The sequence below is a fragment of the Martes martes genome (assembly GCF_963455335.1).
Source record: "Martes martes genome assembly, chromosome: 12".
Taxonomy (NCBI): Eukaryota; Metazoa; Chordata; class Mammalia; order Carnivora; family Mustelidae; genus Martes; species Martes martes.
In genome coordinates this window covers 93,298,031-93,367,010 of record NC_137900.1, presented here as the reverse complement: position 1 = coordinate 93,367,010, position 68,980 = coordinate 93,298,031, and the positions used below count along the sequence as shown (strand labels likewise).

General features: G+C 63.4%; 2 protein-coding genes across 2 annotated transcripts; both read right to left on the bottom strand.

The window, feature by feature from the left end:
* Positions 1-20,157: 20,157 nt before the first annotated feature.
* LHX3 (LIM homeobox 3) lies at positions 20,158-25,492 on the bottom strand (the record flags this gene model as incomplete). Its single annotated transcript, XM_080820597.1, has 6 exons — positions 20,158-20,576; positions 21,391-21,562; positions 21,644-21,795; positions 22,253-22,455; positions 23,019-23,190; positions 25,399-25,492. The coding sequence occupies 6 exons, from the start codon at positions 25,490-25,492 to the stop codon at positions 20,158-20,160; spliced, it is 1,212 nt and encodes a 403-aa protein (XP_080676723.1).
* A 3,773-nt stretch (positions 25,493-29,265) lies between these two features.
* QSOX2 (quiescin sulfhydryl oxidase 2) lies at positions 29,266-60,065 on the bottom strand (the record flags this gene model as incomplete). Its single annotated transcript, XM_080819481.1, has 12 exons — positions 29,266-32,181; positions 34,270-34,458; positions 37,246-37,396; positions 38,501-38,623; positions 40,409-40,538; positions 40,758-40,892; positions 42,129-42,274; positions 43,550-43,640; positions 43,773-43,878; positions 44,489-44,537; positions 46,486-46,586; positions 59,726-60,065. The coding sequence occupies 12 exons, from the start codon at positions 60,063-60,065 to the stop codon at positions 31,634-31,636; spliced, it is 2,109 nt and encodes a 702-aa protein (XP_080675607.1). The 3' UTR covers positions 29,266-31,633.
* Positions 60,066-68,980: the final 8,915 nt, after the last annotated feature.

Below are 68,980 nucleotides of genomic sequence, written 5' to 3'. Positions count from 1 at the left end.
GCCTTCTGCGTTGGCTTCTCTCACGGGCCAGTCGTCCTCAGGCTAGCGCACCCCCAGCACGCGTGGAAGAACACAGCGCCGGGTTTTAGTGGGGCGCTCAGACCGGTCGCATTTACCGTGCTGGGTGTCCCCTGCCGTCTGCCGCCCCTCCCTCCGTCGACTCTGCGCCCTCTCCCCACGCCTCCTGCCTCCTTCTCTTGACGGGATGCGTTTACCTTTCCACCGTATCTCCTCCCTTGACTTATTAGTGACGATATCCTATTTTGTGTTTTAGTGGCCGTTTGAGGGATCAAATGCCCTTAACTCACCACGGTCTACCTTCAAGCGCTATCCTATCGCTTCCGTCCACCCAAGCACCTCGTCGCAGTGGACCTCCGTGCCCGCCCCGGGCCAGGTGCTGTCGTCCCACACTCTGACATACGCCATACACCCCGTGACACATTATCACAATGTTTGCCTAAACAGTCAATTACGTAACAATTTTTTATTAGAAAGAAAGCATTTTCTTTTTTTTTTTAAGATTTTTTTTTTATTTATTTGACAGAGATCACAAGTAGGCAGAGAGGCAGGCAGAGAGAGAGGAGGAAGCAGGCTCCCCGCTGAGCAGAGAGCCCGATGCGGGGCTCGATCCCAGGACCCTGAGATCATGACCCGAGCCGAAGGCAGAGGCTTGACCCCCTGAGCCACCCAGGCGCCCCAAGAAAGCATTTTCTATCCCCCGTAGGGTTTCCATTCCCTGTGCTCTCCATTTCTTTGTGTGGATGGATCTTTCCACGGGGAATAACTCGCTCTTTGTCTGAAGGATTTCCTTTGATGCGTCCTGCGCTGCGGGTTTGCTGGTGAAGAATTCTCCCAGCTCTCTCTTGCCTGGAAAGCCCTGCTCTCATGTCGTTTGTGACGGACACGTCTGCCTTTGTAGAATTCAATGGCGACGAATATTTTCTTTCCGAGCCTCCGAGATGCCTGCCCTGCTTCCGTGAGGAGCTGGCTGTCCCTCGCGCCTCTGCACGGACGCGCCCTTGCCCGCTGGCCGCTTGCCTGGCGTGCTCTTTCTTCACCGCTGGTTTTAAGAAACAAAATGAGCTTCTGCGTCATTTTCTTCCTATTTCTTGTGTTTGGGGTTTGTAGAGCTGCTTGGACCTGTGGGTTTACAGGTTCCATCAATTTGGGGAAGGTTTTGGCTGCTAATTCTTCACGTACGTCCCCTTCTCTGTCTTCAACCTCAAGGACTCCAGCAGCAGGTGCGTGAGGCCAGCTTTTGTGACCTTTTCTCTCCGTGTTTCTGTTGCCGTGTCTCCGAGTTCACGTGCACCTTCCTTTCTCTAGTGTTCATCTGTCCCAGGCAGTGGATTTTCCTCTCCAGAGATGTGACTCCGGTCTTTGTGTCTTCCAAGCCCTCCTTTGTATGTCCAGCCTTCCCTCCTCCTCCTGGGGCGTAGGGAACACGGCGCCAGCACCTGTCCCGACAGCCTTCTTGCCTCATTCTCTCACCTCTGTCCTTTCTGACTCAGTTTGTTGGTTTTGCAGTGTCTTGGGACATTTTGTCCCGCTGCTTTGCCTACCTGGTAATTTCTGCTTGAGTGCTAGACAGTTAGATTCCCGCTAGTCAGGTGAAGGATATTTTGTGTCCCCGGAGAGCCTCATGAGCTTTGTTCTGGGACATAGTTCAATTCCTGGGAACAGTTTTCCCCTTCGGACGCTAGCTGCTGAGCTCTGCTGGTCTGTTAGTGCGTCGCTAGCTTGGGGTTAATTCGGCCCCAGAGCTGAGCTGACGCCCTTCTGAGCACTTCAGCTGATGTCCTGGGAATTATGAGGCCTCTCACCCGGGCCACGGACACCGCTGCACTCCTGGCCCTGTGTAAGTTCCGAGGACTCCTCTTGCTTTCCCGTGGTTCTCCGGCCTGGGCGCCCGCTGCACATGCCCGGCTGGGCAGGCAGGAGACTCCGGGTGATGCCCCGTGGCTCCCGGGAGCCCCCTCTGCCCGCTCTGCCTTCTCTCGGAAGACTGCTGGCGCTCTTTGGGTTCCTCTGCCCACGCCAGCCCCAGCAGCACCTCGTTTGCTCCCCATCTCCCTGGATCCCTGTCCCGAGCCGCCTGTCTCCCAACGTCAGACACCTCCTCCATGTCCCAGTGCGTGGCCCACAGGAGGTGGGCAGGGCTGGCCAGCTAGGAGCTGCCCCTGGAAGTGCAAGCAGCAGAGCCACAGTGTCAGCATGTGGGAGGGACTCGAGCGCCTGGCTGCTCCCAGGGCTCTCGGAACAATCCCCGTGTTCAGCCCCAATCCTGAGCTCGGGGCAGGGTGGTGGTTCCCACCTTGAAGCCAGGAGGAGGGGCTGGGGGTCTCCCTATCCTGCTCTTGATTGTCCCGTGGAGACAACGAGGGTGCCCGGAGAGGCCCCTCCCCCAGAAACACCACTGGCTTATAGAGCAGGGCGTCCAGCTCCCAAGCACTGACCACATGCACGGGGTTCCCCCATGGCCTGCTGGGAGGCTCCGGAGGTCTGGGCTGGGGCAGCTCCCTCGAGGGGCCTGGAAACAGGCCGACTGCAGGCAGGGTGGGGACAGTCTGTTTCCTCCTGACATAGAAATAGTGACCCGAGTGCTGTGTTGCAAAGGAATTCTAAGAGAAAAGTGGGTGTCTCGGGGGCTTGCAGACTCCCCAGGTGTGTGCGGGGAGTCCTGGGGGCTCTGGTCTCCTAGGGACGTATCCCTGGCCTGCGGTCCCAAGACCAGTCCCTGGATGGGGGCCTCCCTGGAGGGGGTGTCTGGAACTCAGCTCAGTGCTTTAAGGTTCCTCATGGGTTATAGCCCTGCTGGGGGCGGGGTCGATGGGGGAGCAGGGTTCAGGGTGCTCGCTGTGGGGAGGCCAGAGAGGGGAGGCTGAGGATGGGAGGGGGGTCCGTCTCCTCCCACAGACCTCCTGAGGCCCCTGGCTATGGACCCCAGGGTCCTTGTGGGCACTGTGAGAGGGAGCCAGCAGAGCCATGGGAGCCAGCAAGGAGAGGCACGGAGGATCCTAGTCCTTAGGGAAGGTGAGGGTGGGCTCAGGCAGGGAAGGGGCAGGCATGTGGGCGCTGGGGGAGCAGAGGAGCCTCCATGGGCAGAGGGCCCTGTGCCCATCGCCTCCCGCCTGCTGGGCCGGCTCCAAGCCCCATGGGCACAGCGGCCATTCCCGATGATGGATCACAGAGGCTGCCCTGATGTAGCAGATGTGGGGCTGCACTTGGCCTCAATCGCTCCCCGGGGGCCCCGATCGATGGCCGCCTGTGATGAATGGCTCCGGATTGATTTTCACTTAATTGACAATTTGGTGAACCTGTTTGCAGAATCCCAGGTTGGGCCGGAGAGGGAGCCTCGAGGCAGCAGAAGGTGGGGTCGAGGCTCTCTGGGCTGGGGTGGCCGCCAGGGGGCAGCAGAGGCCGGCCAGCCATGGGGAGGGGGCGGCCGCGCCAGGGCTCACCCCGCCCCTGCCCCGCCACGGCCCCCCAGCAGCCCTTCCCCTGCCTGGGGACTCACGTTGGGGAGTGTGTTCAAGGCCTCTTGCCCAGTTGGAACGGCGTCTTTTCTCTGGTCAGGAACCCCCAGAAGAGGGGTTGCGGGCTGCGCTGATCACAGAGGCGGACTGAAATCCCCAGGCTGGGATTTGCTCCCAGCTCAGCCCATTAGCTGCATCACCAGGGTGCTGCCTCTGGGCCACTCTGACCCTCAGCTTCTCTTCGGGCAAGTAGAGCCCACTCCAGCCTGCCCATCCCCCCACAGTGCCGTCTTATCACCGCTGCCTCCGTCCTTCCCCGCCAGCCATGGGGCACCCTCCCTCTCCCTGCCTCAGCCTCCTTCCAGGTCCTGGGACCGCCTCGGTCCTCCCACCTCAGGACCTCTGCGGTGGATGCTCTCCGGCCGGAACGCCCCCCCAACCCCTGGCCTGCACACGGGGGCCCATCCGCCCTCCCTGCACCCTGGGGCAGGCCTCGCTGGGCTGACGCTGACTGCGGAGCCCAGAGCACCCAGGTTGTTCCCAGGACAACAGGAAAACAGGCCTCAAGCTCACCTCTGCCGCGGGCCCCCGGAAGCCGTTGTAACAGGAACCCCGGGTAATCCCCCGGGGGCCATCCAGACAAAAGCCCAATTAAGTCAACAGGATTGCAGGGGGGACCGGGAGGCTGGAACTGACCCCCAGGAGCAAACGAAGAATGTCCCCTTCTCAGATGTAGGTTGCCCAGGGTCTGGTTTCCCTCCTGCGAAATCGATGCCACCCAGAGTCGGAGGACGGTCCTCCCCTCCCCCAGCAAGACATCCCCAGGCCTGACGCTGGCATCCAAGGTCCTTGGCAGAGCTGCCCAGCGGCTGAAACCGGCCCTTCGGCCCCTGCCCTGCCCCCACACCTGCCCTCTCCCCCGGCCCAGAACCCACACCTGCCCCCCAGGGGCTGCGTGGACAGGACCGGGGCAAGGTGCCTGTGGGGAACTGGGGCACCAAGTGGTGAACTCTGGGCTGTGGAGGGTCCCAGCTTCCCCACACCGTATTCATGGGTCCCTGGAGCTTGTCCCCCTCCACCCCTGGCCTCCAAGGCTGTTCTGGGGAGGCTGATGGGGGCCTCTGGGGAGGTGCTGGCCACTCTGGGGGCTCCCGTTCTGCTGTGGATGTGGGAGATGGGGGAAGGGGGCAGCAAGCTTTTGACATGAACTGGCAGTGGCCTTGGACCTGGCTCCCCCGCCCCTAGCCCCTGAAGCTGCTGTGAGTTTGAGTGGGTGGCGTCATTCTGGGAGGCTCAGTTTACTCATCTGTAAGTGGGCTTGGGGCCCCGCGGCATAAATTGCTACAAGGGTTCACGAAGACGTCCGGGGTCGTAGGGCTTCCCTTGGCGCCTGGCGGAGTCCCACCACGCAGCTCGCGGCCATGACTGCTGCTGGTGGTGACAGCCTCCGGGCTGGGAAGCCCCCGCGTGCAGGTGTGAGGGGGTGCGGGGTGGGGGATGGGATGCCCCCGCCCGCCCCCCCCCCCCCGCACTGTCGGAAGAGGTGGTTGGTGAGCAGTGGGGACCGAGTAAGCCTTCAGTCCTCTGTCCAAACCCGGCATGTGGGAGCAGGGCGGGCGGGCAGGGCGGGGGCCCCGGACCGCAGACTCATGGGCTTCAGTGGACAGAGGCTGCCTGGGGTCCCGGTAGTGACCCAGAGGGGTGACCAGCACACCCCGCTGGGCTTATCATTGCTGACCCAGAACCATCCATTCCCCGCGGACCCACACCTTGACAGTGAAGAAATTGCTAGAAACACAGCTGAACTGGTGGCTCCCCGCAACCAGGCATGGGGTCTGCCGCCTTCGTTTGGAGACGCCTCTCTGAGCCCCAGGGGCTTCACTCGGGGGAGCAGGAAACTGTCAGCGTGGCCCTGGGCCCACCTGGCTGTCAGGGGCGTTGCTCTCAGTCCAGAGTTCAAGCAGGAGATGAGGGAGCCTCTTAGAGCGTACGGACTCTCTGAGTGACGGTGGTCGTGTCCACCTTACAGAGGGGCGCATGGGGGCACGGAGGCTGGCCGGGGCTCACGGTCAGCCAGTTGGGGGCAGGTGTAATCCGTTAAGGATCTCAGAGACAAGACCCTCCTGGGTTAGGGCGGGCCCTATACCCAAAGACTGGGGTCCTTATAAGAGGGGAGGGGGGCAGGCACAGAGCAGAAGCCGTGTGAAGAAGGAGGCAGAGGCTTGGGGCGATGTGGCCACAGACCAAGGGACTCCTGGGGCCACCAGGAGCTAGGACAGGCGAGTGGGAGCCCTCCTCTACAGCGTCTGGAGGGAGGGCGGCCCTGCGGACATCTTGGTTTGGGGCTGTGGTTCCATAGCCAGGGAGAGTATGTTCCCATTGCGTGAGGCTCCCCGGTCTGTGGTCACTGTTATGGGGGCCAGGTCAGTGACACAGCCCCAGGGGCGTGTGGCCCCAAAGCTGAGTGCCTGTGCCCTTGCCGCCCTGGAATCCGGCTCCACACCTGACCCACACCCGCTCACGGGATCAAGAAGTTTCGGCGACCCTCTTAGCATCCTTGGGTCTGAGAGGTCGACGGACAAAGACAGACGAGCAGAGGAAAAGCACACGTGTGCATCTTCAGTTTAGTCTGAGTTTTCTGCGACGAGGGAGACTTCACGGGGCAGCGGAGGCCCAAAGCGGCCGGCGACTCGCGGGTCTGACGGAGGGCAGACCGGCCCGGAGGAGCACGACAGACAAGGAGTGGGGGGCAGCGTGGTGACCTGGGGACCGCTGAGCAAGGCCTGCTCGTTCGGGTTCTTCCCGGGGTCCCCTCGCCTTTGGAGGTAAGGGTGCTCCCATCCCGGGTGGGGGGAGACCGCCTCTCACAGGAGGTCTCGGGACGGATTCAGGGAGAGCCTCCGCCAGCGTCAAGGCTTCGATATGCCTGGGGATGGCATTTTGGAACAGCGGGCCCCAAACCCCACCGACAGCCCCCTCCCCGCCCACCCCCCCACCTGCTGGCCCCAGGTTCTCCCGCTCTGGCCGGACCCACCCACCCAGCATGCAGGCCAAGACCCACTCCAGTGACCCCAAGTGGTGCAGGCCCCACACGAGGTGCCCAGGGAGCCTGTGCAGAAGAGTGTGCCAGGCGGAGGACACAGCAGGTATAAAGGCCCTGAGGCCGGAGAGTCAGAAAGGATCCAAGGCACGGGGACTGGGGTGGGGATGGGTGAGTTGGGCTATGAGGGCCTGGGCATTGGGCTGCCCACCCTGACCATGAGTTCCCCGAGGGAGGGGCAGACCTGAGGGTCCGGAGCAGTGATGCGGCAGGTGTGAACAGGCGCCAGGGCAAGCAGGGGCACGGCCTTTCTGGGGTCACCTTCCTGAACATGCCCCCGGGAGCCGGGAGCCTCTGCCCAAAGTGTCGTGGGCTAGCCTGGGCAGCTGGGGCCCCAACTCGCTGCCCGTCTCAGCTTCACCCACAGTCTGTCCAGCGAGGCAGCTGTCCCCAGGCAGCCAGGCATAGACCCTCCTCGCTGGGCAAGAAACCCTGAGCTCCTCGGACACTGGACCCAAAGGGTCCCCAGAGCCCTGCCGGGTCCCTTCCTGCCCCCCTTTCCTCCCTGAGCTCTGCCAGAGTTCGCAGGGGGTCAGAGGCACCCCTGTGTGTAGTCGGGAGAGTTACGGGTGTTCAGATGGGCCTCCCCTCACCAGCGATGCCCGCTGACCCCGGGTGGCCCCCCACCCCTCCCAGATGGGACTCCCCAGCCGCTCCGGAGGGGCGGCTCTCTCCCGAAAGCAATCAGCCAAAAAGGCCTGAGTGCCTCCGAAATGACTTGCTTCATCAGCATAATGGAGTCCCAGGAAGCCCGGGGTTAGGGCTTTTGTCTCTGGTGCCAGAGCCTAAGCCCCTGGCTGGGCCGGAATGTGGGCGCGGAGAACCACCCTGAAACCCGAGCTCCGTTCTGTGTGGGCTTCCGCCTAGTTTGCTGGGCGGCTCTGGGACATTCCGTTCTGTGGCAGAGCCATCTCCCCGGCACTTGCCCTGGGGTCAACTCAAGCGGGGCCATAGATGTTTCTGTTCCAGAATGCAGACCTCGTTCCTTCTGGTTTCTGAGACAGGTCTGCTGTATTCCAAGGGCGGGCGGCTCTAAAGTCCTGGGTCGTTCTGCGAACCGCTTTCAGACGCTCCTGGGGCCAGAGGCCTGTTCCGAGGGGACGCCGGCCACCTTCTGCCCAGGGTCAGGCTGTCCTTGGCGCAGACCTCCAACGTACGTCCCTGCAGTGGCCCTGGCTTAGCTCCCAGGTTAGAGACCTAGGCTCCGAGGATGCGGGGAGGTGTGGCTGGAGAAGCCGGCCCCAGGAGCCCAGTGGTCTGACCCCTGCCCCCAACCCCAGCAGGGAAGGTCCCAGAAGCCAGTTCTGGAACTGCCCAAGGCCAACCCGCAGGATAGGGCCTAGGCAATGGCCCCAGGTCTCCTTGCACAGGCCCTGTCCCGTGCCACCGTGCCCTGAGAATGGCTTTGTTCTTCTTACTTCGGAAATCTGCAGACATTTTCGACCAAGAGCCCAAATGTCCCAAATGTCCCGCTGTGGGCAGGCAGCTGGTGGGGGGCAGCGGGGAGCCCCGCCCAGGGCCCCTCACCGCTCACTCTGGACGAGCACAGTGACCTGAAGCAGAGCCGGGAGCGCCAACCTTTTCATCAAGAAAGATTTAATTTATCGGGAGTGCGGAGTCACAAATCATAGGCCTGGAGATTTATGGCCTCCAGGAGCGGAATTGACCACCGAGAGGAGGCGGCATTCCCAAGCTCCACACTCTCCTCTAATAAAGTCAGAAATGGACAACGTGCCCGGCCCACACCAGGCACCGAGGCAGTGTGCACCGGCCTGATGGAGGAGGCTGAGTCGTCAGCGCGAGCGGGGGAGAAAGCACAGTGGGGACCTCCCCTGCTGGGCCTCCCGGACTTCCCGGACTTCGGGGACAGCCCAAGACCCCGGCAGGGGAGGTGGCAATTCTGTAAGGGAATGGGGGAAGGTTTGCGTCCTGAAAGACGCCTCCCCAGCTCTCAGCGAGGAGCCCCATGCCTGGAGGGGAGTCTGGGGGAGAGGATACTAGAAAAGGCTAATCCCTGCCCCTGGACCCTCCTCTGGAAATGCCGGCTCCCCAAGTCCGGCCCCAGGGGCGTGCTGCTGGCAGGGACTGTGCGGATCAGGCCGGGGTGGGGACCTGACCCTCAGGCGGGGCTCCAGAATCAGGCGCTGGAGGCTAGGCTTGAAGGCCCTCGCACGGTCCAGCGAGGAAGCCCTCCAGACACAGCTGGGAAAACCGAGGCCCAGAGGGGCAGGATTTGCGAAGCCGCAGGCGGCCCCAGCGGTCTCCAGCAAAGGCCATTGAGAGTCAGACCCTCGAGGGGGCCGTGCAGGCTAGGGTGGGCCTCCTGGTGCTCTCCTCCACACAAGGGCCTGCCTCTGCCTGGGGTCAGGCTGCCCCGGGGGTGGGGGTGGGGCGGCGCCTGCCTCGTGCCCTGGTTTCAGACTGGATGGTGAAGCTCTCCTGGGCCCAAGCCCGTTCCTACCAGACAGTGGTGCCCACCCCGCCCCGTCACCCAGCAGAGTTTATCTAGGTGACAAAGTTTAGGGTAACCCTTTGACCGCCACCCGGTCCAGGACACAGGTGACTTGGAGCCCCCGTTGGGGTGGGGAGCTTGGGACGAAGACCTCTCTTCGGCCGGGAGCTCAGAGAAGTGGTTTCGGAGCTCAGAGTAGTGGTTTTGGAGCGGGAGGTGGAGCGTGTGTGCACGTGGGCACGGCACGGCGTGAACGGGCCCCGGGCAGCGTGTGCGCTGCGCGGGGCAGACAGGGCATGAACGTGCAAAGGGCACACACACGCACACGCGTGCCCGGCTTCGCCTGGGGTGCATGTGGATACCCGCGGGGAGACTCACCCTCGCCCAGCAGCGAGGACGTCCTGGGGTGTCCCCCTGCCCTGCCCTCTGCCTCCCCCAGATGCCCAGCTGCTCAGGCCCTGGCAGAGCCCCACCCTGGCACCCCGGACCCCCTCCCTGTGGCTTCCCCAACCCGCGGCTCTGGGACCACCCACTCGTCCAGCCCCTGCCCCCCACCCAGCACTCTACTTAATGTCTTTCTCATAAGCAGTTTTAAATTATAAGCCCAAATGAGGTCTATAAATTTGAGTTCATAAAATTCCACGCACATCATTTTCCAGCAGAAAAGGCTCTCTAAGAAATATTTTCCCTGAGACCCCCTGAGTCCCCTCCCTTTGCAATATGACATTTATTCTAATATTAAAATGGCACGTGTTCTATAAATCGTGAGTCATTAGTACTCTCCATTGATTTTCCCCGCAGCCCCTTGCCCGGGGTAGGAGTCGTGTGCAAATACCAGTCTATTTGATTGAGATTCATGCCCTATTTGGGGGTCAAAGAGCGAGGCCCTGTGAGCTTGAACTTCTATCAGCCTAAAGCTGATCGATACTCAGAGATCTATCAGGGCTGGCCGCTCGCACAGATTAAGTGGCCATAAATACGGGGGCGGGGGGGTGCGGCAGGGGTAGAGAGGGGCAGGAAACTGGGGCCATGCTCCGTGTCCAGCCAGGGTCTGGAGCTCTCCAGCCTGGGGTGCTGGACCTGGGATAGGGAAAGTGGGGCGCGGGGCCAAGATGCGGGCCGGAGAGGGGGCTCTCAGCCGGGTGAAGGGCTCACCCTGACTCTTCTGGAGGTGGGGGTCCAGGGAACAGCCGCTGGGGTCTGGGGGAATCAGCCGCGGACCCCGGTCCTGGCCCAGGGACTCCCTCCGCGGAGCACAGGGGCTCACGGAACTCCAACGCTGGAGGACCCCACGGTCTGGAAGGGCGCACAGGGTGGGGCCCCCTTCCTTGCTGTGGTAACGGGATTTAAATTCTAGCTGCGGATCCTTGCCTTGGTTTAGGGGCCTCCCAGACCTGTGCTGTGGTCTGCCTGGCCGCTCCGTTCATTCCTGAACTCTGGCTGCATGTCCTTCCTCCCAGGGCTGCTCCCCAGGGCGGGTGGGGGGGGGGGGACAGGGGACCTCCTTCTCCCCCTGGCCCTTCAAGGCCATCTGCAGCCACCTGCCCGGCACTCCCAAGGACGTAGGCCTGCAGGGGCCTCTCCCCACCCTGCCTGGGATTCTGGTTCATTCCATCCGGCCCCTCGTCACCCCCAGGGCAAGCTTCGCCCTCCCCTCCTACCTGCACCCCTGCGAGGCCCCTAAGGGGGCAACACCGTGCACCCAGCATTGTCCAAGTACCTGGTTTGTCCCAGGTCTAGGAAAAACACTAGAAGGGGGCCAAAGCCCTGACTTCAGCTACCGCAGAAACCCCAAGGAAACGTCTGGGCCCGTTAGTCCTGCATCTTCCGGCTCCCTCCCTGAGCCCCTGCGGCCCCACCTCTCCCCAGACGGGGGGTGATCCCCGGCTCTGCGGCCAGCTCTAAGGCACGTCCTTGCGGTGCCCTTGTGGTGGGGTCACTCCCGGTCCCACGCCGTGGGGCCCGCCTCCTCATGCATCACCGGCGGGCCTGGCTCGAGGCCGCTCGATGCCTGCGATCCGGTAGTTATTAGGGAGATGAATAACTTGAACTCTGGCCTTTTACCTTTTTCCCCCAGGCCGGCGGGCCACTCCCACCCGCGGCCCCGGGGCCGCAGCCCAGAGGAGTAATTTCATTAGGACTTCCTGGCAGCCGGCAGAGGCCACCCTGGGAGGCCCGCAAGCAGCATTTCTTTATGGAGATGAGAAATAGGGATATGAAAATTTAAGCCGGAGCGGATGTAATTTAACTTCGCATTATTTATCGGGAACACAAATCCTTTCTAATATTGGCGGCTCGGGGAGGGCCAGGCAGGGTCGCGGGGACCTTTGTCGGGGGCAGGGTCAGCCAACGTGCTTGCTCCCCACCCCCTCGGCTTATACAAAGGCCCGGGCCACAGGCTGAACCTGCAGATCCCCACAGGCGTGTGGCTACCGGGGCGCAGCGCCGGAGGGAAGGACAGGCCCGGCTGGCGTGCAGAGGCTGGGGAAGGAAGGGGCAGACCCCCGGAGGACCCGGACCTCTGCGGGCGCCCCGGGCCCCACGGCCTGTCCCGGCGCCCCCCATCCCTGCCTCGGTCCTCACACGGCCGGCCGTATTCCCGCCTGTCTCCTTCTCGCAGGACACCAGTCACTGGGTTAGGACCTACCCCAACCTGGTATCTTTACTCAGTTACACCTGCAAAGACCCTTTCCCACAGCAGGTTCCATTCCTGCCTCCCGGGGGCTGGGACTCTCTCTTCAGGGGACGCAGGAGAGGAGGGGTGGGCGAGGACGGGGCTCTGACCACCCAGAGGACACAACGGCCCGGCCGGAGGTCGGGCAGCAAAGATTTAATTTGTTCAAAAGCCATATTCTGTGTTCTTGAATGTTCCTTTTTTTTTTTTAAGACTAAAAAAAGGGCATTCAGTGTAATTACTTTGGTTTTTTCAGAAATTCAATTAACTCGAGACTTGCGTTGTTTCCTAAGTTCTAAAGTTTAGTTTGCAAATACGAGTCTCCGAGCCGATGAAGCTTAGCAAAAACCTAAACAAGGATGTCCGGGAATGCCCACGACTCAATTAAATGACCTTAAGCCCGTAACTTCCAGCCTCCAACCCCGCCCCCGCCCCCGCGACGGACACAAAGGGAGCGCTCCTGGCCCGGAAAACACGCGCTGCGCAGAGACGTGGAGACCGGCTTCTCGTGTTTCCGAGAGCTCACAGAGTTAATAAGAGATCGGCCTAGAAGCTGCAACCGGTTATTTAATTAAACATTTTAGTGGGAATCACAAACTAACGGGCCGAATTATTTCAACCCAGAAAACAGGGAGCCGCAAATGTGCAGCCCCCCCTAAGTCCCACACGAGGTTTTCTGTCCCCTGAGTTAGCTCGTGCCCACTCCTAACCAAACAAGTTGTTCGGGGTTCCTTTTGCAAGATACCCGGGCCAGGAGGGGCTTCGAAAACTCGGCGCTCTGTCACTGAGGGGCGGCCTGGATTTGGGCCGACCTGTGGGGGGCTGGGGCAGCAGGGTCCCCCCTCCCCCGCTCAGCTCCCAGCTCCCCAACCCCACCGCGGGCCCCCTCCACCCTGGGCCCATGAAGCCCTCTCAGGCAGGAGAAGTCAGGAGACAGCTCCATTGAGAAATTCCCCGGAGGGTTTGCTGAAGGACAGTGACAGGAGGCGGGCTGGCCAGGCCCGTGGGGGAGGTGGGCTGCAGCCCTCCCGGCCCCTCGTGGAGCGCCTCCCCACCCGCCTGGGGCCCACGCACAAAGGGCCAGATGGACGAGAAGGGAGGCCAGATGTAGGGGCTGGTGGGGGGAGCTCGGATGGGTCTCTTCCCAGGGCTACCCTTGGAGTCGGCCTCCAGGCCCACCGGGTGCCCTCCAGCTCATGGGCCCGAGGGGCTGGGATAGGCCTGCGTGTCTGTGGACGGTGGCGGGGGCAGCATGAGAGGCCCCCAAAGGGGCATGAGGCTAGGGCAGAGGAAATGCGGGCAGGGCTCTGAGTGAGGACTGGACTGGTGGTCCAGCTTCCTTGGGGGCTGGGAAGTGCCTCTTGGTTGCACTGCCCCCCAGGGTCTGCTGGGTGGGTCACGCCCACGCCCCAGAGAGGTCAGCCTCTGACCCTGATGCAGACCCTCCCTGATGGGACGGGTGCCTCCACTCGCTGGACCCCAGAGCCTCCCCCAGCCCCAGACTGGCCACCATGAACTCACACTTTTAAAGACTTGTGGGGAGCCTCTGAGAGCAGTCGACCCTTAGATACAGTTTGAGAAACTTCCTGGTCTCAAGTCAGGAGCCCTAGGGGGAGGGGAAGAGAGCTGGGGCTGGGGTGGGAGCCACAAAGTGACCACAGACTCCCCAGACTGTGCTAGGGCCCCACCAGAGACGGGGGGGGGGGGTGTTATGGATAGGGTATGGGGAGTGGCCTTGGCATGGAACATTCTAGAAAAGAAGAGGAAGGCAACATGGGGCCTTGTCGGGGGGGGGGGGATGCCCCTGGGGAGGAAAGATGCTGACCCTTTCCCAGGACCAGGTGGGTCCAGTCCGACAGCTCCAGACTCTGGGGCATGGGGGAAGGGGCAGGCAAGCGGCCTTCCTGCCCAGGCTGGATGGGGTCCCCAGGGGGCCAGAGCTGACGTCCCCAGGAACCGAGCAGAAACCATGCGAGGGGCCAATAGCCCGTCGGACCTCAGGTAAGGCCACCAGCAGAACGCATCTCGAGGGACATTCGGGGGCCCAGGAGATGGCCCCGGGGTGACCCAAAGTGAGGACGACGCAATTTACGGAGCCACTGGGCACACGCGCACGCCCCGAGAGTGTGCGCACGCCCCGAGTGTGCCCGTGTGAGGGCAGCAGCGGCGGCTTCGTGGTTGGAATGAATAGCGGGGGAAGGAGCCGCTGAGAAGCCGCGCACGTTGCGTTCTCAACGCTGAGAGTGGCCGCCCCTCCCGGGAGCTCGGCCGGGTCACCCCAGGCCTGCGAGACGGGTGGGGGTCCCTGCAGGCCCGCAGGGATGGGGCGGTAGAGACCCCCCCAGGCACCTCTCCGGGCGGCGAGCGGCGCCCTGGCCACCCCCCCCCCCAGCTCGAGGCCCCTCCCTCTGGGTCCTGCCGCCGGTGTCCCCTGAAGGACGGAAGGGGGAGAGCAGCCGCCCCTGCTGGCGGGAGAGCGCGGAGGAGGAGGAGGCTCTGTGTGGTGTCAGCCCCAGACCCACCCCCAGCCCCCACCAGGCTTCATTTTAACTAATAGGACACTTAGTTTAATGAGGAGAATTTGCATAAGAGGAACTTGCTAATTAAATTTTAAACCTTGTCATTCTGAAGATTAGCGGGAGCTCGGACGGAAGCATCCGCCAGGGAGAGAGGACGGCCGCCCCTCCCCGGGAAGGGCCTACTGGGGGTCTCAGCTGTGCACTACAGAGGGGTTTCTGGCCGAGGTGGCCGAAGGGGGGTCTTCTGGAAGAGTGGGAGATGCGCGCACAGCCCCAGGCCCCAAGGCAGCCCCCAGGACGGGCCTGGCTACGAGGGAACCGGTCAGGGGCGTCCTCACCAAACCCTGCGCTCGGTGCCAGGGCCCTGGGGCAGGTGTCTGTCCTGTCCCAGGGAGTCAGGCCACGTGAAATGCCAGCGCCCCATGGGGCTCGGGGGTCCCGGTCCCTTTCTGCCCTGCCGACCGTCCCTGGAGGTGCTCCCCTCCCCGCGCAGCTCCGGGCTGGTGGCAGCTGACCGGCCCGCCTCCTGTCCTCCAGGGAGGCCAAGGGAGCCTCTCCAGAGCGCAGCCGCGCCCGCCCCGTCGGCAGTGAGCATTGTTCTCCCAGCACAGAGAGAAAATGAGGGTGGGGGGGCCTGTTGCCCTGAGACATCTCAGGTCTCGACCTCTGCCCTTTCTAGAGCGCCAGCAGAGCTGGAGGTCTGGGCGGGCTGGCCCGGGGACAATGGTCAGGGGTCTCTCGTGGAGCTTTAGGCTGGGGAACAGGACAGAGCCACTTTGTAGACGACCACAGGCCTGGGTGGGGGCAGCAGGGCTGGGGGCTGGGGGCTGGGCGTGCATTTCTCTGCTCAGCCCCCAAGTCAAGCCTCTCTGGACGGGAGCCGTTCCCTGGGAGAGGGCCATGAACTCCCAGCCAGCGACCACCTGCGCTGTTCCCCTGCCGCTGGGAACCTGCATGTCTGGGTGTCCGGTTGGGTCCCCGCGTTCTGTCTCTTGGGTGCGCACCCATGAGTGAGTCGCCGGTGCACACGGTACCACGGTGCCCAGGGTGGCGGCTTCTTAGAGCCCCAGCAGCCGCGCCAGCACTTGTTAGTATCTGGTTTGCCTTGTGTTGTCGTTCTGACTCGATTTCCCCAGAGACCAGGGGGGTATCTCTTCCTGGGTTTGATGACCAGATCACCCCCTCACAGATGAGTGGGACGGCTTGCAGAGAGAGACACAGAGTCATCTCTTGGCCCACAGCTGATGGTCACGGACGTGGGGGACAGAATGATGGCTGCCCACAGGTTTGGGGGACACCCCTCAAGGATGGGGGACTCCTCTGGACAGGGCACCCTTAAGGTTTGGGGGAACCCTTTGGGATGGGAGAACCCTCAGGGATGGGGGCCCTTCTGTGATAGGGGAAACTCAATGACGGAAGAGCCGTCAGGGACAGGGGACCCTCTTGGACAGGGGACTGCTCCGGGCTGGGGTCTTCCCAGACCAATCACCTTGAGCAACGCCTTCCCCCAGAAGGTCCCCGCAGCGCCTCCTGCCGCCCACCCGAGGGGCGCACACTGGCTGGAGGGGGCGGGTGGACGTGAGACCCTGCTGCCGCCCCCCCCCCCGTCTGTGTCCTCCACCCCAGCACCTGGCTCAGAGGACACCCAGACCTGGGCGCTCTGTTCGGACGCAGGGAGGGCACCGGAGCCCCCAGAGCCGCTGCACACAAGCCTCGCTTCCCTCACGGCGACTGAGGCCTCCGAGTTCGGGGAGAAGGCACAGTCTGGGGGTGGTGTAGGTCAGGGGCTGTTTCCTCTGCGTCCGTGGGATTTGCCCTCAGCCCCTGAGAGGGGTTCTTCCGTCGCTGTCCCCAGCGTTGCCCAACCCTTCATCGGAGCCTGTCCCCTCAGGGCGACCCTGGAAGGGAGGCCAGGATGCTGCCCTGTGCCGAGGCTCAGAAAGGTCGAGCCCCTCCCAGGGTCACCCAGCTTCCCTCCTGCGGACGTCAGCCCGCCGCAGGGCCACCCCACACGTCACACCCCGCAGCCTGGCCGAGGCGGCCGCCTGGACGGTCTCTGGGAACATGTGGAGGTCAGGGCTTGGAGGGCTTAGCCCACCTGCCCCCCTCCCCCCGGCCCCGGGCATGACCCCCACGCCCGCATCCACACGCACTCCTGCAAACATGAAGCCGTGCCGCGCGCGCGTACCCTGACTCTGGGGTCTGCGGCACCTGTCGCTTCCCCCCAGGTCCGGCCGTGGACCCCACCCCCGCGCCACCCCCCCGCACCAGCCGCTCCTTAGTCCCGCATCGGGTGGGCGTGCCAAGAGGGGGCTCTGCTGGTCGGGAGGGAATCTTTTCATGGTAAAAAATGAGCCTTGTGGCATCAGCTCCAGGAGGGGTGGGAGCCGCCAGCGCAGGTCGCCCCGGCAGACTGATGGAAAACCTGCTTTATGAAGCCGCGGCTCCCCCATTAATTAGGGGGAGGGGGCCCTCCGCGCCGCCCGCGCACCTCGCCCGTGGCCAAAAGCTTGTCAACATTTTCCACGAAGAATGAAAATGTAAATAACTTTCAGATCATTCAATGTCACCAAGGTATGGAAAAAGGTCGCAACGCTGGGTGTCATTTATCTCGTGGATTTAAAGAGCTTTTTTCTATTAAATTTCTTAAAATTAATGTTTTATGTTGCTCAGAGTAATTTGAACAATTATGGGCTTTAAGAATTGATCATTACAGCCCCTGGAATTGAGCGCTCCAGACTGATTCCTGCGAAAACCCATTGATTTATAGTCTTGGTGCTCAACCAGGAGAGTCCCCAGGGCTTGGATCCCCTCCTGTCCACATCTGGGGGGACCAGTCCCTCGAGACAAGCCAGCTTGTGGGGGGAGTGAGGAGAGAGATGGGCAGGCCTGGGAGCAGGTGCGTCCCCTCCTCTCAGGGAGAGGCAGGTTCTGGGTTTGGGAGGGTCCTTTGAACTTTTGCCTCCTCTGTGAATTCTGTATTTAAAAGGAGAGAAGACCCTTTATGTATCAGTCGATATTGTTATTTATATTATTCACGCATTTACATCTGATAATGTCAGACGTCAATGGGTTCAAAGGTTAATAAGCCTTACCCTCCCCCCCAGCCGAAAAAGGTTTGCAAGCTCAAGTGGTGTCCCCACCCAGGTGGCCCCCCAGCCCGGGGGCACCTGATGCCTGCTGGCCACGCCGGTCAGGGTCCGGGCAGTGCCTGGGGCCTCTGCAACGCCGCCCGCTGCCATGCCAGTCCCGGCGAGGGCCCCAGGCACCCGGCTTTGTGGTGGCCCCCGGATATGGAGCTGTGTTTCCACCCCGGGGGGGGGTGCTCCACTCAGATGGGGACGCCAAGGCCCGAGACGGGGCGTGAGTGAGCTGCGGGTCTGACGGCCAAACGCCTCCGCCGGGTGCCTGGGCCCATCGCGCCCATCCCTCCAGCACACCAGCCGGGGTCTCGTGCTTCCCACACGCGGGCTGGGCCCAGCCCCCAGGGGTCTCGGAGGCTGCCAACCCCAGGGCCACCGCCCCGACTGGCTCCGGGATTATCGACGCGCCGCCAGCTGGAGCGAGCTCGGTGGGCAACTGCCAACAGGCGGAGGGCCCCGTGGGGACACTTAGCACTTTATTAACCTGTCAGCGCCTAAAAGGTCCCGGGTGGCCCGGGGGAGGGGCTCGAGGCGGGAGGAGGGGTGTCGACTTGAGGATTTACACAGGCACACCCCCGCCCCCCACGGCGGCCGGATCAGACAGCGCCCACCCCTGTGCCGCCCCGCCCGGATCACAACTCAGACCCGGCTGCTTTCCTTTCCAGGGGCTCCCCAGCCCCCGGGAGGAAGTGCGAGGTCGACCGCTGCAGGACCCCGCCCCACCAGCCCCTGGGCCTTCCCCTCCCCCACCCCGGGGGCGGGGGCCTGACCTCTGAGCACCACCCGCCAGGCCAACCCAGGCCCGTCACACTTCCCCACGCCACAGCTCCGCTCACAGCGGGTGCTGTCTCACGGGCCACTGTCTCGTCCTCCCGCCCCAGTGCGGTCTGGACACCCCCAGCTGCACCCCTGTTCGCAGCCCCAGATGGAACGGCCCCGGGGCCCCTTCTCCCAGCCCTGAATCCTCTCTTGGTGCCTCCCAATTCCCAGTCCCCGGGGCTCCCACGAGTGCCTCTTCGACGTCGTGACAGCGAGGACAGCTCCCATGGAGCACCCCTCCTCCCTCCCACCATCCACCACTCCTCCCCTGCCCTGGGGGCCTCCACGCCCAGCAGTCCAGCGGGAGGCCCCAGTCCTGCCCTCCAGGGAGCACTCACCTGCTTGGTGAGCACCGACTCTCATCTTACGCCTCCCCTTGGAGGAGCTGCGGGCAGTGTCTCCACTTCGCAGGACGACAGGGCTCAGAGAGGTCAGCTCACTTGCCCAGAGTCACACAGCGAGTTAGCAGATGGCTGGGATTGGAATCCAAGTCGGCGAGACACCCGGGACACTGCGCCGGGAACCTCCGGATGGGCCGGGTCTGGCTGCCCTGCCCCCACCGCCTGTTGCTGCCGCTCCCCGCTGGGAGCACACTCCCGTCACCGCGGCCCCCGCCTCTCCCAGGGTCCGGGTACTGGGGAACCAGCCCACCCCGCAGTGGCAGGGCACAAGGTTTTCCCACCTCCCCTTCCAGGGCTCAGAAGTTTGCCCGAAATCCAGGGACAGAGGGGCCCAACTCACAGCAAGTGCCGTCCCTGCCACGGACGGCTTCCCACTTTTGGAGAGCCGCCCCACCCCCGCCGCCCCTGCGCCCGCGCACCGCCCCCCCCCCCGCCCCGGCCACACTAGAGACCCGGACCTTCTCGACTGTCACTGACAAATTTATTGAAGTCTTGGAAAGAGCTGATAGTCAGAGAGTAAATAAAAAACACGGGGTGTCCATAGAACTGACAGGTAGCTTGGGATGCAGGTTTGCGGAGACGGCTGGGTCTGACCAGCCGCCGGCCTCGGCCTCGGGGTCTGGGGCAGGCGGCCACAGGCGCCGGGTGGAGGAGGCCGCCCAGTCCTCGGGCAGCTAGAGCCCAGTCCGAGAGGGAGGGCCGCAGGCTGTTTGGCAACGGAAATCAGCGGGCTGGGCGTGGCCTGGACGCCGAGGGCCTGGGGGCAGCTGTGACGGGGGAGGGGATGGAAATTTGGTGTAGGCGGGGAGGGAGGTCCCCACGGCCTTAACCTTAACGCGTTGCTCCTGGAGAAGCAGGGCGGCCAGGCAGGGGCGTCTCCTCCCTACAGGTGGTAGAGTCAAGGACAGAAAGCTCTAGAGCCAGCTCCCCAGGGAAGACGAGAGAGGAGGCTCCCGGGGGAGGTGGGGGTTGGGACCAGAGGGACACGGGCGTGGTCCCTGCTAGGTTGCCTCTTGCCCGGACAGAAGAGGCCCATCTCTGACCTAAAGTGGGCCTCCATCGGGGAGATGGAGCCCGGAAAGAGAAGCATGGTTCGTGCTCTGTGTTTTCATTTCAGACAGTAAAGCCTCCTCCAGCCCGAAGACGGCGTGGCCCTGGGCTGGAGCCCGGGGGTGGGGGCGGGGGAGGCCCGACCTGGGTGGGGGACGCTTCGTGTCTACAAACAGCAAGCGTCCAGTTAATTGGTCGATCAAGGGAGAAACCTGCTTATAAAACACGGCTCGCTGGCGGCCACCAGGCCGGCGGACCTGTGTCCGAGAAGGAGCGGGCACGGACAGGAGCCGCTGGAGTCCCTCTGCCCCCGAGGGAGGGGCGCGGGGTTGGGCGCTCCGTAGAAAGGAGCTCTCCTTTGAGGTCTCATCCTGTCCCCTGCGGCCGCCCGCGGCACCTGCTTTCCCGCCGAGGTCCTGGGCTCTGGGAGAGGAGGCGAGTGCCGCTCCGGGCCCCCCAGCCAGGGCCAGCACTGCCTCCCACACCCCTTGCATCCAGAGCTCGGTGGAGCGGGGGGCCTCGGTCAGAACTGGCCGTGGTCCACCTCGTCCAGCCAGGAGGCGGGGCTGGCAGGGAAGTCGGGGTAGCCCCCGCTGCTCCCTGTGGACAGGTCGGAGCTGGGTCCGTTTCCCGCCAGCACCCTCATGGGCGGGGGCCCCCCTGGGGCCCCCGCGGGCACCAGGCCCAAGCTGGCATCTGGGTATACTAAGCCAGAGAGAAGGGGCTGGGGGCCAGGGAGGCTCTGCAGGGCAGCTGGCGATGGGGGGACACCATAGGGGCTGCCGGGGCGCAACTCGCGGTACTGCTCCGGGCCGGCCAGGCCTCCGTGCTCCAGCGGGAAGCTGCCTGGGGCTCCCGCGGGCCTGCCCAAGGCCGGGGTGGACTCCCCCAGGCTGCCGTAGAGGCCATTGGCAGGGCCCATTTCGGCCACAGCTGGCTCATCTGCAATGGAAACAGACGGCGCTGCTCAGCGCCCGCCCCTCCCCCTTCAGCCCCAGCGCCCCTCCTCTGGGGGACTTGCGGCCAGCCTGCACCGGCCAGCCCAAGCCTCTGCGGCTCTCAGAACTTAGGCTGCCCTCTGCCTCCCTGCTTGTCGCCTTTGTTCAGCTCAGTCCCACCTGGTGTCTTGGGGGGGATCCCCTTGCGGGATCCGGGTGAGGAACAGGCCAGCCAGGGCCCAGGGTCACGGGATAATCTGCAAGGCCGCCCGGGGAAGGGTGGCCCCACGCCCGTTTTGCAGACAACTTAACTGAGGCTCTGAGTGGCAGAGTGAGTGGCCTAAGGTCGCGATGCAGCCAGAGAGGGTCTCTTGCACAAACTGTCTGAGGATGGGCATTAAGGGGTAAGTATGGGGTCACTCACGGACGGGATAAGATGATTAGATCCCACAGAGACGGGTGGACCGCCCCCCAACTCCAAACCCCCCAACTCCAAACAGCAGAGAGCTTTCTGTCATTCACCCCGAAACCACTGCTCACTTTCCTGAAAATCACTGCAAGGACCAGGAGCCACGGACGTGGTCGGACCCCTTCCCCGTGGTCTTGGGGGCTGTCCCCCACCAGGGGGACAGCTGAGTGCCCCAGGGGCCAAACCGCAGGGCTTGGGGACAGCGGACCAGAGTCTGTGAACGCTTTTAAAAGGAGGCCAGGGCAGCCCCTGACTGGGAAATTCCCACTTGCAGGCTCCCGGGGACCGCAGGGCGCGCGAGCTGCGGGCCTCCCGAGCGGCGCCCTGGGGGCGAGGCGGCCCGCCGTACCCGTGAACGAGACGTCGGCGTCGCTGTCCTGCCCCTCCTCCTGCACGCTGTCCTTGTCCGACTTGGGGCCGCCGCGGGCGCGCTTCATGCTGCGGAAGTACTGGCCCCAGCGCTGCCGGCCCGCGTCCTTCTTGAGCCGCTTCTCCTTGGCGCGGCGGTTCTGGAACCACACCTGCGGCGGGGCGAGCGGCGGAGGGCGGGTGAGCGGGGCGCGGGGCGCGGGGCGGCGCGCGGGGCCGGGGCGGGCGCTGACCTGCACGACGCGCATGTCCAGGCCGGTCTCCGACGACAGCTGCTCGCGCACGTGGCGCGCGGGCTTGGGCGACGTGTTGTAGGCGCTCTTCAGCGTCTCCAGCTGCTTGGCCGTGATGGTCGTGCGCGGCCGCTTGGCCGTGGCCTCGGCCTCTGCGCCGCGAGGGGTGGGGTGAGGCTGGGCCCCTCCGCCGCCCGACGGCCCCCCCCACCCCGCCGGGGCGCGGCTGCCCCCTTCCCCTCCCGCCTCCGCCCGGGTTCCCCTTTGTTCCAAAGCTGTGGGTAGGGACGGATCTTCACGGTCAAGGGTTTGGGGCGATAATCCACACATTTCAGACCAGCCTCCCTGCGCCCCCGAGGGTGGAAGGAGGCCGCTAAGGCCCTGGAACCAGGCTTCCCCGGAGCCGGTGGGTCGTCCCTTCCGGGGCGGCCCCGCGCCCCCGCGCCCCCACCCCTCCTGGCGGGGGGTGGGGAGGCGCTTAAGTTCGCGCCCCTGAGGGAGCGTCCTGCGGCGGGCGCTGGCCGTGGGGATCCCTCCGCGCCCCGAACAGACGGACCCCAGCCCCATTTTGCAGTCGGGGAAAGGAGGTGGGTGGACCCTCCCACTGACCGCGCTGCTTGGCCGTCTCATAATCCGCCTTGCACACGAGCCGGCTGTCTTCCATGAGGTAGAACTCGTCCCCCGTGGCCAGCTGCCGCTTGCACACGACGCAGGCGAAACAGTGCAGGTGGTACACGAAGTCCTGGGCGCGGCGCACCACCTGCGTGGGCGGGATGCCCAGCTGGCACGCGGCGCACTTGGTCCCGAATCGCCTGCGGGACGCACAGGGCGCGGCTCAGCGCAGCATCCGCGGCTCCTTCGCCGGGAGCGGGTTGCAGAACGAGGAGCGGGAAGCCGCGCAGGGCGGTTCAGGAGGGAGGCTCACCCGGCCCTGCCCCTCGTCGCCCGCCCGGCAGCCCCCACAGAGCCGCACAGAATACGGAGAAGTGAACCAGAGGCCCGGGGGAAGAGCCTCGCCGCCCTGACCTCGGTGTCCCAGTGGGGAAGCGGGATCCATAGGGCAGTTCCCTTAGACCCCAGAGGCCTGTGCTCGAAAAGCACCCCCTCCCCAGCATTGAAGACAAAAACAAGACCGAAATTAAGACGGAGAAAATCCAATCAAGTTCTGTAAACTTGGGGTTGTCTTTTTGAACGACCGTATTTCCATGATTTGCAAAATCAATTACTTGGAGAGAACTGAGCTGCCCTGCTAGCCAGGCCTGGCGGCCTGTGGAGATTCCCCACCCGCACCCTGGCCTGGGTAAGAGGAGGGGCCCGCCTTGCAGGAGCAGACTGCACCCCTGCCCTCCCGCACAAGCCCGTGGCCCGCGCTCACTTGAAGAAGTCGTCCTTGCAGTAGACGTTCTCCCCGCGGCTGAAGCAGCGCTCGGCCAGGGGCGCGTGGCAGTCAGTACACTTCAAACACTTGCTGTGCCAGTGGCGGTCCAGTGCCTTGAGGATGAAGCGGTCCAGGATGTGCTGGTCGCAGCCTGCGCACAGCGGGATCTCTGCAGGCCAAGGAGCCACCGAGGTCAGAGGCACCGCCGGAGTGGGAGCACCGGAGTCCCCTTCCTACTCCAGCCCGCGGGGCCCGGGGCTGCCACGGGAGACCCCCTTCCCCGCGCACCCCCTTCCCGACCGGCGTGCATGGCTCCTTGGTTCCCGGGTGTAGGGAGTGCAAGACACCGAAGTCTGCAGCCTGGCCCACAGTTAAAATTTGGGAAAACTGAAACAGGTTTAGAAGTGTGCCTGGGAGCAGGAAGGGGCCCTGGCCATTCCATTCGGCCAGATACCGTCAACTGCAAAACGTTCCCGGCGAGCACAAAGGGTGCACACTGAGCTCAAATGAAAACCCCACCGCCCGCAGGGGCTGTCTAGCAGGACCCCGGAGGTAAGGTGCTCATGGTCCCGGGGCGCATACCGCCCAATCCACATCGCTGTTTTGCGCAATTAAGTATCCTTGCAGCTGGAGGTCCCTTGTTGAAGCCTGGCCACCCAACTCTGCTCAGGCACCAAGGTAAAAACTGGTGTCCTCCCCATCTCTGGGAGCCCTCACAGGTCCTTGTGCATGGACTGGACAATTGGATCGCTGTCACCATACTCAAGTGTCAGTGCCTGACATGAGTGACTCCGACACTCGGCTCTGCCACCGTGTGACTGCAGGCCTCTGGGGGAACAAGGCTGGGGAAACTCGAGGGGTGGTCTGCGGGAGCCGCTGGCCCATGTGGGGCTTTGCAGGGTGCTCACAGGGTGAATCTCCTTGTTGGTTTAGAAAAGTCTTCTGGAGAGGAAAGAACCAGCAGCAGGAGCCGGAGCCTGCACAAATGTTGCACCCACCTGGCCATGCTCCCCTCCCCGGCCCGAGACCCCTCCGTCTCCAGGCCAGCTCGCAGTGGGTGGGAGGACCAGAGAAGGGCCTCCCTGCGTCCCAGGCTGAAAGCACCCTGATCGACTGACCTCCCTCACCCAGCAGCAGGAAACTCGCGGAGGATGCGGTCCCGCATCAGACCAAACCGCGGCCCCAGTGCCAGTAGAGCGTGGGGAGGTGCCCTGCTCTGGGGGTTGGGGTGAGGGGGAGCCCCCCTCGCTGGCGGCCCCGGCAGAAGGGCGAGCGCAGCCGGCCTAGATCTGGTGGCTAGACAGGCCGGCGAGCACGGATTCAGCACCGTGGCCGGGACAGCGCCCGGCCGAGCTGCCCTCCGCCCCGCGTCCCGCAAAAGCTGCTCCCACTGGGCCCCTGTTGCTCCCCGTCGCGCCCTGCGACCCGGGCCTTACGCTGCATGGCGACTCCAGCTTCGGCGGGGTCTCCTACCCTCAGTGCTGGTGGGGCGCAGTGGAGCCTCGCGCCCGCCCGCCCGCTCAGGGCCAGCTCTCCAGAGCGATCGCGGTGGGAGTGCGCCTCCCCTCTCTCCCTCTCCCTCCTCCTCCCACCCCTTCCTCCCAGCCCCTGAGACCAACCCCTCCCAGGAACCGTTGGAAAAATAAATGAGTAAGTAGGGGACGAAAAAGACCCCACAGCTTGGATGTAACCTCTTTCCCACCTGCTGGGTCCCTGACACTCCCCACGCGGCCAGGCCCGCCTCCGTCTCCATCCTGTGGTCCCGCCGGCAACGAAGCCCGGGAGCAGGAGTGGCGACTGATTGCCCTTCCCCAGAGCCAAAGCGTGGGAGGGGGCCGCGGGGGCAGGACTGGTGTGGCGGGAGCTGGGGTTTTTCCTCCAGAAGGGTCCTGCGGGCCAGCCTGGGAGCCGCCGATGAGCAGGTCCGTGTGGGGCAGACAAGGAGACCTCGACGAGGGACACCGGCCAGCGAGCTCCAGCTGCACACCTGCCCCTGCCTCTGACTCTCTTCCCCCGGGAAGTGTGGACTATCTGGGTGCCGTCAGCCCTGTCGGGCATCTTCTTGTCCGGTGGTCACTGGGCCCCACGGTTGCTTTCCACATGCTCTCCGGATGAGGGAGAGGCTTTCCTAAATCGGTCCTGGGACCCCAAGTACTGTCTGGCCTGGGCTGTTGGGCGCTGCGACCGCGCAATCGACAGCACGGCTCCAGGGGCCTCGACGCTAACTCGCTCCGAGGCGCCCGGGTGGGGACGTGCTGGGGCCCTCGCCTCCACGCCCGCCCGGGTCCCCCGTCGCCCGCGCCCTGCGTGGCCAAGCCCGGAAAGGAGCGAGGACCTCCGGGTCTCCCCGTGCAGCCCCTCAAGCCCGGGCACCCACCTCGGCGCAGGTCCTCCCTCCGCGCCAGAAGCGCCAGCAGCAGGTCGCCGCCCGCCGACTCGCGGCCCGGGCCCAGCTCCCCGCGCGCCTCCATGGGTCCCGTCGCCTGGCGCCGCGGCTCTCCGGCCCCGAACTTTCCCGGGGCCCGGGGAGGCCACGGCTTCCGGGGCCCCAGGCCGGTGTCCGAGCTATTCCCCGCGCTGCTGGGCGCTGCGCCCGCGGGCCGCCCTGGGGCCCGGAGCCTCAGGCCGCGCGGAGGGCGGAGCGGCGGGAGGCGGGGCCGCGGCGCGGGGCGGGGCCGGGGGTCGCTGAGACGCGCCGCGGGCGTCCGCTGGCTACGCGCGCCTTTGCGAGGGGACTCGGGGTGCCCAGACGCCACCCGAGTAGCCGGCCCGAGGAGGGCGGGGACAGTCAGGGGAGGAGTCGGGCCAGGGCTGCCGGCGGGAGCTCACCCGGGCCCCGAAGCTTCCTGCCCCGCGCTGCGGGCCGCGGGCTGAGGCCTGGGCTCCAGGCGCGCTCGCTTGCGGGAAGGCTGGGGGTCCCGGGAGGACGGTCCGGGAGGGAGCCGCGTCCCACCGCCGCTTGAGAGCCGGGTCTGGGAGGCTTGGTGACAACGTCTGGTCCGCAAGAACGCGACCCGGGACCCAGAGAGGGTGAGTGTGGCGCCCAAAGGCTCATAGCAAAGCCACCAGGAGCCAGACACGACCTTAGACCTCCCAACTGTGACCAGCTTCTGGGCCCCACCCTGGGAACTGCCACCAGAATGGCACCGAGGGGGCGATTCTCAGCAGGTACACCCGGTACCCTCGGCCCAGTCATCGGCCAGGACTCGTGTCAGGAAGGACAGAGCTGGGGGAGTCGGAGGTCCGTCCTCACTTCCCTCCACACACCAGCTTGCACGGAAGGCAATCCCACACCCGATCTTCCAGCATGTTGTCCCCAGTCCAAAGGGTAAGCCCGTAGGAACCCACCCATGCTTGCATATAGAGAGGTGCACCCCCCACCCAGGGCGGCTGCTCCTGCCCAGAGGACACCCCCTCCCCAATAATTAGGAAACAGCAGTGTGGGGCCATTGCAGCATGGGGCGTGGTGAGGGCAGGGGCCTCAGGCAGTGATGGGGGTGAGCAGATTTCTGCCAGCCTCCCCATTCCTCCACCTGGGAGAGTCCCATGGTATAGGACAGTCTTCGCCCTGCTCCGTATCCTGGCCTCCGGTCACCTCGTCTGTGCGTTTTACCAAGGAGGCAAGCCTGGAAGGGTGTGGGCAGGAAAAGCACAGTGCCCTCCCAGATCCCAGCCGAGCCAGCCCCACGGATCTGAGCAAAGGCTCACACCACCAGCACCGCACGCTTCCCTGTGCAAGACACTGTGACCAGAGGACAGGGCCAGGGTGCACAAGCCGGGGAGCCGGGGTGCTGGGCACACTGGGATGTTGGCCGTGGAGTGTCAGCTGAAGCAGAGCCCTGCCTAGAGGGACCATGTGTGGTTTGAGGGGGGAAGGGGCAGGCGGGCAGCGGGTCCAGGAGGCGGCCGCCCCACATGCTCAGCATCTGGCTGGCCTGCCTACAATGCCCCCATTATTTTCCAACGTCCATGGCGATCGAGTGGTCCTTGGGAGGGCGATTTAGGTGGGAGACCCAGCCCAGGGGTCCCAGTTCTGCACTGTCGGCCAGTGTGGGAGAGCTGAGGGGTGTGGGGTCTCTGGAGGAAACTGATGTCTCCACTCCGCCCTATCCTTTCCCCCCAGCAGTGCCTGCAAGGCCCCTTCTGTTCTCGGGGAGCTCCACAGCAGCCCATGGCCTCCGGAGCCACCGCAGCGACCTCCAGGCCGTCTGCCCACGGGATCTGCCAGACTCGCATCCCCTCGCCTGTTCCCATCTCTCATGGGTGCCGCCTCCCCACCACCCACCGTGATTTCTCCAGAATTTCTTCCTTTCTCTGCTGTGTCTGGGTCGCTCTCGCCCCACCATCCCTCTGCCTGACTCTCCTGTCCTAGTCCTTTCTCCCATTGGGGTCATCTTGCCTGGGCTGGAGGCTGAGGGGTTCGCGGGGGCCCTTACCCCGAGTCCTACCGAAGCTGCAGGCGGCAGTGGCCATGGAGGCCTGTTGCCGATCTCGGTCTCCACTGAGCTCGGTTTCCAGCAGCATGACGACTGCCAGGCCCAGGCCGGAGACGGGACTCCAAGTGGTCCAGGCTGCCCCTCTCCTTCCTCCTCTGCGACCCCGGGAGGGCTCAGAACTCCCCAAGGCCCCGGGTGCCTCAGGACCGCGACCCCGTGTGCACAGCTCCGGCAGCGGGAGCCTCGGGCCTGGGCGCTGTCCGCGGTGCTGAATGAGCCGACCAGCCGCCCACCTCCCCAGGGCCCCTGTCCCCCACCCCTCCCCACCTTCGCTGACCACGCCCACCACTCTGTTCCCCGAGCTCCCCTCCCCACCATCCCACCTCCCTAGGTCTGCGGTCGCTGTGCCTGCCTCCCCCTGCCCCGCCCACCTCCCCGTCTCCCAAGGCCCCTTGTCCCCCACCCCCTCTCCGCCTCCCCCAAACCCTGCCAGCCACTCTGTTCCCCCATCCCGCTTCCCCACCACCCTACCTCCCTAGGTCTGCGATCCCCCCATCTGCCTCCCCCAGCAAACCCACCCCTGCCTGCCTTCCTCCCAGCTCCCTCCTCACTTCCACACCTCCCTTGGTTTCCAGTCCCTCTACCAAGCACCCGCCAGATTCCCCCTACCCACTTCCCCTCCTCAGGCCCTTGTCTGCACCCTCCCACCCCCAGTCCCTCAGCCAGCCTCACCCCACCTTTCCTCCCATCGCCAGGGGCGGGCAGTTTCCGCCAGTTCTGCCCAGAGGCTTGGTCCGGCTTGGCAATTAGAAGCAAGGGTGGGGGGCTCCACCCTGCGCTACAGGGTGGTGTCCAGGACTCTGCCGCTGCAGCCCCACCGGCCTCCGGCCCCGGCCCCCGTGCCTCTCTGGCTCTAGGTGTGGCCTGGCACGCAAGGCTGCTGCTGTCCTGAGGGACCTGTTGCCCGCACAACCTTCCCCAGGTCTGCAGCAGCCCACCCCTACGCCCACAGGGCAGCTGAGGAGGAGGGGCACAGGGGCGCCCCCAGCAGGAACCGCTCAGGACTCAGGGCTGGGAGGGGTTACCAGGTGGCGGACCCTTGCCAACACCAGCACCACACAGACCCGGAATGGCAGAATGGTCCGTGCCCTGCCCGGCGGGCACACAGGGGCTCCCTCTCTGAGGGAGGGGGTTACCTACAGCACACAGGCTCGCTGGGAAGGTGGACCCACGGGAACCACCCCAGCGGGTCCCTCAGAAGCCACCGTGACCAGGGTGTCCGCCCCCGCCCCGCCCCCAGCAAAACAAACAAACAAAAGGTAGAAACTGACGGAATCTAGTTCAGAACCCGAGGCAGCAAACAGGTGTGGGGGTAAAGCCCTGGCTAGAGGCCGAGCTGGGGTGTGCAGATGGGGCGGCAGGGGGGCGGCCGAGGAGAGCCGTGTCCAGCACTGGCCGGGCCGGGGCTCCAGTCACCAGGGCGCCCCTGGTGCATCATGAGGTCACGGGACTCCCACGTATCCATCCCTGCCGCGTCCCATCGCTCTACCGTGTGACATGCGTGAAGGCTGTGGTCCTGTGGCCGGTCCCCCACTACATCAGCCCCGAGAAGATAGTCTATAACTGAGCTTCCATCTTTCACTTTCCACCCGAGTCCTGGGCTGTCTCCTGACGCCAGAGGCTCAATACACGGAACCCCAGGGTCTCAGACGCCCGGTCCGCGAGCGCCGGGAGGGAAAGAGGGGTCCGTTCTGCGCCCCGACCTATCCCCACCGGAGCGAGCTCACGTTTTCAAAAGAATTACAGTCCTTCCAAACGTCAGATTTATTTTAAAATGGGCACATCATAGTTCACTTAAATACAAAATGTTTATTTTTCTTACAGGTAAGAAATTTCAGACGTTGCCACGTCAATTAGCTTTTTAATCAAAATCCTTCCATTAAAAATAAATACACATTTAAATTACCGAACTATTCTATTCATTAATCTGAATGCTTACAACTTTAGAAAATAGACCTTAAACCTTGCCCAAAGTTAACATCCCAATTCCTAGCAGGCCACGTGAGGCATGTGGCCACATTCGCACCCACACACCAGACATACGTCCCGTGGCCACCTTGGCACACCACCTGTCCCCGACTGCTCACGGTCTGGGGGAAACCTGGCCCCTCAGGAAGTCGCAAACTTGTCCCTCAAATAATGGCGACCTCCAACTGCAACATTACCACGAACCCCGAGAGGCTGTCCCTGGCTTTTGTGGCGGTCATGGCCTCGGCGTCTTGTGCCTTCATCTCGGCCCACGCCACGTGCGGAGACGTACTTTGGGGAGGAAACACACTGGACGCGAACCAGAAGGCAGTTTCATTCGTGGTGCTGAGCAGCCCCCTCGGGATTCTGTGGGTGGGTGCATCCGGCCAGTTTCCAGGTCTTCAGTAACCGGGGGCACAGCCGCCGCCGGAGCACACGGGCCTCCATGGGCGAGGCACAGCCGGACGGGAAGAAACCCCTGGAGAAGCCACGGAAGCCAAGCAGCTGAGGCGGCTGCGGACAGAGCCCCATCCCGTCCCTCATCTGAATGTCCCTGTCCCCTGCCCCATCCCCCACCCCACCCCCAGTCACCTGCCTGCATCCCCCCTTTCCCTTTTGCCTACCACATCCCTATCCGGTTCCCCTGCCCCCCCCCGCCCCGTCCTCACCCCATCCCTCATTCCCTGTGCTCTAGTTCCCCATTCTCTGTCCTCTGTCCTGTCCTGCCCCCATCCCATCCCTCATCCCATGCCCATTTCGTCCCTCAACCCCTGTCCCCTGCCACCCCATCCCCCAGCCAGTCCCTGTCCCCCGTCCCATCCCCCGTCCCCAGGCAGGAGCTCAAGCTCCTGACAGCTCGCCTCCTGCCCCCCCAGACACGCCCCTGGTCAGCAGGTGTTAGTTCGTGATCACAGCTGGCGCTGGGCGAAGCGGAGAAGACGGCTGTACCGTCCTGGTGACAGGAGCGGACGGACGCAGCTGCACTTGTGGACAAAGCGACGTCACAAAGCATCTCCACGAAAAAGGGAGAGCGAGCTCATTTTGTCTGTTTACATCTCCAGGAGCAAATTCACCTCTAAGTGATTTGGGTTTTACGCACAGTGTGTGAAAAATCATTACATGCTAAAAAAAAAAAATCAATCACCAAAGCCTGGGGACCGGGGTCCTGGGCCAGGACCTTTTGTAAAACAGCTTCTGGGAAATGAGATTTGGGGTTCAGCCTTAAAGATTCACCCCCAGAGAGCCACGGGGCACCGCAGTGTGACACGGCCCTTGGGTCCTAGCGTCTGCTTCGTTTGGCAGCAGGCCCTACAGCTGCTGGACCACGGGGCACAGATGAGGGGCTCCCTGAAAGGTTCCCCGGGGCCTCGGCCACCCCACACCCCGCCTGTGCGGGGCTCTGCCCTCCGTGCGGGGCACAGGCAGTTGGGAACGGCCCGTGGTCACTGAGCGCTCTCCTGCCACCAGATTCATGAAGGCACCACCTCTGCCACCTCCCCCGCAGCGGGGTTCCTTGCAAGGCAGTAAAGTCACAAACCCTCCTCCTCCCTTCCCCCTGGAGGGACAGCAGCCTGCAGAGCGGGGGGGGGGGGGGGGACAGGGACATTGTCCCTCTGCTTCTGAGCCGCTCCGACGCCATGGGGTGCTCTTCTGCTTCAGCAGAAACCACCAAGCCTCCGGAGAGCCCAGACACAAACACCCGGAGGCGCGGCCAAGGGGGCGGTGCACTGGGGACCCACTGCGGGGGGGCCATGCTGCAGCTCTGCGGGGCCCGGGCTGGCCCCGTGCAACCGCCCGCCGGCCTCCCAGCGCACAAGGGCTCGGCTGCTCTCGTGGAATCCCCAGCCGGGCTCGCAGAAGGTGACGTGCGTCTACAAAGTCGGGATGAAGGCAGCCGGGAAAATCTGTTTGGCCTGGACTCCCCCTTTTCTTAGACCGAGGGGAGCGAAAATACAGACACATTTTTGCCGTCGGCCCTGTACAGGCGTCCAGGGAGCACACCAGGAGGGCCCACGGCAAACGCCGGCCTGCCCGCCACTGAAGTAAAACCGGGTCTCGCTGTTTCTAAAATCCCTGATCTTCTATGAAAGTTGCAGGTGGCCTGGTGGGGCTGTTTCCCCAAAAGCGCGTCTGTGGTCCCGCTCCGTTCTACACGGACGGCCGGTGATGTCTAACTTTCCACCGCTTGGACCGCACTCGGAAGAAGAAGTACATCACCATCAGGAACAAGGAAGAGGCCACGTAGAGCACGACGCAGAGGCTCATGTCCAGGCCAGAGAAGCCCATCCCGAGGAAGGGCACGGCCATCTCCGCCTCCCTGCGGCCCTCAGCTCCGCTCGCACTCCGCAGTCTCCCGTCCAGGCCGAGCTGCGAGCCGTCCGACAGGCGGGGTCTGGGAGGCAGCACGCTGGGGGGACGGAGACTCTCGGCGCGCTGGTCTCTCTGAGGCTTCCCTGGGGAGGCGAGGCCTTTCTCCTGCTCCCCGCCCTGGTGTGGGCCGCCTCCTTCGCTGGTGTCTCCCAGGTCGGCCGCATACGTGTCCACGAGATTGTCACCGCCGTAGTGCTGCTTCAAGAACAGGAGCACCTGGCCCTCGTTCCAGCTGTGCACGCCCTTGATCTCTTCGTGGCAGGCAGGGCAGAGGTCCGGGGTGGGCCACGGAACCTTCGGAAACTTGGGGTCCTCACTTAGATGGCCTGGGACGGGGAGGGAGAGCAAGAGTGAAGGGATCTCTGGTGACCCAACTGCCCCGTGTCCCGCAGACGCCTCCCCTGTCCACCCGCCTGCACCGTGACCTCCCAGTGCTCCCGGCCTCACACCCATCGCTCCTGCACAGATGCCCGTCCCCCAAGACCCCCCACAAATGTCATTTTTTCCCTGGAACCTCTGGCAGGGCCCCGTGGCCACAGCAAGGGAAGGGTCCTTGCTTGGACAGTGCCATCCACCTGGCCAGAGCCCGCTCCTGCCTGCAGCTACTCTGCCTCCCCGTGACCCCGAGGCCCCTGCTCGTGCCCCGTCTCTGCTTGTCCTCTCCCCTCTTAAGGTGCATCTGAGGTCCACGGCCACACAAACCCCCGGAGTCCCTCCCCCTGGACACTGGCTGCCCAGATAATTCCACAGCACTTCGGGCACGTGTGGGCCCTCCCAGACCCCAAGTCCCATCAGGACCTCTAAAACCATCCTGGGAGCAAGACCTGCCGTGGGAACCCACGCGAAGCCGGCCGCCCGTCCTGCACCCGCTGACCACACTGCACGGGGTCGACTCGGCCGGCCGGACCACTCCTCGCAGGAACCGTGATCCCCCAGCGCTCCGACAGCTGGGCGCACGCCAACTCAGACGCAGGGCGCCCCCAGGTTTAAGGTCATGCTACTTCCTGCTCAACGTCCGCTCACAAGGCGGTTCAGTCACGGCCCCGCCAGCCGTCCATGGAGGCCATGGCTGAGGCTCCTCCTGTCCCCAGGTCAGTGCGTTCGCTCCTCTGGGTGACTCACGGAGCCCACGGAGCAGCCTGACCTGCTCACTTCCCTTCCCCCTTCTCTTCCACCCGGGTGAGTGACACCCTGCCCGACCCCGCAGCTCTGGCTCCCTGCCACGCAGATATGAGGACCACGAGGTGCGCCACACCGTGCTCCTCGGCTCCCAGAGTCCCTCAACCTGACGTGGGGTGCCCTGCCACCCCAAAAGTGCTTCCATGAGTAGACGTGGACAAAAGCATGTCTACTGGGTGTGACCCAATGGAGACGCTCTCCTCCCGCCCGTGAGCACACAGCTGGGAGGCAGGGGCCGGCACCCGAGGCCCAGGCACCACCCACCGGGGTCTGCGCCAGGCGTGAGGCAGAGGTGCCCACGAGGAGACCAAAGAGAAGCTGCCGGGGCCTGGTGTCACACACCACACACACAGTGAGGCCCAGGGCCGGTCTCTGAGGCCTCCAAGGAGTCTGGGCCTCCATGCAGAGGCCAGAAGTGGGCCTGGGGGGACGTGGGGGGACGCAGGATCGAAGCAGGGACACGACAACTCGGGCTGCGGAAAGCCCCTTTCTGCTGCAGCACGAGCACATGGGGGGCACGCGGGGCTCTTGGACTGGGGCTGCCCGGGACAACCCCCCGGTTCTGGGGTGCGGTGGGGGCAGGAGGGCCGCACACCCGGAGGTGGAGGGTCCCAGAACTAGAGCCGCGGTGGAAGCGGACGCGGACAGCCGGGGACGCACCCCCGGCAAGCGAAGGTTTCGTGGCCTTGCGAGCTGAGCCGCGGCAGCTCTGAGGGCAAAGAAAAACCAATTCTCTTTAGTGCTTCAGTGGTAGCGTTTCCTGACACAGTGGATTAAATAAAAACCAATAGTTTAGTGGTTTTTTTCTACTCATCTCTATTAAGACTTATCCGTCGGCAGAATTATTTTTAAGCCTAATTTCAATCTGCCGGTGATTTGGGGGCAGAGTCTGAATTAACTGGGAGGCGACACACGTGCCGTATTTACACAAAGCCGCCTCGCAGTGTGCTTCACTGAGAGCAGACCGCGGCGCTGCCAACGGCCTTCCGGACACCAGTTCGAGCCCAGTCCTCTGCCGCCCACTGCCCACGGGGCGTGGCAGGCTCCCCGAGGGGGAAGAGTGGGGAAAGGCGGGGACGCCAGCGGCCTGGGGTGGCTGCGTTCTCGGCCGTCCTCCGGGCAGCCACCCGTCTACACAGCCTCGCTCTGACGGGCGTCTGCGTACACGGCCTCACCCCCACTGCGGCGGCCCCTCTGGACCCGGGCTTGGCCGCCCCAGGCTGGCTTCTGCTCACCTGCCAGGCGGCTGTTGACTAGGTTGTGAGTCTCCCACAGCCAGAGAATCGCTCGGTCCGTGGTTTTCACCGCGCCCACGGACTCTTTAGCCACCGCCTCGAAGTGCTCACTGCACGCCTTACAGCCGAAGAAGGTGCGCACGTACCTCCGGACGGTCTGCAGCACGGCCTGGGGGTCATCCTCCAGACCTGCGGGGGGACGGGAGACAGAGCATGTCCGCAGGCCCCAGGGCTCGGGTTGGCGTCAGGAGCCAGGAATGGGCCCGGTGCCTGTCCTGGGGCCCGTGGGACGGCCCTGCTTGTCTGTGCAGGAAGGACACAGGGAGAAAGCAGCACCTCCTGGATGCCTGCCGCGTCCAGAAGGGGTGGCTCATGTCCCCTGGAGAGCAGATCCACAGCCCGTGTCCAGCGCAGCACGTGCTCCAGGGTGTGCACAACAGCCGGGAAAACCAGCCCGAGGCTGCGACGCACCAGGGCTCCCTCCAGGGCCCGAGAGGGCAGCAGCAGGCAAGGACCTGTCCCCTCCCGAGAGGCTGGCCCTGTCCACGAGTGGCAATGCCACATGGACTGTGTGCCCCGGGTGTGGGCGCAGGCGCCGCCGGGACACGCTGTGTAAAGACACTGTGAACGCGGAACAGGACCGTCTCACTAAAATGAGGACCCCTGAGAACAGCAAACAGGGGGGCGGTCACGGGGCTGGCGCCGGCGGCTCCCGTCAGACAGCTAATGCGGGGGACTGAGCCAGCGAGCGAGACGCCGTGAGATTAAAGCAGATTAAATGTCAGCATTAAAAGAAACGCAGCAAAATAACTGGGGGGAAAAAAAAAAGACGTGCTTTTGAGACAGACTCCATCTTAACCGAGAGCAGGCCCTCCTGCGACCTCCTCCTTCCCCACTGTACGTGGTTCCGCTCGCGGGGGGCCAGCGCCCACACCCGTCGTGGACCCGGGCAGGCCTCCCCAGGGGCAGCAGAAGCCCCGGCTGAGCGGACGGCCACCGTCTCCTCAGCCGTGCACAGGGGCGCCGGCCCGTGTGCACGCGGTGAGGACACGTTGCCAGCCGGCCCTCCCGAGGCTCGGCTCCCAGCTCTCCTCTCCCCGCCACCAGCTGCCACGCATCCCCGGGTAATCCTCCTCCTCTCGCGCCGGCAAACCACTGCAGCCCGGCCGCCCTAATCTTCAGAGAGGACAAGAGCCATAAAGCCCTACCTGTGGGGGATTAGAGGACGCGGCGGTTTAGTCGATGGGGTTTAAACACGCACTAAGGAGAGGAAAAACCTTCCAAGACCTAATCCGGCCGTGTCCATCTGACCCAGTTCTCTGGGCACGAGCTGTGCTCCTCGATGTGGCTCCGGCCTGCGGCCCGGAGAGCTTCCCGACGGCGTGCCCTGCTGCTGGGCCGCCGTCCTGCCTGGTGCTGTGAGGTCCCGCAGAGCGGAGCGCGCCCCCTGCCAGGTCCCCAAGACGTGGCCGTCCACATCACCCCAAGGACAGCCGGGCTGCTGACGGTTCCCACACACAGCCCGTCCCCCTGCAGCGACTTCACTGACTCCCCCAACACTGGGGAGCCGCTCTACCCCACCATAGACCCGGGTTGGGCGAGGCCCGTTTGACCAACGGGCCGTGCCACAAGACGCCCTGTGCCGTCCAGCCGAGCCCCAAGGTCCTTCCTAAGCCCGGGGCCATGGGAAGCTGGGGTGACCCGCACTGATTCCTGAGCACGTGAAGCTACGGTTCTCTCAAGCCCCAGCGTTTGGTTCGCTTTGTCCTGGAGCAGGACATACTGCACATTTCAGTCTTTCTGGACAGATATCGGGAAGGGAGGGAGCCCCCACCTTCACTCAGCAGAGCAGCGTCCACAGCTGCCCGGTCCAAGCGCGGACTGGAGGGCAGGCGGTCGGGCACCTGGGGGCTCCGTCAGTGAAGCGTCTGCCTTCGGCTCGGGTCATGACCCCAGGGTCCCGGGATGGAGCCCCATAGCCATGGCTGGGCTCCCTGCTCAGCGGGGAGCCTGCTTCTCCCTCTCCCACTCCCGGGCTTGTGTGTGCCCCCCCCAGATCAAGTAAGTACGTAAAATCTTTAAGAGAATAAACAATAAATGAAAGGCAACCCGCCTGCAGCGGGGAGCCCCGGCACGTCTTCGCTGCCGCGTGGGCCACCACCACGACAGCTCCGCTTTAGTGACCGCCCGGTGACGAACGCTATGAACACCAGCCTAACCTCTTGTGGCTTCTAACCTCTCCGTGCGGGCGGCCTCTGCGACGGCCCAGGGCTGCCGCTCCCACACGCTCGGGGGGCTCGGCCCTCCCCGGGCAGGCCGGGCTGGCCTCGCACCGCTAACCAGGCCCACAGCAGAAGTGACCGGCTGCACACTAAGGACGCGCCGACTGGCCTGCAGAGCCGGCTGCCACGTGGCGAGGAACCGGGAGCGCCGCCAGCCAGCCGACCGCCGGCGGGGCCCCGAGTCCTGCCACCGCCCCACGAGCAAGCAGGGGAGGGGCTCCACCCAGAGCAGACTCCGCATGAGACCCCAGCACCAGCCGACGCCGGGACCGCAGGCTCGCCAGACACCAGCAGCCGGGGGCCCGGGCCTGGCGCCATCGGAGACCCTGGCCCACAGACACTCCCACAGGAAGCTAAGCTGTCGGCTTGTTCGCGACCACACGTACCAAGCAGACACGTCTGAACGCGCTTCACTCGGCTCACGCTTTTGCAAGAAAGGAGTTCCTGGCCGGTGTGCCCTCGTTCTGTGACGCTGTCCCCACAGGTCAGCCGCGCACAGGCTGGTGAGCTCCGGAGGGCCTGGCCCCTGCACAGGCAAGACGCTCCCCTCCGTACTCCTTAGCCCGGCCCACCCGGGCAGCCCTGGGGACGTGTCCCCTCACACACCCCTGCTCCCGACACCGAAAGGCCCCAGCATGGCGAACGTGGCAGGTGGGCTCGGCGTGCCCTGGGCCCGTGCAGGGACGGCACGTACCTGTGCCATCCAGCGCCTCTGGGCGGGCCCCGGCTTCGACAGTCAGAGTGTGGAACAACTGCCAGAGAGAGCACGTGTAGCCCCTGAGCTCCGGCCGGCTTCCTTGACATCCAACCCACGTTTCGTGATTAGTAAGGAATATTCCAGAGATCTGGGGGCAGGGAGAGAATGAGATAACTGAAGCATGAAAGTAGCTGGCGAGCGTCCTCCGGCCTGAGCAGGCGCTGGCTATGCCTGGTGTTCACGCGTCGGAATTTTGTCACCCGCACGTCTCCTTATACGCGGGTATTTAAATTCAACACCAAACCAGCGAGAGAACGAAGCCTCTATTCCACCACAGGAGTTCTCAAACCAGGGGGACGGAGCCCGAGCCTTTCCTTCCCCCAGCTGGGACGGTTTCGTGGTATCGGATCAACAACGCAGCTTCAGGAAAGCATCAAGGGCTCCCAGCCTCGTGCGTTAGAGTCACTTAACCCAGCCCCGCCACCCACTGGGGCAGGGTGAGAGGAAACCACCCAGCGGCCCAGCGGTTCTCAGCCGGAGCACGTGTGGCCCACGGCGGCATCGGTGGAGCGCCGGGGCCCTAAGAGCCCAGGGCCCACGTGCCTGCAGCCAAGCAGGGGCTTCTAACGCCAAGTCCACAGCCACGGCCTGCGTCTCCCGGCAGGCTGGCTGGCACAGGGCTCGTCCACGGGGCCTGAAGCACGTGGCTCCCACAGGGACGTGCGTGCAGACAGACCCTGTAGCCGAGGAGCCTGTGGGGGCCTCCAGGTGGGGGGGGGGGCCAGGGGGAGGTCAAGGCCAGCACCCAGCACATCTCTGTGCTGCCGTACAGCACGGCACCTGTGAGCACCCGACGTGTGGCTCGCGTGGGCTTGCGTCCTGCCCAGGGTCGCGTCCTGACTGGACGGCTTCGGAGAGCTGGGGCAGGACGGAGGGGACCTGGCCCAGGGGCGCTCCAGCGGGGCCCCCTGCATCTCACCGAGCACGCGGTTTTATCAGCCTTTTTCATGTAAGACTGAGGCGTTTACCACAAATACAAGTAACACAAGAGGCCGAGCACCCACCGTCCGCCGTTTCACAGCACGCCTCCCGTGGCCTTGGCCGACCGCGCCACACAAAGAGGCGGCATGCGCAGAGCGCGTCCCAGGAACAGGGACGGTGGGACCCGCGGGGAGCAGCTGGGGGGACGCGGCCGGGCCCCTGGGCAGGGAGGGAGAGCAGGAGGACGCGGACAGGCGGGGCGCGGGCTCACCCGCATCTTGTTGTTGACCAGGTCGAGGACGGCATCGTAGGGGATCCTGTCCAGGGGAAGGCTGGCCAGCCACTCCTGCAGCGTCTCCAGCAGCTTCCTGACCGGCGCCCGGCCGGGGAACAGCTGTGCGAGGAAGCACCGCACTTCAGAGACGGTTCGGGGAGATGCCGCCCATGGCCCAGCCATCCCTGGGGACCTAGGCCAGGTGGGGTCTGCCTGACACGGACCCACCAGTCTGCTGGGAGAGGTCCCAGGGCTCTCCCCTAGTACTGGGGTGGGGGTTCTGTCCGGAGCACAGAGTAGGGAGATGGAGGAACCGCAGGCAGGTCCCCGGCTCACACGGCCGCCTGCGCCTCGCCCACCAGCTCGGAGCCCCAGCCGGCAACTGCTTCACGGTGACAGACGACACGGCCACGACTTGCCTTTTGCATCACGTGGTGGAGGGCCCTGTGGCCCTTTCTGGAAGCACCACGACTGACTTATCCGGCCTCGAGCTGACGCACGCAGGCCCGCCTGCGGCACCCCGCACTCCCTCCGCCTCCCCCTCTGCTGTCTGACCGCGGACCACGTGGAAGAGGCGCGTCCCATGGGCGCTTTCATCCCAGAGGGTGCATCGTGCTGGTTGACGAGGCGTCTGTGCCGGCCACGCAGCTGCGGCCCCGCGCACCCAGAGCAGCACCGGCTCGGCGACCAGCAGGCGTGGCCCTTCCCCACACACCGGACGCGACGCCGCCCAGAGCTAAGAGACGAGCTAAGAGACGGCGGAGGCCCGCTGCCCCGGGGCCAGCAGGGAAACGGCTGCAGAACCCCAGTTCCCGCGTGCGTCCCAACGTGCCGCTAGCGACACGCCGGTCTCTAGCTTCCAGGTCCAGCCAAGCTTCAGAAAGAACAACGGACGGTCACCCTGACCACAGAGCTGCACGCCTAACTGAGGCAGAGGATGAGGAGGCAGAGGAGGGAGGACAGCGGGGCTCTGGGCCAGGACTGGCACCGCGGGCCACACACCTGCCTACACAACCCTTCTTCACCGGCAACACATCACGTGACTCACTACTCCTGGGGCTGTGAGTCTGGCCTCCTTCCTTCTCTTTCCGAAGTCACGGGACACAAGTGTGCGACACACCATGGAAGTGTTGAACAGAATTACTGTACCAAGCCCCTTAGCTATTTTTAAGTCATCACTATGCCCAGTGTGGGGCCTGAACCCCCAACCCCGAAATCAGGAGCCACAGAGCCATGGACAGAGCCAGCCGGGTGCCCCGAGAGAAATCCTTTCAAGCAAAGCTTCCCTCTCTTCGAGACAACAGGCATGACTGTGATGCCAGAAACGGGGCAAAGGGCTCTGTCCTCAGGCCACTGTGACCGAGGCCTTGCCCGACGTGAGAGCGCAGAGGGGCGCCAGGCACTCCCTGGGGAAGAGGGATGACCACCTGCTTCCCGCTGCTCTGGCCCAAGGAAAACAGCAGGCCTCGGGTTCTTGGCCCGGGAGCTAAGGGCTCCTGGCAGAAAGGTGACCCGACAGCCACAGCTTCCCGACTGACGCCAGCCCGCGCACCCTCACTGCTCCGCCCACCAGTGAAGATGGGGTGCCGCCACCCCCGGACCCGGCCCACTGGACACAGGGAGGGCTGCTGGGGGCCTCCTCCTGCCCTCCACCTGCCGCAGCTTTCCTGTCCGCACGTCCCCAGCTCCGCCCTGACACCTCGTCTGGTCACCCGGCAAGCGGCGACCTGGTCTCTGCCACATGGCCGGGGCTCAGAACTGGCGCGTGCTGAGCAGGGACAGAGCCAGCGCGGGCCTGTGCCGCTGGAGACAGAGCGGTCCTCCAACTGAGGTCGGCTGCGCTCCCCACCACGCCCGCGGGTGCCCTCCTGAGCCTCCCCGCGGCCCGGGTGAGACTCGGCGCACCCTGGCGAGGACGGCGACGAAGTCCTTGAGCGTCCGCAGCTCGGCCCCCGCGAGGGACTTGTGTGCGGCCAGTTCTACCCTCAGGAGGTGGTGCAGCCCCGACTCCAAGTCCGCCGTGTAGAGCTTCGACCTGAGAGCAAACACCGTGAGGTCTGGTGAGCACCTTTGTCGCCTGAACACACCCTCTCCCTGCGCCCACCCCGAGAGACCCCCGCTCCCCACAGGACGACAGTGACAATCCCCCCACAGCCGGCAGGGGTGTGTCTGAGCGAAGCCCACCGCTCAGGGCTGCGCAGACACCCACGCACGCAGCCTCGCCCGGGGCCAGCTCAGGCCGGAGGGTACCTGCCTGTCAAATTCTCTCCAGACCATGACTTCGGGATTCTCTTCCTTGTTGGGTTTTTCAGGCAACGAAAGCAATTTTTTCCTCACATCCGGCAACGACTTCAAATAAGAGGAAAAAAACGATCGGAGGGGCTTCCCGCTGCGAGAAAGGGGGCCAGGTGTGGGCGCAGGCCAGGGCGCCTCCAGGAGCCTGGTCCCCCCTCCGCAGGTGTCAGAGCACGCGCCGGTCACCCAGGCACCCGGATCCCCCGAGCGAGAAGAGCCCTCCCTCCGCAATGGGCGGAGCCTGTCCGGACCTCCCAGCCCACCCATGCTCTGGGCCTTCGCTGCGGGTGGCGGGCGGCAGGGCAGGGTGCTGGGCTGCACGGGCGTCAGCGGGCTGGCCCCCCGACCTGGGAGGTTAAGACAGGGCCACCAATCACCGAGCTGTAGCCACGGTGAGGACCAGTAACAGATTTCCTCAGCTGCGGCTCCTGGCATGCCCAGGGCCTCTGCCGGTAGGTACCCTGCCAGCCGCAAGTGGGGGGTCGGGCCGTCAGGGCTGCGGGGGCGGCCGGGGGCCCTTGCCCGGCTGGGGAGGAGCACGCACTCGGGGGGTGTGTAAAGGCGATTCCCGAGCCCCTCTGAAGGAGCTCAGGGCTCATCAATGACATTCACGGCTCCTTCTGACTCCAATATCCGCGTCACTTCACGTGGAGAAGTGCTACAAACGGGATTTTAACGTAGAACAAGCATTTTTCTTCAGAATGGCATTCCGCTCAGGGACACTCTGTCGGGGGTAGTGCCTGCTGCAGACGTGGTACTGGCACCCTTTGCTGTGGGGCCAGCCCCGGGGGGCCAGGCCGGGCCGAGCCGGATCGCAGAGGACGGCACGAGTGACCCAATCCATGGAGGTCGCCTTCTGCTTCTTAAGAAGGAAAACCTACCCAAGGACCGGGGCGTATCCGAGGCTCTGGGGAGGCCACTTCCCAGACGAGCCAGGAGCCCAGGGATGGAGGAAGCGCGTCCCGGCTGGGCCATGTCCCAGCACACCGAGACGTGCCAAGAGTGGCCGAGTCATTGCCGGCTATGTGGGCACCTCTAAGGCAGGGGCTGGGCGGGCAACCCCCAGGGCAGGCAGGCCTCCTGGGGTTAGGGCAGACACCACCGGCCCCAGGACCCCGTCTCATCTTCCCACCTGTGGCCCTTCCCCACCCTGCTTCGGGCTGTTCACCTTCTAGTGGCACTCGGGACACACAGATGGCGTCCAGGCGGGTTCTGCACTCGTAACTGTGACGAGGTACGTGGCATCTAGCCCAGAGGAGGCTCCCACACTTGGAGGGGTCCCCAGATCCTACCAGGGATCGCAACACTCCTGAAGCCAAACGGCACTTACACGTTAATTAATCCACGCGTCCCATTTGGGTAAATCAAGTAACAGGAAGGAAGGGAAGAAACACCGAGTTTCTCCAGGAAGCCCTTCTCTGTGTTCAGCACTCTCTTCACCACGATGTTCTCATACGGAAGCAGGTCTAAGATCACCTGTGGACGGAGAAAGCAATGTCACTTTCGCTGTGGGGGGCCGCGTCTCAGGAAACGTTACCTTGACCGATCACAAAGCAGCGTGAGCATGAAAACCACGAACGGTGTCATCTGGACGACGCCCGTCCTTCCCTCCCCTGCCCAGCCCTGCTTAGGCTGAAGGCACAGGGACAGGGACTGAACAGAAGGACCACAGCAGCGGCACCGTAGGAGCTGGAACTCAGGAGGGATGACCCCCGAGCCTGGCGCGCCACCAATGCGATCGGGTGTGGAACCCGCACCTGTCAGCTTCTTTCAGCCACAGAGTACGCGTGTCCCGAGCGGGGACGTTGCCGGAAGTGCGCGCCACACTCTCCACACCCGGCCCCGCTGCAGAGCGCCCTCCGGGGAATGGCCGCAGCCACCCGCCCTGGGGAGCAGCCCCTGCCCCTGCCCGTCCGTCATGCCTGCGTGCAGGAAGGGAGGGGTGCCCGAGGACACAAGTGCACAGCAGGGAGAGGCAGCCTTGGGACAGCAAGGGGGGTGCCAGGTGAGAATGCCGGGTCCTGCCGCTGATGGCTCCTCCCAGCCTCCCCGCCGCCCGGGGAGTTCCGGTGAGCCACAGAGAGGGTGGCACGATGTCGCCGGAACTCGGAGGCACAGGCACAGTGCGGTGTTCAGACTGCTGACGCTCGTAGCCTCCGCCTGGGCGCGCACCAAGGAGAGCGCCTGCCAGGAGCACACGGGGTCCTGCCTTCCCTCGCAGAGCTCCCGAGGCAGACAGGAGGCAGCACCGTGAGTGGGGGGAGGAGGAGGAAGGCGCCGGGCACAAGCAGGAGAACTCCAGCAGCCAGCTGCTCACCGCCCCCCCCCCCCCCCAGGGACCTCCCGTCCTCCATGCCGGAGTCTGGCACCACGTACGAAAAGAAAACAGAAGAAAGTTCCACCGTAGAAACGACGTTTTATATAATCTTGGACCTGGCAGAAAAGTTGAGTGTTTCCAACACAGCCAAGAAAAAATCCTGATGGCGATGTCGATGAGTAAGAAATAAAGAGCCTCGAGGGACGAGGCAGGGAGCCCTGAAAGCTGGGTCTGGGGGCCCCCGCTTCGCCGTCGAGGCCCCTTCTCACAGAGTTTTCTGCGAACCAGCCACTCCGCTGAGCGACATCACAATGTCCCAAGAATTAACGGGAGCAAGACACGGCAAGGCCACAGGCAGGAGGAAGAGGTCATTACCGTGGGGGAACCGAATCACGGCACACTCACAGAGACGGGGAGAGACACGGACACGGTACCTCACGGCCGACATAGGAGCTGTGGCTCTCAAACAGGACGGCCACGTAACGGCCACCGCGAGTGTCCACAAGGGAAAGGACGTCGCTGGGCCTTTTGAGAGAAACAAAGAGGCTTTCAGCGCTTCCGAGAGCAGCAAGCTCGCCCTCCCATGCAGCACCCACACGACTTAACGCAAATCCGTGTTTCCAGTCCCAACACTCCCCTCTTCACACAACTACGCACGGAATGGGGTCCAACGGTGGGCAAGCAGGCGGCCTGTCTCCGTCTGTGTGGTTCTGCAGGAAGTCGACCATTGTCCGCCTCACCGTCTGCAGCTCTCGGTCGGGCCCTGCGAAGACGCATGCCACTGTCACCGCGTGGAGTGCCACCGCCCCAGGGCCCCAGATGGCACCGCACGGACACAGGCAGGATGCACCGATGGTCGTCAACAGACCACGGTGGGTGCACAGGACAGAGCACACGGCGACTGGTGTGGAACCAAACGGGCACCAGGGGCCAATCTCACACACACAGCGTGAGACGGAGTGTTCAGAACACGCCCCGTGACCCTGTTGGAGACCCGCCGTCCCTGGGAGCCTGACCTGGGCACTGGCTCCCTGGGGTGGGGGGTGGGGGGCCCCTCATACAATTCATTAGACAAGCACGTGGTTCATGAACTTCTCCAAATATTTTTTGAGTAAGGAGTTTACTTAAAAAACAGATTTCACTGTCAAATTTAACAAGGCAGGCAAAACCCAGAATAAAAAATTGTTGCTGAAACTATGACGCTGCTTGAGCTGTCCGAGGACAGGTGGTCAGAGGTGCCGACGCAGATTCACTGACACTGGCGTGGAGGCCCACAGACCCCGTCCCATGGGCTCCCTGCTCTCCTGAAATCACCTTCGCTTGAACGGGTTTATGAGGTGACTCTGACAACAAAATATAAAACTTGTCCTTACCTTTAAAATTTTCTCCAGTTGTAAAGTCCTTTGTAAACGCCTTGAAATACTAAGAGGAAAAAAACAGAACGAGTAATAAACAGCCAGACCTGGTGTCTGTGCAAATGTTTAATCTCTTGTTTTTTTTTTAAGATTTCTAAAAAATTTATTTGACAGAGATCGCAAGTAGGCAGAGAGGCAGGCAGAGAGAGGAGGAAGCAGGCTCCCCGCCGAGCAGAGAGCCCGATGCGGGGCTCGATCCCAGAACCCTGAGATCATGACCTGAGCCGAAGGTAGAGGCTTTAACCCACTGAGCCACCCAGGTGCCCCCTGTGCAAATGTTTAATCTTGAAGCAAGAAAATGACCATCGTCTTAAGAGAGCTTGAGTTAATCTGCTCCAGCAAGTTCCTGTTAACTGAGAAGGAGCCACACATTTCCATGCATGCCTGCAGCCATCCCTGTTTCCGGGCAGACGTGTCGGGGTTCCGTGATCTACGCTTTCTGACCCAGCGGGCCAGAAGCCAGGCCACGCAGCCAGCGCTCTCCCTGACTCCAGGCACCAATGTGCATCCAATGTGGCCGGCTCTGACCTACGGGGTGGGTGACAGATGCCACGGGACACCTCGGGGCGGAAGAAAGGAAACTCTTCGAGTTAAAAACCTTCTTCGCTAGAAGAGATGCTGAAGAGGGTGAGAACTGCAAACTGGGGGAAGGGCCTCTCGGTTCTCGCAACTGAGAGAAAGCTCGGCGTCGAGAACGTGCCTGGGACTCCTGCCGATCCGTCACGAAAGCTGCAAAGCCCCGGGCGCAATCGGGCACACGGAAGGAGCAGCTGCGGGACACGGCGCCCGTGAACAGAAGACGCGGCCGCGGTCACGCAGGCAGGCGTTCTCAGGGCTCCGGAGCCACCGCCGAGGGTGCGGGAGCTCGCGGCAACCCGGTTCAGCACGAGACCGAAGGCCTGGGGCTCACAGCCGGCCCAGCACCGTGCGTGTGCGGCTGAAACACAACAGCACTCAGACGGGGAAGTCGAGGGTGAGGCCCCGAAGTTCTGGAGGAGCGTCCCTGGGGGCGGAGGCGCGGCCGCCACCCAGCCCTGCCACGGGAGCGGCAGCGCAGCACGGGGCCCCGGGCCGCGCGGAGCACAGGGTTTTGGGGCTGGGAGACTGGGGGCCTCCAAGCTTCCTCAGAGGCCGCATGTTTTCTGGGATGTAAATACAGTCCCGATGCACCCCTGCTCCCACGCGGGACCACAGCGCGCACACACGTGCACACACACGTGCACACACAGGTGCACACGGTCCCTGCACGTGCACCTTCGGAACCTTCTCAACAGATCTGTTTACTCTCGGCCCCCCGTGAAAGAAAAGGGTAAAATCGGGGCGCCTGGGGGCTCAGTCATTAAGCGTCTGCCTTCAGCTCAGGTCATATCCCAGGGTCCTGGGATTGAGCCCCACATAGGGCCCTCTGCTCTGCAGGGAGCCTGCTTCTCCCTCTCCCACTCCCCCTGTTTGGGTTCCCTCTCTCGCTGTTTTTCTCTGTCAAATAAATAAAATCTTAAAAAGAACCAAACACAATAAAACCTGCCTGTAGGGCCACCCGAAGGCCACCTGCCAGGTGTTGTGCTGACAACCTGACCCACCATATACATGGTGCGCCGGAGGGCCCCGAGCCTGACACAGGCCACACAGGCAGGGAAGCAGGGAGGAGAGACCTGACCTGGGGAGCCCACGGTGGCTCCCTAGCATGGCCACGCCCACCGGACCTGTGGGCTGCAGACCCCACCCTCCTCTGCTACTGCTACAGCCCCCCACAACACATACAACCCAAGAGGACGGAACGCCAGGGGCGACCCTGTGCAAATGAGTTCCTGCCGAGTCCCAAGTGACACACCCCCACGTGCCTGGGTGCAGGAGTCACACACGCAGTAGGTCTCGTGGGCAGGTGCCCCTCGGGCGGGACGGGAGAGGGACAGGGTGGGAGGAGAGCCGGCCCCGAGACAGGGCAGGGTGCTCACCCGGAAGGTGGGGTAGAAGCGGATGTCATAGGCTCGGCACACCTCGTAGTTCCCCTCCTCCCCGCAGTCCAGAGCGGCAACGCGGATGGCAGCGGACCAGTCTGAAGAGCAGGAACGTGACCTTCAGCGTGGGTGTGGGTCCGTGTCCGCACGGGCCGCCGGCCCACGCCCCCTCGGGTCCTGGATCTAGCCCTCACGGGCCCAGAGCATTCCTGCGTCGGGCATGTGAGGGGAGGGGAGCACACAGCCTCCCCAGGCTGTAGGGCTCTCCCATCGCGGACAACACGGCCAACCGCCTTCTGCCCAGTGTGCGAGCCGCCCCGCTCCCACCCGAGCGCGGCTCTGCTGGACAGAAGCTGGCGGGTGCTGGCCCGGCCCAGGGGCCACCGAGAGCGCCCGCAGACGGAGAGGCCCGGCCGCGCGTGCTTAGCGACGACACTCCCGGGCACTCGTGCAAATGAGAACCTGTGGCCGCGGCGTCTGAGCCGCACTCTTTCTGAAGCGGCTTCTACTTTCCGTGGACGCCTCCCCCAGACCCTCGAATGCTGGCGCCGGTCCTAAGAGTAGAACATGTGCAGTTTTACACATATATTTTGCTTATCTTTCAAGATTTTCTCATGGGAATGTCGCCACATGTGACTACCACGAGGTCTCCGGCCGGGCGGCCCCCTCCCTCCAAACACACTTCCACTCAACAGCCCCGCCGCCCGGTCACAGCCAGCAGTGGCCGCGGTCACACCAAGTCTCCCTCTCACACACACACACTCTCTCTCTCCCCCCCCCTCAGGATTCACCTCTCCTTTCACTGCTCAGGAGGCTGTGACTGACTGTGTGTCCTTCCATCTACAGCCCCGCGCCCCACGCACTTCCTGTCGAAGACGCTGGGTCCCCCCAACACCAGGGCTGGGCTGACCACACGTCTCTGCTTATCTCCCAGAGCCTGCGTGCACCCGCGCGGAGACTCGAGTCTGAGCCTCTGGGGAGATGGCTTCCCAGCTGGCCCTGTGGGTGGGTGACCTCTGGCTGCCTCCCTTCCTACTGACAGACCGCGCTCCCCTCCCCCGAACGGGGGCGGCATGTCATCTCACCCCCGTCACGGACGGGCGGGACACCTGTGCACAGAGCGGCCTGGCTCATGGCAGCCCCGAGGCGCGGTGCGCACAGGGAGACAAGTGCTTGACTTGGCCCCGTGGTTGCCAGTCTCAAAGGCACGGCTTCCCCAGTATCGTCCAAAAAGTGAGATTCTCTCTTTAAAAGATTTTTTTTTTTTTTTTTTAAGATTTTATTTATTTATTTGTCAGAGAGAGAGAGAGAGCGAGCACAGGCAGACAGAGTGGCAGAGGGAGAAGCAGGCTCCCTGCGGAGCAAGGAGCCCGATGTGGGACTCGATCCCAGGACGCTGGGATCATGACCTGAGCCGAAGGCAGCCGCTTAACCAACTGAGCCACCCAGGCGTCCCTCTCTTTAAAAGATTTGATCCCTCCCCCGAGGATGTCCCGGTTGATGCTGCCAGACACCTCCCGGCTCCTTAGGGGCAGCCCCAGGAAGGTGGACAAGGAGCACGGCAGTCTGCAGACACCGTGGCAGGACGCTCCCCGTGCGGGGCACTCCCAGGGGCGGTGGGCGGGTCCACTCCTGGTCGCCTGCAGCTAAGGGAGTGCCACGTGGGGGCTCACGCGGGTCCCACACAGACCCCTGGAGGCCCCATACTGCCAGGCGTGCTGACAGGGCACCGCTAGGCTAACGCTGTCATCTGGTTAACAGTCACATCACACAGGGGCGCCTGGGTCCTGGCTGCGATCTTGAACTTCAGAGGCTACATCGAACACGGGCCTGGGAGGAGAGAAGCCACCAGACAGGACCAGATCCCATACCACATGAGCACTTCTGGACGTGGCCAAGTCTGTAGCTTCCCGGTTTCCCAACTAAGGCACCACTTGTGCTAAAACTTCTCGCCTTCGTCCTCCCTCCTCATGAAGCCAGTGACCAGTGTCAACGCCGTGGGAAGACCCACCGCTGGCTTTCACCACCGAGGACCAAACACTGTTCCGCTCATGTTGCTTCCCCAAAACCAAGTCCTGTCCCGAGGCCACTTCAGAGGGCTCCAAGCAGAATCACAGAACCTTCGGGAACCACAGGTCACATCTTTCTGGAGTCTCGGATTACACGGAGCTAAGGAAGGACAGTTAATACTCGCATCCAATTAGGGCAGCAGATGGCCCAGAGCGGGCAGCTCGGTGCAGTGCCAGTAGTGCCCTCCGCCGCGGCGCCCCCCCTGCACGCCGCCCCCTCCACCGCGGCGGCCCCCACCTGCACACGGGGCCCTCCAGGGCAGTGGCCTCCACCTGCCACACGGTGCTCTCGTCGGCGGCCTCCATCCTGCATGCTGCCTCCTGCACGGCAGCTGCCCCCACCCTCCCTACGCACCCCCACTGCCCTGTTGGGGGGGCCTCTCCCAGCCCGCCATCCTCGCTTCTCTTCCCATTCATCTTGCCGAAACGCCTCCCGTTTGCCTCCTCGTCCCCGCCTCACAAGCGCAGGGCTTCACTGTTTACTGGGAATTTCCATGACACGCTGTCATTTCACGCTTAAAAACATCAAAGCACCCACTGCCCAGAAAGAGTACGTGAGACAATGAAGACCTGCCCCAAGGGCGAACCCCGAGCGTCTGGGAGAATCACGACAAATAATCAAGCGGGACGGAAGCAGGAAAGCAGCGGAAAGAACGCACTCCCCGATGCTCGCGACCGTCTGATTTTCGCAGTGGGACTCGGTCTGACTTCCTTGTTCTCCGTGTCTTCTTACTAAGCACGTTTCACACAAAAGCAAATGCACCCCCACCCCTAGCCTGCGGGGGGCCGGCGGACACGGAGCCCTGTGGCTACTCGTGCTGTGCTCAGTTCCCACCTGCCAGAGTTCCCAGTGTAGAGAGGCTCCAAACAGCACCCCACGAAACAGCCCCAGGTCAGGACGCTGCACGCGACAATGATGCTGGATCAAACCCGACCCAAGGCCACGGCGGCACCAGCCACACTGCAATAACCCTCCAGAGTCTAACAGGGCACGGAGACAGCGGGAACATGCCGGCCTCCCACGCGGAGCTAAGAACGGCTGTCAGCCCCCGTGAACACCCTGGTAACCCCGAAGGCAGGATCACGTGCTGCTGTGCCCCGAGAACTAGAGGCTGTCCCGCCTCAGGCTCAGCCCGCAGCCCCAGATGAGAGGAAGGGCTGGAAAGCAGCCGCTGGTCCCTGCGTCCCTCTGCAGCCGCCCCCCTACCATGACTCAGCAGTGCCATCCGGGTGCCCAGCTCTGAGCACACGCAGGATAAAGTCCGTGTCCCCGGGCAGCGGCCAGCAGCCAGCAGCCAGGCTCCCGCACCTCCTCCAAACCGGCCGCGCTGACTGGGCTGCTCTTTTTCCAGGCAGACCTCCCCCGGGCCCCAACATCTGCCATCTGCCACCTCCTGCGCTTCCATGATAAGAAAAAAACATTCTGATCGAGATTCAACTATGTGATTCTTCAAATCCTAACCTCGGCTGGAAAGGACCCCGGAGGGTTGCCTAGCCCTCAGTAAGGCATGCATGTCTGTAGGCAAGATCACTTTCTGTGTGTCCTCAGAACCTTCCAGATTCTGCACATTTCTGCCATTTCATCAGCTGACTTGTACCCTCATCTCTTCCTCATTCATTCCTCCCTTCAAGCCACAGACAGGTCCAAGCACACGCCTGCCCCAGGACCTTTGCACCTGCTCTTTCTTGGGGAAACACGCTTCCCTCCAACTTGCACTTACTGCCTCATTCATCTATTTCAACACAACTGTCACCTCCATAGAAAGGCCTGCCCTGACTTTCTGCCCAGGCACAGTTAAAATGGCAAGAAAAGCTCCCACCAGTCTTGCATCCAAAACAAAGTCAACTACACCGTACTTCACAAGCTTCCTTACCAAGTCCCCACCTACGGAAGTCTGCCGGGTGAAAAAGGCGGGATGTTACAGATGAGGGAGCTGAGGGTCAGACAGATTAAGGAATCTGCCCGGGGTTCACAATCCGCTTGGTGGCACCACTGTCACCTGCCGTCACAGGCACGCGGAGCACACGCAACACGAGTGTGCCAACTGGCATATTCTCAAGGTTCTGCTCTCCCTTTATCCTACCAGCTCCAGATGAAGACCCTCCCTCCTTCAAACCCAGCCCGCTCCCGCCATGCGGCACGCACGTGCTCCTCTGAACCGCACATGGTCACATGTGGAATGAATCAACCGCTTCCTCAACGAGCCTCTGCACCGTGTCTCCTCGTGAAACACACAGAAAACCACTTATCCTTGTATTGCCAGCATATTTTCTACCATCCCTCCACCCGACCACGGCCCTACGTGCACCGGCAGGAGCTGTGTCCGCTCTGCGGGGAGCCCCGCTCCGAGCCACAGGTGCAGCCAACTGGCCGGCGCCCCGCGCAGTGACACGGCAGAGGGGTTGCCTCCCACTCCTGGTGCCCCCAGGGCTCGCCCCAACCCCCAAGAGCCACGTTGCTCTACACGGGCGGCCACATCACCGCCTGCATCTTGGGCAGGACTCCACGATCTAAAAACCCACAGCAGCGCAGCTCAGCTCCGTGCCCACGACTGTGACGTGACTTTACAGGCGAGAGAGCCGGCGCCTAGGCCCCACAGGCTAAATGAGGGGCACCCAGTGCCGCCTCCCTTACCCGGGCCTCGGGGCTGCCCCAGCCGCGAGGAGCCTTCTGCCCCCGAGCTGGGCCATCCTTTTGAGGACAGTACCCAGGAAACTGTCGCTTGGCGTCACAAAAGCGCCAGGTGGCTGACGGTCCTCACCTCCTCCGCCCCTTCCTCCCCGTGACACTCGTGACACCGTTTTCACCTGGGCACGGCTGTTCCTGCTCGTCCCCACGCAGGGCGAGCCGCACACGACAGGCCGCTCTCGCTCTGCCGGCGCAGTGCTGACGATGTGCCACCCCAGGGACATGGGGGGCGGGAGGGGGGATTCTTCTCTGCCTGACAAAGGGGAGGCCCGCGTGCAGAAGCAGGAGACGTCGCCAAGGCAGGCTGTGCTGGCGACGGGCACCCGCAGGGCCCTGGGAGCCGTCCGGGGCGGAGGCTGCCTCTACCTGCCACACTGCATGTAGACGGCAGCAAGCTGGGACTGGGTGCAGCCCCGAGAGGACCCTGATGGCTCCGCACCATCTCGGGAGCAAGGCCGTTCTCAGCCAGCCTCACGGCCAGGACAGGCCCCACTCTCGCTTGCTGCGCTTCACCTCACACCGCCAACAGCCACACGACACGTCCTTCTGAGGTCACATCCTGACATGTCCTGGCCTCTGCCCCCTTTACTAAGCTCATTCCCATCGGGTCTCCAGGTGTCCCTGGAGTGGCCTGTCCTATCCCCGTACCAGCAGGCCCGTCTGGAGCAGACAGAGGGCAGGCAGTGCCAGATGGCACGAGGACACCCGTCAGGCGGACCGTGCAGCCCACATCCTGCTCTGCCTCTTACCAGGTCTGGAGAACCTGCGCAACTTCGCAGTCTCTGTGCCTGCGCAGCCTCGCGGGCACAACACAGAGGCCAGGTAACACCTCCCTCCAAGGGGGGTGTGAGGACAGGTGGGCTGACAGCCCCGCGCACGGCATGGCTGCTTGGTGTCTGCTGCTAGAATGTGTCCTGAGCACTCACCACAGCCAGTGGGGCGGCAGGGGACACCGCATGCACGCAGGCCAATGGCAAACTCCCAGTGACCCCGGGAACTGCCATCCTCGCAGACGCTGGCGACCGACCAGGGTCCCAGAGGCAGGGGCGGAAGGGGAGAGGCCAGCAGGCAGCTTGGGTGGGGGGGTGGCCAGCACGAGTCCTGTGAGGGTGCGGGTCTCGGGAAGGACTCACACACTGAAGGGGAGGAGTGACGTCACTCTGACCAGCAGCGTGGGATCCTGGTGGCACAGAGACTGCAGACTGGTTGCCACCTCCCATCTTGGCACCCAGGAACATGGGGCAAGGCGGCCCTCCGTGGGCTCCGGCAGCTACGGTGAGCGAGGTCGAGACAGTTCCTCTTCAGGTCAGTGCCCAGCCCAGCACCAGGATTCTGGGCAGACAGTGTCCTGACCCACCCCGTACCCCTAGGCAGGTCCAATGTTCACATGTGGCCACCCCTGTCGGGCCCCACGGACTCTGGAGGAACTGGGCACAGGTCATCGGCACCGGAGCAATTACCCCCTAAAGTCCCCGGGGTGAGGGCCAGGGTGCAAGGCGGCTGAGCCACTGGATGTGGAGCCCGAGCCCTCCCCACACGCCCCAGCGGGCCCTGGCGCTGTGCATCCCCTCCCTACTTGCTGTCCCCACTAGGCTGTCCCAGGCACAACCTCCCAAAAGACAATGGAAGGAGGTCCCTTGGTCCTGCCCCGCCCTGCCCCCTGGAAGTGGGGAGCCAGCTCTCCTCTCAGGGGCGCCGGCTGCCTTCCCAGGCGAGGAGGAGTCGGGGCTGCTGGGCTCAGGGGAAGCGCAGGGTCCGGGCTGCAGAGGCGGCCACGGGGAAACTAGAGGTGGCCTAGTCACCAGCTCTCGGCTTTTCAGCCTCCGAAGTCCTCCAACTTTCCCAGGCACCCAGGAGGTGGACCCCGCCTTCTGAAATAGGGCACAACTGCTGATGGCTTACAAATGAAGAAGAGAAAAGAAAACCTCGGTTTCCCTGGATTTGAACCACTGCTTGTCCTCATCACGCGGTGAAAGGGCCAGGGGTGCAGTGTTACCCATGGAGTGCGGGTGCTCGGGATGCTGACTGCTGCCGAACCGCTCCACGGGGGCTCCGAGGAAACTTCGCGCCCAGGAGGCCTCCCTCTGCCGCCTCTGGGAAACCAGACACTTGGTAACTTCGCCAATGTGAGGGCTCCAGACCCTGCGTCCAGTCGCGGAGAGTGTCAGGGCCCAATTTCCAAAAAGCTAGAGGCATGACTCGTACAAACGCAGGACAAATGGGCACCCAAGGTGCTCCCAGACTGAGCGCTGAAGGAGCGGGTCAGGGGCACGTGGACGGAGCACCCAGCCCGCCAGGAACCGCCGGCTCCGAGACACAGCAGGATAACGCCCAGCAGGGCAGGAAGCCCCCAACTGCTGGGTTCCCTTTTCCACCAGACAGGACTCTGCTTCTCCATCAGATGAGGTGGGTGAGTCAGAGCCCTTAACCAAGAGGGAGCACGCCGGGTCCAACACTGGAACGTCCCTCGGAAAACCAGCCCCAGGCAGAGCCCGTGACATGAGGCCCGAAGACACGGAGAGGACACGCCAGCCCTCTTTTTTCATAGTTCCAGGTTTCAAATAATGTTTCATAACGGCAGGATGTAGAAGAAAACTAGCCCAGCGTGGAAAGTGGCCCAGGGCAAGGACATGGGCTGTGCCCTTGAAATACACGCTGGAAACCCCCGCGCCTGCTGTGCTCCCCAGAGGGAAGACGTCCCACTTGGTGAGCTTTGACCAAAACTCATGGATCCAAAAACACGACACTGCCCAGAACGCAGTCCTTCTTCCTGTCCACAAACTACGGAGGGTCAACTCCAAGACCCTGGCTGCAGCAGCAGGACAAGTGTCCCCACCCCCGCGTTCTTCCGCGGGAACCTGCCGCCCCAGGTCGTCAGTGCCCCCTGGAGGCCGCCGGTGCTGGTGGGGCAGGCTCACCCGGCCCCAGTCACTCCTGGCCCTCGGTTCTCCAGGGCCAGCTGCATTTTTGAACCGAGAAACCAGATCATATAGCCGCCTACTTAAAGCTGCTCCTCCTTCCGGCAGTCTGTCCAGCCTACAAGCCTGGAGCCACAGGTCCCGCCGGCTGCCTGACCCACCGGAACCTCCCCCCGTTCGCCACCGGACAGCCATGGTGGCCCCCTGCAGTCCTCGGATGCCCATGGTCCTGCCCGTCTCGGGGCCGTGGCACACTGGCTGTGGCGTGCCCCTCGTGTTCTGAGTGTCACACGCCACCCGACGCCTTCCGCCCCCCACCTAGCGCCCGTGCAATCTTTTGGTCTATTCTCCTAGAACTCGTGACCTCATTCTGTGTTTCTGTTCACTGTCCCCTCCTCTGAGGCACGAGGCTCCACTCGGATCCTCCTGCCTTGTTCACGGTCTCTCACACCTACAGGGCCACACAGAATACACTCGGGACAAGTGCCAACACGCAGGACCGACGCAGGGCAGACATCAGATTCTACTTCCGTAGGGAGCACGCGGGAGCACGGACGGGGCGAGGACAGTGCCACGGGCCAGCGCACAGAGGCCGTGGGGACACGGGTCCTCAAGCACTCTGCAGAGCTCAGCCGGCCGCCCGCCCTCCCGGCCCGCCCTCCCGAACCAGGCCGCTGAGCGGAGGGGCGGGCTGACACCTCACCAGGCCTTTGTCTGTCTGGGAAAGGAAGCCTGCCGGCGCTGGGCGGGAAGGCTTGCGAGGAAAGCAGCAGAGGGAGAATTTCGGTTTACGCGCTGGCAGATGGACGCATTCAGGCAAACACAAAAGAGACAGTCTATTTTATCAAGTAAAATGCAAACTATTTCAAAGGTCTAGCTTCGGGGTACTTGCCTCATTCAACTCGTACCCTCCCCACCTCCTGCCTTTCCCACCTGTCTAGACCCCACCATACAAAGGGCAGAAACACTCTCAACCGAATGCAAACCGCGTGGTTGACAAAATGTCAGGCCAGCCCAACCAGACAGGGGGAGGGCACCATCCGGGAGGCCCTGCGGCCTCCAGGGGCACCCACAGGAGTCTGCAAGCCACGCTCCGCTCTGCTCCCAGGCCTGCCCACTTTCAGCACCACAGGCTTAAAACATATCTGTCAAAGACGTAAGCTTCTGTGTAACAGCAAACGGAAATTTATTTCAAGTTTACCCCTCAAATAACTCTATTCTTAACCTACAGGATTGAACCTCGTACCACTACTTGCCGAGTTCTAATAAAACGTCTTTGTAAGTCTGATTTGCAGGCAAGCATCAATCTGTCCTAGGAAATGATCACAGCACCAAGTCATTCCCCTCTGGGGTTGAAGAGGGGGCAAGTGGAGGGTTGTCCAGAAGGCAGAGCTGCACTGGGGGGTCTCCCTCCAGGTGGAGCCAGGGCGATGGGGTCTGCACGTCCCAGCCACTGGAGGACACTCTTCCCCTGTGCAGGCCCTTTCCTGCTTCAACAAGGACCTCTTGGACAGGCTCCAAGTTCAAGAGCAAGTTTAAGCTACACAGGCCTGGGTAGGGACGCCTGGCTGGCTTAGTTGAGAGTCCGACTTGTGATCTCAGCTCAGGTCACGATCTCAGGGTTCATGCCCTGTGTTGGGCTCCACGCTGGGCAAAGAGCTTACATTTTAAAAAAAGAAATAAACATATGTAAGCCTGGGTAGAAATCCCGAGCCCACGCAGTGAGCAGCAGAGTCCAGCCTGAGCCATCCAGAAGTTACGGAGGTGGCCGGAGTCCGGGCACACTCCGCTCAGCGTCCTCTGGGAGTGGAGGCAGGGTCTCCGCAGCGCTCCAACCCCAGCACAGGGGTTAAACGAGCTCCACACACAGTCCTGGGCGGCTGTTTCAGAGCCCGATGGGACACTGCCGTCCTGGCCGCGAGCCTCTCTCCTGGCAAACGGCTGAAGCCTCACAATGCTGACCAGAGAGAGGAAAAGCCCCCAGTCCCCCCACTTGTCTTCCCGGTGCCCTCATGACCTGGTTCTCACACCTGGCATCACTGAGCTTGGCAGTGCCGCAGTGGTGCTCCTCTGGCCACGGTCATCACAGTCTGGGTCTCACGGGCGTGTCTCACTCGGGGCTAACCACAGCTACCCGGGCCAGGGGTGGGGGGCACAACAGGCTCTCCTGGGGCCATAACAAGTGGACGTCACCCCTGCCTGCCTCCCACCTTCTGTCCACCCTCTCCAGGGTCCAGGCAGACTCCCAGAAGCCTCCTGCGGCTCCCCACCTTGCACACCCCGGCAGGTGCACTAACCGGTCGCTCTTGCTGGCGTCACCACCCCTCCCCCATCAGCCGCCACCCCTACTCTCCACCCCCTCTGCTTGAATGTGGGCCCATGGGGGACACCAAGCAGTCCTAGCTCATCTCCAAGAGGCCAGTGTGGGTGGGAAGACCAGATTGCGTGGTCAGGAGCTCGAGGGGGGCGAGCCAGAGTGGACTCTGGGCAGGAATGAGCACCTGCCTCACGGCCACCACGCAGAGGGAGCTGTGGGTCTCGGAGCCACACAGCCTGTCACTCAGCTGTGTGACCCTAAGAGAACGACTCGGCGTCACGCCGCCTCCAGGAGTCACCATCCAGGACACGGGTGACACCAACAACCCCTCACAGAGGAGGGAGAGGAGGTGTGCGCTGTGAGCGACTGCCCGCCAAGTCTCCGGCTCCCCTTTGAGCCTTACCTAGAACCCCAGGGCTGTTGCAGAAAATCTGCCTGCTTCCGCAAGACGGGAGTACATGCGAGACCCGCAAGAACAGAGGCTGAGGCCTCGGTGACCCTGACCCTGACAGGGACACTCTTCGGGGTGACCAAGTTTCCGTAGAGCTACTTCAGAGACAGCTCACGGGCTGAAAGCGGTGGCGGCGGAGCTAACGCCACAGCTCGGGGCTAAATGATTTCCAGGAACACAGCGGGGTTCTGTTTTGCAAAGGATTTAGAACTGACAGGCCTAAGCCAGATCCACGGAAACCCTGGCGCAGCATTTGGCTACACCCAACAGTAGACCTTTTGTTTGTTAAGCCTTCTTACAAGGAAAAACACTTACTTCAAAACCTTGAAAATGTCAGTGAAGTGTTAAACTTCAACCTAAGTCTTTTAGAAAAATAAAGGCCCCCCTCAGCTGTTTGCGGAGCTGGGAGGAGCCCCACCCCCTGCAGACCACCCCTCCTGCTTCCCGTCCCTTCCTCCCTTTGGAGCAAATGGCAGAAGCGCCTGAGGCAGCAATAGTGGAGGGACGGCAGGGGAGACAGAGCTCCCCTGACCCCAGGCAATCTCACTGGGGAGCAAAGCCTATCCCACTTTCCAGAAGCCTTGAGATGGAGCTGGGGGGGGTGGTGGATGGGAAAAGCTGGCTGGGTACTCTCCACTTTAAGAGCAGTGGTGAGAGGCACCTGTGGTGGCCCAGTGCAAGGTCTGTGTGCCCCAGGGACTGGACAGCCGAATTCACAAGTGACTGACGGGGCCAAGCGGTGACAGAGGGTGGAAAGCCTGCGTTCACGTGGGGAACGATGGGCATCTGCTCCCCTGTGGGCGGCCAGGGGTGGGGAGAGGGTGCTTCTTCCCCGTGATTCCATGGCGAGTTGGCTGAAATTAGGCATAAAAAGGGCCCTGTGGTAGATCAAGCGGGAAGCAAAGGCTTAGACCTAGCGCACTCCTTTCCTGAGGAATTCTTGTGGGTGGCAGACATCCACACGCAAGAGGTCATGTGCTGTGATTCCCGGCGCTCTTGGCCACGAGCCTTTCCATGCGGGTGTCTCGGAGGCCCAGTGTCCCCGAGAACAGTGATCCAGCAGGCGTGGGGCTTGTGCTGACAGGAGGCTGGGCCTGGGTTGGGGCCCACGTGTTTCTAACAAGTCCCCAGGTGACCTCTCTTTGGGGATCCCAAGTGGGCCACTCCCCAGTGCCGAGGGCTCTGCCCAGGTGTCCCCGCAGCTATCCTCACCCTCCCTCAGACCACAGCTGCTTTTCACTTTCAGCCACATCTCCCTTCCACCACAGGCCTGACTTGGACGGCGTCCAATCCTGTTAAGATAACCGTATTCGGCTAACAGCTGAGTTAATCACACCATTAGGTATGGATTTTTACCGCCCTCATTTCTAGAAGGAACCTTCCTTCCAAGCTCCAGGGACAATTTTCAAGGCCCCTTACATGCTGGTTCAACACAGAACAGTCTGCGATGTTTGAATCTGGCTCACGGCATTTCTGTTTCAGATGCCCAATGACAGAATCAAAAGGCGCACAAAACAGGTGACAAATGTTTTGCCACAGACAGATACCCACATTTGCATTTGAATTTACATGTGGCTTCTGCCACTAAAAAACAAATGACAACTGAAAAGTTCTGTTATTAAAATGCCTGTTTGTTCTCAGAGAAGAAGCTTTAAGAGAACCTTTAAGGGGCAGTCTGTCCACCTCCTAGGTTCTGACCTCGGGTCCAAACACTGGCGGCTTAAGAAAACGAGATCAGAGAGCAAAGCCTTCAGAAGCAAGAATCCCACAGGCAGGGACACCCCCAGCCAGGCGGTTGGGCGCCTGCCTTTGCTTTGGGTCATGATCTCAGGGTCCTCTGCTCAGCGGGGAGCCCGCTTCTCCTCTACCCGTCTGCCTGCCTCTCTGCTTACTTGTTGTGATCTCTGTCAAATGAGTGAATAAAATCTGTAAAAAAAAAAAAAAAAAAAAAGGCTCCCAACACTCCAAAGTAAGAGGAGAACACATCTTAAAGATTATCGTTTACTGGGCCGCCTGGGCAGCTCAGTGGGTTAAGCCTCTGCCTTCGACTCAGGTCATGATCTCAGGGTCCTGGGATCGAGCCCCGCATGGGGCTCTCCACTCAGTAGGGAGCCTCCCTTCCTCTCTCTCTCTGTCAAATAAACAAACAAAAAAAAAAATCTTTAAAAAATTTTAAAAAAAGAAGATAATCATTTACGATTTTGCACAAAAATCTTATTTAGGCTTTTAAGTAGTGTATGAGTCTGTCCCGTGATGGAGGAAAAATCACAGCAGAGGAAGATGTCAGACGCAGAAACAAAAGCGCAGAAGAAAGTGCAACAATTTGCTCCGCTCCTGCCCACGGAAACGCGTAATTAGAGGTTAGCGAGCGCCAGCTGGACCGCGGCCGGCCCTCCCCGTGCGGGGGGCCGCTCCGACTCCGGGGCCGGGGAACTCCACCTCCAAGCTCCGCCAGCTGGCGGGGCGGGTGCCGCGGACGCCCCCCACCGCCCCCAGCTGTGCCGTGCGGGGCCGGCTAGGAGCGCGGGGCCCGGTCCCCGGCGGGCGGCGAGACCGTGCGGTCGGGGCGGCGCGGGCGGCCCCCGCGGGCGTCCGGCGCATCCGGAGGGCTAAGCCGCCGGCCCGCTCCGAGCACCCGCCGTACGCGCCGCCGGCGGGAGAGGGTTCACGGGCAGGGCCTCGGGAACGCAGCGGGGACATCCACCCCTGGGGGCGCCGCCTCCCGACCCGCCGGCCCGCCGGGCTCCCCCGGGGGCTGCGGCTGCGGCCCGGGCCGTCGGGGTCGCGCCTCACCTCGCACGTCCCCGGCCAGGGCCCGCCAGGTGGGCGCGTAGCCGATGCAGTGGCCGCACCACGAGGAGTAGAACTGCACGAGCCACGCGGCCGAGCTGTTGGCCGTGGCCCCGCGCACGCTGCCGCTGTCCAGCACCCACACGGCGTCCTCGCCCGCGCGGTACAGCCGCGCCGCGCCGCCCGCCCCGGGGCCCGCCGCCGCCGCCGCCAGCAGCACGAGCAGCGGGGGCAGCCGCCGGGCTCGGGCCGCCGCCGCCGCCGCCGGGGCCGCCGGGGCCGCCGGGGCCGGGGCTCCCTGGCTGCGGGCCGCCCCCGCCGCCGCCGCCTCGGCCGCCGCCATGTTGGGAGTGCCGCGGCGCGCCTGACCTTTCACCCTGGCAACCGGCGTCACGTGCGCCGCGGACGCCCGGCCCCGCCCCCGAGCGCGCGCCCGGCCCCGCCCCCGAGCCCGGCCCCGCCCCCTGCAGGGGCGCCGGGGTGAGCGACTGAAAAGGTCCCGCGTCCGACGTGCGGGCGTCAGCGCACCGTCTGCTGGCCGGAAGCTCCCTCCCGACGGGCCCCGCCTGGACCTGGGCGGCCGCTGCCCTGAGCTCGGCTTCCGGGGGGCCTCGGTCTGGCCGCGCTGGGGGCCGCGCGCGCCGCGGGAGGGGAGCCCCCGGCCGGGCGGCGGCTCCCCGGGGCAGGGCCGCTGACCGCCGACCGCTGTCCCCCGGCCGGCCTGGGGACCCCCCGGTGTAGGGCGGAGGCGCCCGGTCCTCGCTTCCCGGGACCCGCGGCTCAGCGCTCTGTGTCCCCGCGGCCCGAGAAACGCGGGCCCGAGTGTCTGCCCCGATGTGCCCCGATGTGCCCCGATGTGCTCCCATGTGCCCCCATGTGCCCCCATGTGCCCTGATGTGCCGTGCTTCCGTGGTGACCAGAGGGCTCCACCTTGGTCCCAGGGAGCCGTGTGCTTGGAGGCAGCCGGGGGCCTTGCTGTCAAGAGCCACACGTTGACCCAAGGACCCGGGTTCCCTGCATGCGGGGATCCCCACCGCCGACCTGGAGAGCCCGGAGTAGCCACTCAAGTGTGCAGCGGCAGGCACGGCCCCTCCAGTGGAGCGACAGGTGGGCCTGCGTCCCGGCCCACTCCGTTGAGGTGGCCGGTCAGCCTCCAGGTGCCTGGTGGGGACGGAGCACACAGGCCAGCGGTGCAGAGCGCAGCGGGTGTGGGCTGCAGCCACCACACGCCTGACGGGCTCAGGCTGCCCTTCTGCTCCCAAATACAGGTGCCGGGAGTGCCCGACCGATGAGTTCGGTGGGCCCAAGGCCAAGGTAGCCCACAGGGCTGATGCTATGAGAAGAAAGGAGCGGGGAACCGGGGGTCCAGCCAGTCGGGCTCTACTCCCAGTTTGGCTCAGGGCGGGATCTCAGGGTGGTGGGACGGAGCCCCACACCCGGCTCAGCAGTCCCGGAGTCTGCCTGAGATACTCTCTCCCTCCGGCCTTGTCCCCGCGCCAGCGCGCACCAGATCAGTCAGTCCCTATCGGAAATGCAGGAGCGGCAGAACCAGGGCCTCTGCCAGCTTCGCACTCCAGGGAGGCGCTGCGTGAAAGCCCGCGGCAAAGAGAAGCAAGAGAGCGCCTAAAGCTGTGAATGACCGAGAGAGACGAATCATTACTTTTCTGGCATCCCGGAAAGGGCTGCATTTTTCCTGAAAAGGAGCTTCAGATCTGTTAGAGGTTCATCTCCTGTGGACGGGGCGTATTCCTGACCCTTAACAGGACGTGGGCCGCAGAGCGGGCCATGCAAGTTGTGTCTCCTGGGGGAGCTCCCCAAGGTGCCTCACCTAGTGTGGAAGATGGCAGTAGCCGTCTTCGGGAGGCTGTCCTCGGGTCCGCGAAGAGATCTTTGTAACTTTTTCCTAATGTCACAGGTGGCCTGAGCAAGGGGCGCCTGGGGGGCTCAGTGGTGAAGCGTCTGCCTTCAGCTCAGGTCACCATCCTGGGGACCTGGGATCGAGCCCCACGTCGGGCTCCCCGCTCAGCGGAAGCCTGCTTCCCCCTCTCCCTGTCTCGATCTCTCTCGATCTCTCTCAAGTAAATAAAAAATACATCTATGTAGACTGGTGACAAATGTGTCCTTAAGAATAAGCTGTCCCTAGTAATTATCAGGATCCGGATTGTTAATAGTTTACTCAGGGCCTCTCAGAACTTTTCTAAAAAGAGGCCTATCGCAAGTGTGTTCGAGCCGCTCTGCGATGCATCGGGGGGCATGTCTGGTCCTCCATCTCCCTTCCTCAGAGGCATAGGACTCCCCCCGCCCCCGATCGGGACAGCCTGGTTCCCAGTGGGACATGGAAGGGTGTCAGCCTCCTCTAGAGGCTCTCCTCCTCCTCCTGCTGCTTGTGTGGAGCCTGCCGCCCCTGCTCTCGGGCCCCCCCCATCTGAGGGGGGCTCAGACAGAGGCCGGAGGTTTCGAGGAGGGCTGGGGTTTCCCGTTGTCCACGGCTCGTCTCCGTAAGTCCTGGCTGCCCACACGGGTGATCCTTTTCAGAGGCGGAGAGGGTCCAGTTCAGGAGGAACATACTGTCTCTCCCGGGAAGATGGGAGACCGGGCTGGCTTCTACGGGGACCTCGAGAGTCGTCAGGATCATCCAAACCTGGGCGCCTGGGTGGCTCAGTGGGTTAAGCCTCTGCCTTCGGCTCAGGTCATGATCTCAGGGTCCTGGGATCGAGCCCCGCATTGGGCTCTCTGCTCAGCGAGGAGCCTGCTCCCCACCCCACCCCCCCGCCCTGCCTCTCTGCGTATTTGTGATCTCTCTCTGTCAAATAAATAAATAAAAATCTTAAAAAAAAAAAAAAAGTATCAGCCGAACCTTTTCTTGTGGCCTTTTTGTTTGCTTCAAGTCCTGGAGTGAGAACGGGTGGGAGACGGGCCCAGGGGCCCTCCCTCGTCCAGCACTTGTTCCTGCAGCGGGAGGAGAGAGGAATGACGGGGCGCCCAGGCTCCGGTCTGGGGGGGGGGTGGAGCAGCTCCCCGTCTGCTTTGGTCAAGATCTGACTTCTTTTTCTGTCCCCACCTCGTTCCGATCTGTCGCACCACGGCCTGAAAGGCTGGGTCCTCCACACATGTCCTGCACAAGCCAGGGCTACCCCGAAGGGCGAAGAGAGCCCCCACATAAATAGGAACCCCCAGACCATTTGCTTTGTTTGTTTGTTTTTGCAGAACAGGTCTGAGTGCAGAATGGTGCCGGTTTCTACTTCCCCCGGAAGGCGGTTTCCTTCCAGCCGGCCCTCGGGCCAGCACAGGGGCAGAAGGCTGTCAGACGCTACTTTCTGAGGGTCAGTTGTGACGATGCCCTCCAGGGGAGAGTGAGCTGTGGAGGGCGTGTTCCCCGCCTACAGAATAAGGACTTCCTGAGCGCCCCCGATTCTCTGCGTCTTGAGTGGGGCCTGAACAGGATGTCTTCTCCTACCTCTGCGGCTAGGGGCAGGGGTGAGGCCTGTCGGGGTTGTAGCCGCTCGGTGCCCGTGAGCCCTTGGTTCCCCGTGCCCTCCTTCTCCTGTTTCAGCGCTAGAGCTGGCCTGTGTGTGGTCGGCCTGTCCCCACCGGGTCCTCAGGGGCACGGCCCACGGTGTTCCCCGGAGGGAGAGGCCAACCATGGCCTCGTCAGGCAGATGGGGTTCTGTCCTGACTCAGAGCTCCAGATGAGAGCTTGGGGTGTGGGGTCCGATTCGGGACCCCCCTCTGGCAGCATTCCAGGCTTTCCCAGGGAAGGCAAATCGGGGATCCCCCCTTTGCCCCACTCACACCTCCTCTCAGCTACCCAGAGACTTACCCATGCTAATTATAAGAGCAAAAGGCCTCCGGCAGCAGGGGTGTGACAAGCCTTTGCCCCGCTGGTGACCGGAGGCGGGACTGTGGGCCAGAACGAGCCACAGGTGTCATCTGTGGCCCCAGAGAAGCCCCTGCCTGTCACCTGGTGCAGATCTCAGGGAAAAACTCGGGGTCAAAGGGATCCAGGGGAAAGCGGGGAGGAGAGAAAGCGAGGTCGGGGAGAGGAGACGGCTCCGCCCCGCACACTGCTCACTGGGGACTGCCGCCAGCGGTCCGCTGGGTCAGGTCGCCCGTCGGGTCACTGTGTCCCTTCTACTTTGGAAGCCAACAATGAGCAGCCTTGGCCGGGAACCCTCAGGCGCCGGGAGGGGGCGCCCCTTCCCATCGAACAGCCCCCGAGCCCCTGACCCTGGACAGAGCCTGCAGTTCCCGTTCAGGGAACGGGGCGGTTTGCACAGTCCGGGTCCACCAAGCCCGACCCCCGAGCCTTCAGAACGGCGGGCCCGCGGGCTGACGGATTCCCGTGGTGCTCCTGCGCGCCACAGCAACGTTTATAGGGCAGAGACGGCCCGAGAAAGGAAGGGAGAAGGAAAGAGAGAGCAGAGCGCCTTGGTCGCGGCGCTGCTCAGCCTCCCTGGCACCCCTGATGAGCCCCCAGAGGAGCCCCCACGCCCCGTGGGCATCCCCCGCGTCCGTGTCCGAGCCCACTGGGGGAAGGAGAGACCCAGACCAGGCGGCCGCCTCACTGCACAGAAAGGACTCCCGCACGGGAGGGCAGGGGCTGGGGGCAGCGCAGCCCCGCAGGGTCTGGTCCAGGTACCTTAGGAGCCCTCTCTGGGCGGGGGCTGCTGCTGACCGTTTTCCCCCTGGTCGGTTTAGAGACTTGTCTGTCTACGGCTGTGGCGTCCAGGACCCGGCGGGCGTGGCGCTCGGTCCTCGCTTGCGGGATCCGGGCCCACGGCTTAGCCTTCCACACTGTATTTTCAACGTTCTGTGTCTGCTTTAGGTCCCTTCATGGGTTCTTTGCTCAGTGGCTGCTTGTCCAGTTTTCGGCATATAGAGCCTGACCCGCAGATGCTTGGTACGACCTTGCTCACGCCAGCTCCCTGACGACCTATCGACTCCTCAACTCCTATCGCTATGCCTTTTTGCTTACTTCAACAGGAGACCTGGTTTTAATTGTTATTTGTAAGTGTTATGCATATCCACATTTTCTCTGGACTGTGGGACTGAAACAGAGAAGAGAGGAAGTGGACCACAGAGAAGACGTGAGTCAGCGGCAGTCGCTGGCCTGGTCAGAGCCTCATGCTTCAGGCCTCTTGGCTCTTCTGCAGCCCAGGCAGAGGGAGGGCATGTGCAAAGGCCCTGAGGTAGAAGGACCAAGCATGTTGGAAGAACAGCTCGAGCAGAGTGAGCCAGGGAAGGGAGGGAACCAGAGAACCAGCAGAGAGGAGCTCTGGGTGGGCCCTTACTAGCTGGGCTGTAGACAAGGGCCCCAGCTCTGAAAGTCGTGTGGCCATCAGAGGATTTTGAGTAGGGGTGTGGGGCTGCTCTTCTGGCTGCCGTGTAGGAGGGGCGAGGGGAAGCAGGAGGCCCGTGGCGGGCCATCACAGCCCCCCAAGCGATGGTGGGACTCATGGGGGCACGTGGCAGTGCCAGCGATGGGGTCGGACTTCGGGAACATCTTGAAGGTAAGACACATGGTGAATCAAACCCAGATGTAGACAGAGAGGTCGTGTCCTCCTACAGGGTTTTGGCCAGAGCAGCTGGGAGGAGGAAGTAGCTGTGGCCTGAGCTGCAGACCGGCGAGGCACGTGGGGGGCAGTGTCGGGGTGAGATGCAAGCCCGAGCTTGTTTCCGCATCTGAGGGAGGTGCCAGGCCACTGGTGGGCTCTGGGGGTGTGGGGCTCTGAGGGTAAGTAGGGCTGGTGCAGGTCACCACAGGAGGCCAGGACAGAGGGGACGGTTTATGGAAAGGCCGAAGGAGAGAAGGAGCGATCCGTGAGGACCTGATCGATGGCTCTTCCCAGGAGACCTTCTGGGAAGGGGAGTGGAGATCTGGGAGCGGGTAGGAGGGAGAGCCCGCCCAGCATGGAACAGGCTGGGGAGAGCCAGGGTGGGCTTAGTGGAACCCAGGGAGGGAAAGGGAAGGCGAAAGCCAGCCACTGAGGCACCCAGTCCCTGCACCCCTGAATGCCCCCAGCTCAGCCCCTCTCCACAGAGGGGGCTGCACCGGCGTCCTGAGGGAGCCCCTTTCTGCCTCTTGTGCTTCCATGGGCCCCTCCTCCTCTGCTGGGGCCCATGGGAGCCCCTGTTGCCCTCGGGGTGGAGCTCAGACTCCTCTGGGCCTCCCATGCCCCCTGCCTCTGCCCCCTCCACCTACGACCAGTTAGACCTCCACCTGGGAGGCCACGAAGCCACAAGACGACACTGGAGCAAACAGACCAGCAGGCTGGTCATCGGGCTGGCAAAGACAGGCTGGCCGGGCTCCTGCAGGCTGCCATGCACGCCTGCACCCCACTCCCAGGAGGAATTTGACCTAGGATGCTGTCTTGGCCCGCTCAGACCAGGCATTTCCTGAACGACAGACATTTGTTTCCCACGGTTCAGGAGGCTGGACGTTCCAGAAAGGGGTCCGCGGGTCAGCTTCTCGTGAGGCCCGCTCCTGGGTTTTCGAACTGCTGGCCGCCTTCCTGCCGCGTCCTCCTGGGGCCTTTCCTCTGTGTGCCTCTGTGAACAGAGGGAGAGAGAGCTCTCTGGGGCCTCTTCTCACGGGGCCCCGGCTGCATGACCCCACCAGACCCCCACCACCTCCCGGAGCTGCTTCCCAACACCAGCACACTGGGGGTTAATGTTCAACATATGAATTCTGGGGAGACACCGAGAGCCGCCTGGAGGGACTGAGCCCCTCTCTTCCGCAGGTGCAAATCCCACTGTCACCGCTCTACTCCAGGGCCTGCGTGTCCCCATCCAGGTGGTGAGGGAGCCAGAGCGGGGTGCTCTGGGGCAGCCAGTGGGGTACCTGCTGGCCCCACTGAATAGCCTTGGGGTTCTCCTGTTCCCTCCTTGGCCGGCAGGCGGCCAGCACCTGCTCCGCCAGCCCCAGTCCCAGAGAGCACTGGCCAAACCCCGGTTCCTGCTGTGGGGATCCCTTTCCCTCAGGTCTCATCAGGCAGGGAGCAGGGGGTGACCCGCCGCATGGGGACAAAGCAGGCTTGTGCCGCTGACCTCGTGAGCCCCGCTGGCGGCCAGTCCGCATGGGCGGGTGACACTTCACCCCAGACGGGCTGGGTGACATTGAGCCAGCTGTGGCACCCGGCTTCGCCCAGCACGGAGACGCTGCACCCGGAAATGCACACGTCGAGTGTGGAGGGCAGCCAAACTCAGAAGCATCGAAACGAGGTGTGGGGGGGGTGTGTCTTAGAATCTGAGAAACCGGCAGCATTGCTGCCCCTGTTGGCTTTCCAGGCCCTGCTCCAAGCCCCACGCCTCCACCCTGGCACCGCTCTGCCCCGAGAGAGGCGCTGCCCTCCACAGGAGCGCGGGCCCCGGCGACTGTGCTGCTAAGGAAGGAACACGCGCAGCCCAGGGCGATTGTCTGACCCTCCGACAGGGTGGTGCTGCGACCACAGGCATCCGATGGTGGGGACGCCTGTACTGCGGAGCGGATACGGTGAGGGATGGTGTTCCTCTTTACAGAGGGGGAAACTGAGGCTCGGGGGCCCAGGTACTGTAGTTCAGGGCACATGGCACAAATTCGACGGTCTCCAACCCGGGCCCCCCGAGGCTCAGGAGGGGCCGGCAAAGGCGCAGCTGCTTCCCTGCTCCCGGGGCTGAGCCACGCCAGCCTGTGCGGCTGCAGGGGCACGAGCCCCGGAGGGCAGAGCCGCTGAGCCTTTTCTGTGCCCCACAGACAGGGCAGGCTCTGCATGGGGCCGAGGGAGGGATCCAGCTGCGGCCTGGGCTCCGGAGCGGGCCCTGCCCTCCAGCTGGTGTTGGGTGTCCCCATGGAGCTGCTCAGGAACACTGCCCGTTCCTCAGAAACCTTCTAGAAGGACGACTATTCTAAATCACTGCCACATGCCAGGAACGGAGCCTGGTGGGAGGGGGGGGTTCAGTCCCGTGTTTCCTCACAAGGACACCTTGAGGAGGGCCCGGACAGTGGACGCGTGGGGACAGGATCCCTGCCACACCCCCCAGGAAGAGGTGGAGAGCAGCATTTGGGATGGGCTCTGAGCGTCACAGCAGCCCCGCCGGGTCGTCTTACGGCCTGGGTGGGTGCGGCCGCCAGAGGGAGGGCCACGGGTGCAGAGGAGCTGCACGTGTACCCATGATCCTGTCCTTGTGTCCCGAACCTGTTGGCACGTTTTGCAGACTCTACCACCTGCTCCCAGCTGTGCTCACGGGGACATGGGAGGGCCTGTGCTGGGGACGAGGGTGGGGAGCAGCTTGGCATCGACGCCTGGCAGAGGGCGGGCCGTGGGGACTTGCAGACCTTCTTCTGCCTGGGGACTGGGCACGGACAGGTCTGATCTCAGCTGGATTTGCTCGGGCGCTCAGCCGACAGTCAGAGAACATGGCCCGGGCAGACCCTGGGGGGCCAGGTGCCCTGGGCACAGGACGGCACCATCCAGACGGGCAATGCTGTGTTCCCCTCGGGGTGCATAGTTGCCGCTGCCCTGTACCTGCCCTCCTGGCCCTCGGTGGTGTTTTGTTTTTGTTTTTGTTTTTAAAGATTTTATTTATTTGACAGAGATCACAAGTAGGCAGAGAGAGAGGGGGAAGCAGGCTCCCTGCTGAGCAGAGAGCCCGATGCAGGACTCAATCCCAGGACCCTGGAATCATGACCCGAGCCGAAGGCAGAGGCTTTAACCCACTGAGCCACCCAGGCGCCCCTCTCGGCTGTGTTTTATAGGAATGGCTGTGTCGGCCACTCAAGGTAAGGGATCAAAAGGCCCTATAAAGCTGGTCTGATGATTTGGGGTTTGAAGCGCTGAAGGTGCCTCCAGGGGCATTTTATGCAGAAGGGGACGGCGAAGCAGGACAGCTGAAAGAGACAGATCACTGGAAAATTAAATGTGGGCTTTAACTGAGAAATAATCATTTTCTTTGAGAGAGGATGACTTCTCTGGAGGCCGGTATCAGGATTTATCGGCCCAAGAGATTGTCAGGGATTGGAGCCAAGGCGTGAGGCCCTGCGGCCACAGTCTCGGTATGGAATTTTGCGGGCTCCAATAGACCCAAATGCCAGAGCCACGCTCCGCATTCGCCGGGCCGGGGGAGACTGAGGGCGTCAGACACCTCCCCCAGGGCTGAGCTGGACCAAGTTCCCGCAGAGCGCGGGGCCGTCGTGGGCGTGGGGCCGCCGGCACCGGGGAAGGTCGCTCAGGAGGGTCCGGCTGGGAGCGCAGCCACCCCACCCACAGCCGCCAGAAAGGG